This window comes from Kryptolebias marmoratus, linkage group LG9 (assembly GCF_001649575.2).
Source record: "Kryptolebias marmoratus isolate JLee-2015 linkage group LG9, ASM164957v2, whole genome shotgun sequence".
In the NCBI taxonomy this organism is placed as follows: Eukaryota; Metazoa; Chordata; class Actinopteri; order Cyprinodontiformes; family Rivulidae; genus Kryptolebias; species Kryptolebias marmoratus.
The window spans coordinates 16,948,437-17,020,139 of NC_051438.1; the positions used below are offsets into that span (position 1 = coordinate 16,948,437).

Here is a 71,703-nt window from a genome sequence, read left to right on the forward strand (position 1 = left end):
GTGTGTGTGTGTGAGAGAGAGAAAGAGAACGAGAGAGTGTGTGTATTTGACAGTGTTATAATTTAACACTTTACCCTTAACAACAGGGGAGCATAAAGGTGAAGCACTGGATTTGAACTTTTATGCTTGTTTTTGTATCTTCACTACAATAATATTCCAGAAATTATCAAAAAAATATGATAATGCATCAAAGGATGTAATTAACCTCAGTGATAAGAACAAAAGCTTACTCAACTTTTGTCCTTTGCTCTACAGTTTGGTCGAGAAGCCCCAACACACCAGACCAGGCACCACACACAAACCCAAAGTGCAGCCTTGCTCATTCATGCACAAGGCTTACACACACTAAATTACAGCCAACACAAATGTGGCTGCACTCACTCTCTGGCCCTGAGGTGTGACTGACTGCAGCAATTCAGGTTGGAGCAGCTGGCTTGTAGTCATTAAAATGTCGGCTATATCCTGACATTTACTTCATTTCCCATTTGGACGAGGAAATCAGACGTACTTAAGAAAAAATAAAAAATCCAAAAACGCACACTGCAAAAGTGTCATCTGTAATACAAAGCCGGACAAACAGACAGAGACGAGATGGGAGAAACAGTCTTACGGAGCCGATTAGAGCTGAGCTGCAAGCATTTTTTTTTTCTATGAGCGTACCCAACAGACTTGCAAGGTTATGATTGTAATGCAGTATAGTGAAGGCAATCAACAGCAGGACTGCAAATGGTAGACAGGTTCTCATTATCGCAGCCAGTCCAGAGAAGCACAGTAAAGCCAGGTTGAAACCCAAACACATCTTGCAGAATTCAGACAAATTTACACAGGCTGACTTGTGAAAGTAAGTCCTATCTTAGTATGGATTGTAGATTGGTATATTAAACATAACTGTAAGTTTTTCATAGATGCTGCTGATGCTGTCAGTTGAAACTGTTGTGAGCTTGAGCTGGTCTGAATAATGACAGGCAGATCATTATTCAACCCAAAGTCACACACAAGATGTGGATGCAGCTGTGTTTGGATCCTCAGCACATACAATATTTTTTCTGTGACGGAAGTAAAAAAAAAATGGAATCTACTGCCCATCTGAAATTTACTACAAATGGTAATTTTTGTAAAAAAAACTTACAAATCTGAATTTATTCAGAAACAAACCTGTAGTTACCTGTAGTCATGTTTAGTTTTCATTATCTGCTGCCAGGACAAATGGGTGATAATGTTATTTCCTGTAGCCTTTCCTCTGGCTACTACCACACCAGGTTTTTGCTCAATATCTGCAAAAATGACTAAGCTTTTGTTTTTGCTCATGTTGACTGGCTGTGATGGCCATCTTGAATCACGAGGACTCCAAAAGTTAGCTAAATTAGTTGTAGATGTATGTTTCATTAAAGTCCATCCACTGGTTCATGAGATATTTTGCTACAAAGACAATTACACAGACAATAATATTATCACCTGCCTTCAATCGTAATAGGAAATAAGCACTTTTTTGATGTTTACTTTTGATGTTTACTCGTATGATTCTCATAACTCATAGTATTAGTGACACAACCATTACATCAGTAAAGTTCCAATTATTTGACTTTGTGTAAGAGTGTTTTCCCAAGGATCTACATTATTAGCATTACACAAAGCAAAAGCCAAACAAGTGCTCAGTCAGTCGCATCACTGTTTCAAACATTTAATTAGTGGGACAAAATCTGCTGAAAAACACTGAAACAATGAAGAGTAAAAAAAAAGATCAAGCAATAAGCAATAAGGTGTTGTGAACTGTGAAAGCTGACTGCTCAAGAGAAATAAAGCCAATTAAATTCTTATCAACACAAAAAGGATAGGATCCTATGCATCTGAGAGGGCCATGTTTCTGTTTGCCTGTAACAACTGTGGTCAGGGAGCAGTGACAGAGCAACAGCTGATGTAAACTGGAACTGCGGCGCACCTAGAATTCACTCGGGAAGCTCTGACCCTGGTGTATAAATGATAACGAACTGGAAACCTGAAGAAGAAGATAAACAAAACACACAAACACTGAACACAGAAAACGCGAAAGGTTTGTGAATGCTTCAAATGTTGATATTGTTTATTAGATGTAACTCAGTGAGAGGTGAATGAAATGGGTCTGAAAGAGCAGAAGCTGTATTTAACTTGGGAAAAACAGATTGTGTATCGAAGATGGGAGGCCTGCCCTGAGGGTATGCACCCTCTCTGGAGGACAAACGGTGCCTGAAGCCGGTACGGCTTTAAAGTCACACTGCTGTGCCTTAATTAGCGCATGTCTTAGTTAAAACATGTAGCCGTGTCAAGCTCCTGAAGCAAGAAGGCATAATGTCTAAGCCAAAGAATCCAGAGTTCATTAACTGGCACTGTTTTTCTATTGCTAATTAGTGCTATGTTTATCAAGAAAACGGAGATCATTTTTTGCAGGACAATTGAAACAACAGAGACAGAGAGAAAGTGTCATCAGGTATTGAAAAATAAATAACTAAAAGAAAAGAAGGTATATCACATCTCTAAATCTATAAAATAGTGTTTTTTAACTAATCAAAAATGCCATCATACTTGGAGTAGTGGCTGTTGTATTTTGTCTAGTGAACTTTACTATTCTTTTTTCATAACATTTTTTTATCCAGCATTACATAACTTTATTGTCAAAGACTATATAATCTTCTCATTCATGTGCTTTTTGTTAGTTCGTTTTTGGTTTAAAAGTATTATTTTACCTTGTGTCATCAATTTGCCTGGGACTGCAGATGAAAAGTAGCCCGTGTGGCTAAATCTGACCACTTAAATACACATGTTAAGACAACACTTTTTTTTTTTACCTATAAAATAAAGTAAAATCTTATTATCAGACTGTACTAAAATAATAGTCTTGATTAGAAGGATATAGCTGGATACACTTTTATCTACAGCAGTAAAATAAACACAGAATATATCTGCATTTCTTAATCTTGCTGGTTGTTTCAGTTCGAGGGTTTATAGTTGTACATTGGAGATTCTGAACTCAATTTAACACTTTCAATCACAAGCAGTGATTGGTAGTGACTATAGATGTCTGTCTCTGATTGATTTTCTTTCATTTCCAGTAGATTCTTGAAAACAAAATCGAGGGATTTAAAAGAACTATTTAGTTTGTTCTTATTGTTAGATTTTAGAAAAATATGCCAGCAAGCTACTTTTTATGTATGTTATTAATTTCAGCTTTAAAGATACAAACATAGCTTCAAGAACCTCAGAATAGTTGCATGAAGACACCATTCATACCTCACTTTGGCCATTCTGATGAGCAGTTTTAAACATATTTTCAGTTCTTTCCATGCGGTCACTGAATAATTCATTGTCATTGACTAAAAAGCAAACATAACACTCAAACCTCAGTAGGTACTTTCTAAGAGCTGGTTGTTTCTTAAATCAATGTTTTGCCACCATGAGATTTGGACTATAGTTGTTATCAAACCTGGTAGGATGGATGTAAACCTTCTTCTTTCATAAATGCTTAAGGATACTCAGATGTAACAAGATGACCTTGCCTTAGGCTTTTGTGTTTAGCTCACATACCACACACAGCTTTAACATACATTTATACATAAATGTTCTAAATATTTCAATCAAATCTGACCAACTTTCTGGTTTACAGAAAACTTTTGTGCAGTAGCTTTAAAATATTTTAAAGAATTGCCTTGTAATTCAACTCAATGAAGTTTAAATCCTTTGTTCGTAGTATTATGTGATGTAAAAATAAACCATTTTGAATGCTTGATGGTGTGTAAGTTGTGTTTCAGTGTACTTAATAATACCAATAAAGTGTCAATGTGATTTTCTTTTTGATAAATCAGCAAGCAAAAACTGAATTAACATCATAAAAAGAGTTTTTTTTTCATTCCTTTTTGAGCACTGAACAAGATGAGAAAGTTGAGAAGAGAAAAAAATTACAGAAACATTATTTTTCTGTATGCCAAAATGATTCATTTGGCACTTTTTAAGTGTTCTCCTGATAGTTGAAGTTGTAGAGTTCTCTATTGGACACTTGATATTTATGATCTGCAGAGTCTCATCTTTTATCTTGACTTGTCCCGCTGTGGTCTGTTGTTTCACTGCCATAAAACTGCATTAGGTGAGCTGTGACAAAGAGTCGCTGCTCAGAAAAACAGTAGATAAATAAATAAAAGATCTAAGACCTTGGTTTATACAATTAATATACTAATATAGGAGTGATACATTGAACAATACTGCTATGGTCTGTGGGGTTTTGTTGTGTTCAATTTTGATAATGATTTATGCTTGTAATTTTGTTTCTTGTCTTGCCACCCTCAGCTTGTCCCTGGTTTTGTTTCTATGAGTCCTGTCTTCTACCCCCTCTCCACCCCACCCATCAAAACACACACATGCACACACCCCTTCCACTATGCACACACACACACACACCACAGTTCATTGTTTCTTAATCCTCTTTCCTGCTCTTTATCTCGGTGACTGCTCCCTCAGTGTATATTCACCAGTGTGTCCTTTGTTTTTTGCCAGATCCTTCTTGTTCTTCCGTTTTATCTGGTCCTCCATTTTGAACATTTTACTGTTGTTCTTATCAAGTCCAATTTAGTTGTCCTGAAGTCAGTTTTTACCTGTTTTTGTTGTGTCTTACTAATCCTGTTTTACTAATCCTTGGCAGGATCATGCACATTTTGATGCTCACCACCTGCCTGCCTCCTGCATTTGGCTCCTCTTTCTTCTACTTTGGATTGTGACTGAAGGATCTGGCAAGACATGGACCCAGCAGGATGTGGGGCGGGGGGAGGGGGTACTGTGGTGATACACCTTGCCACAAGGACTTGTGATACACCTTGCCACGAGGGCTTTTGTTGTCTGTTTGGCAAGACCATCTAAGTAGGCCTCCATGTTTCAGGATTTAGGGGGAGTTGAGTTGTGGGAAGAGGCTTAGGATGACTACCAGGCCATACTAACTGTCTGCTTCCAAAAGAAACCAGATCCTCACCAGAGCCAGTCACAACAAATTATTCTCATACTAACTCCAGGTCTACATCTCAGCCTCACTCCCTGCTTTGCCCTCAGTCTCTGATCTAACGTCAGTCCTTCCAGTCTTGGTCCAAGCTCTGGTCTGGGCCCCTGCTCTGGCTTTGGTCCTTGCTTTGGCCACAGTCCCAAAACCAGGAAAAAGGGGTCCCTTAGTGCTGGACTACACCGCAGCTCCAGCCTTTGTGCCACTGCGATGCCACAGTCTCATTCTCTGCTAGATGCTCCTGTTCTAGCTCCTGATCCAGTTGCTGAGGGGGTTCTCCCTGATATGCCTCCACCTGGTCCAGTACCAGCTGCTAAAGGGGTCCAACCGAATGCCCTTCCAGCTACATCATCTGCCCTTTGGTCCCTGTGCCGTGTGTCTTTGCCTTCTTGGCATCAAGCATGATCAGCTCCTGTTCCATCAACCTCGCGGCCACCCTCCTGAACTGCTATGTCCATCTGGATGGCCTCTAGGTTGCTCTTCTGAACTATTACTCACTCCTTGGCATGTTCTATTCACCACCTGCCCACCTCCTAGTCCTGCATTTGTTTTGTTTTTTTTCTTTCTAGCCCTAATTGGGACATCAACAGCTTTGTTGTGTAAAAAATTTGCCCTCCTGAAAGGTAAGTGAGGGGAAATAAATTAACAAATCTAAAAGAAAAATCCCTTCCTCTTCTTGGAACAGGAACTCCTTTTATTTTATTTTTGATGTTGGGAGTTTCACAGGATTTATTCTTTAATTGTTCATTCTTTTAGCTATGAGAAGCTCTGATTGCTACTAATAGCTCTCTGTTTGAACTGAAGGTTGGGTGTATTTTTTACTGCCTGTTCAGAGTTTAATTCCACGCTTGAAGGATTCTGTTTAAACAGCCACCTGATCCCAACCATTGTGCAGTACAATTTATTAAGACATGGCCTTAGATTTAGTCCAGTTGACTTTGAAGCTAAAATAATTTATTGATTAGGGAGCACATTTCTGGAACAGCATTTATGAAAGTCTTAAAATCAATATCACTATATACATGAAATGTTTGCTGCTTTGGTTTAGCTTGTGTTATAGGTATTGCAAATGATAGCCAATTAAAAATGGCAAACATAGGTGAATACATTTTTGTTGTTGTTGTTGTTTTCAGTAAAAAGCTTACTCTTTATTTATTCATTTACCCTTAACACTTTCATAGAAAAGGTTCAGGGGTGAAATAAGATGGTTTTGTAACAGTGTGATCATTTTATGTACGGATAACCCTGATCCATTATGAGGCTATTACACTCATCTTGTGCTTTTAGTAAGTGTGATCATTTTGAAAACATTACAAAACACCTACAGTATAATAGCTCTTGGGAAAACCCACATTCACTAACAGAGAAAGATTTTTCAGCCAAATGCAAAACACCCATCCTTTTGTTTGAACTCGGTCAAATATTTCAGCTCTTTGTCGTGGCAAACAGAAAGAAAACATCATGTTTAGTACTTATTTGTTAGGCATCAATTATTATCCAAAGGCTTTCTGTGATGTAGGTTAAAACCTCCGTATTTCCCTCAAACCACTTGCTATAGCCACTGTCACAAGCCAAACACCCAGACCATGAGAAATATTTACAAACTAGGAAGGATTTTTTTTATGTCATGATGACCTTTCTCTTGTCTGCAGCCCTCCAGTTAGAATAAAATATACCTTTATGCTGTAATAAAAGCTGAATACAGTATGCTCTAAATGTTTTACACTAAGCCAACAGCAAAAGTACAAATAAAACAATGCATGATGAAAAAATGTCCATGTCTTGTTCTACCAAAAATAAAGGTATTGTCCTTTCAACTCTGTGAAAGGACACAGAAAAAAAGAAAGTAATTTTTTGTCGATTGACACTTTAACTATCTCCATTATGCAATGACTGAAGACTTCAAACCAATATAATATAAAAGGAAAAGAAATTGCTTTTCATTATTTCTTCCCTTTTGACTTCTATTTCTTGCCCTGTAATACACTTTCTATGACTGTTTCACATTTAACCTTCCTTGTAATTAAACAATTAAACTTGGGCTGTGAAGCTTTATCCTATTTTTCCAAAACTCCAGTGTAATGTGTTATTCCAGCTAAAAGGAGAAGACTGCGTCAGTGAGAACCCTGAAATGAGGTTTCATTGTAAAAAGGCATTTTTTTTTTAAAAGAGAAATCAGACAAATTTGACAATGAAAAGCTCCAAATTCTGAAGGCTTAAAATGCAAGTAAAAAAGTGCATGAAAGGCAGATTCAGTCATAATAAAAGGAATGAGGTCTGCTGTGAGCTGCTTAATGTCATGGGAACAAATCAAACAAAAAGCTCACTGAGAACAACAGTATTAATATGAAAAATATCAGTTATTGAATTGCTGGTGTTTTTGCCTACAATCTTGTTTTGTGGAGTCCTCACTGAAGTGCACCAGTTTTATTCTTCCTTTCAGTTGTCCTTTTGTTGTCCTGTCTCTATATTTTCTTCTTTTCAGCTACATGTTATCTTACAGTAAGTAACTATAAGGGAAGCAACTGAACATAACTCTGCCACGGTCCACATTAAATCACTGATTTTACTGTGAGTTACCTGAACAAAAGGAAACAAAAGGCAATCTTTATCAAAACAGAACAGCTTACTGCCCACAATATAACCACCCCATCTGTCAAACAAGGTTGTATTTTGTCTTGGGCATGTATGTCTTATGGAGGGTGTTGTGTTTTTATGTCAACAGTGCTGCCTAAAATTGGCTACAATAAATCTCAGTTTGCACAGGTTCTTGAGAATCAGAAAACAGCATTGGTGTAAAACGAAGAATGAGAATAAAAAAAATGAATAAGTTCCATTACGCTCAAAGTATTAAAATTATTACAACTAAATTTGGCACCAATGAAGCACACGTAAAAGAGATAAATTAACACAAGACAACTGAAATGACACCTAATCAAATATATATGATTATAAGCAGAAACAAGTGAAGAAGTCATCTAGATTTTTTCAACATAAAGTTCAATCTCTTAAAGCAATGAAAGGACAAAATAGCTTGTCACATCCAAGGTAGCAGCATGTACTTTTTTATTTTATTTTTTTTTTAACTCTTGACCACGAACCTTACCGGAAAAAAGCGTCAGCTGTGGGTTGTTCAGTAAATTTCATGTGACCATTGTGCAGCCTCTATATTTGACAAGTTTGGCTCTATATTCTCAGGAAAGGACTTCAGACTACAGAACTTCAGCTGTCTCTTTTTGTTGTGCCTAGATGGTCGTCATTGCCCCTTCCTCTGTCCCACTCAGCTGCCTTTTGATTGCCTAAAAAAAGTGCCAGCAGTAGCACTTACCTTCAACAGGTTCATCTCAGTGGACTTGGCAGCAGTGTCATAAACACACCTCATTTCACAAAAAACAGAGCATAAAATTCAATTGGGCAATTATAGAGAATCAAGCAATAACATATGCAATAAATAATTATGAAAAATATAGTGAAACAATTCTCCCCTGTGTGAGAGACCTAAACATGTGTAGCAGCCCAAATACCATTTGTTACAGCAGGAACGTTTCACTAAGAAAACACTAAGTCAGTGATTCTGTGTTGTTTAAAATGTATTAAACTGTCTTAGTTATCATCAGAGCCTCTTTTTTTCCCTACATCATTTTCCTCATCCTCTGTTGCCACAAACAGTCTTTTTAGTGATGTGTCTTAATGAGTTAAAAACATAAACCTGATCTCAAAAAGATTTATAAGCACTCTGTAGGCAACTCATATAACTAATCATTTAATTTTTGAGATCAAAGCCTGTAAAGAACAATAAAATCCTGATTCCAGACCCACATTTGAACTAAAACCACAGTCCCAGACATAACAAATTAGACAAATTTTAAGTCTATTTCCTGTCTTCCACCAACTAAAAAGGCCAACATCAACCTTCAAAAGAAGTCTCCATGAAGCAGTGGGTAATGTGAATGTGGCAATATCCATTTGTTTTATAGACTATGAAAGCATCTATGATTACAACAGCAAGCTGACAGGAGTCTATTTATCATCAGGACTCCTGTTGTTATTTTACTGCCTCTGTCTGCATCTCAAAGTTCTTCCACCTTCCGCTGTTTTATTTTACTCCGTTTGTCATCTGAAAGTAAGTTAGCATCATTATTCTAGTGTGAAATATGTTAATGCTTATAGGCAGAGAGCTGCTTTGATCTCTGTCACCTTCAACATGAGCCAACTGGGTCTAAATGCCTGAATGATATCTCTGCTGAAGTAAAAAAAACTGGATATGATGGAAGATTTTCTGTACATACTGAAACGCATATACTGCACATCTGTATTGTTGCACTTTCTGCATTTGAGGTAACCGATGAGGATCTGCTTCAAGTTAAAGTCCTAAACAAACCTAAAAACAAGAATAAAGTTTTTAGTGTCTAAATACTAAAGAAATGTCTTTTGTTAAAACAATAAAACTTTAAACAAGGAAGCTGCAAATCAGTGGCATAAATCTGGTTTTAAGTGTGCTGTTTAAGATCTGTTTTGTCCCTTTATCTTGTATGATGTGGTTTATAGCAGGGGAATAAATGAAGTGGATCGTTTTTTTAAAGCTACATTAGGCAGTGTTATTGTTTGTTTCTTTCTGCCCCCTGGTGGTTAAAACTACAGAAAGAAAGTGTTATCAAAGAAAGCACAGATTGTTGTTGTTTTTCAGTCTTCCCCACTGTTTCACTCTCTGTGTGAAGCCAAGGACAGCTAACCTCAGCTATAAACTTATATCAACAACCCTGCGTGATAAATATGGGCTGGGCTCTGAAACCCAAGCTCAGCATGTTAATCTAATAGCCAAACAAACCCTTTAGAGGTGAAATGTACCTTTTACTTTGTGACTGTAGGTGGTCACTGCAAGGTGTTTTAGAAGCTGCTGTGTTTTTCTCTCACATTTTGCTAATAAGCATCATTTAGGTATAAAAGAAGTTAAAAACTACAAAGAACTTGACATTTTTGGAACTGAATACCTGGAAAGTACTTTGTCATGAATGCTTTCATCAGGACCTGTGCATATGCATTCTTTCACACGAGCCGAACTTGTCGGCTTTTTTTCACTTATAGAACCTGCATGGGCAGTCTGAGTTTCATCATTCTTATCAAAAAGTCTGTGTAATTGTATTTTTTTAAATTACCAAATTATATCTAATACCTTTTTCCATTAAATTAGATTTACAATCTGAAAGGGGGTGGGTCTAGCTGCAGACCAGAGGGAGAATCTCCACTGAAAGCATTGTTTCACACATGATTCATTTTTGGGTTAAACCTATATTGTTCATTTTAAAAATTAATAATGAATTATCATTACTAATAATTCATTTCTAACTCTAACCGTTACCTGTGGATTTGAGTGGAGATCAGATCATGTGTTTCTGGTGGAGATTCTGCAGTGAGACGACCTCATTCTGAAGAGGCCCATCTTGCTTTCTGCTGTGCGTTGGGTTTTTGCTGCTCTGAATAATAGCATGTCACTGAATATCTTTGTGTCTAATGGTGTGTCTATACAGCTGCCTAATGGATGCCTCTGTTTGCAGAAGATGAATAGCTTTTCAACGTATCTGTTTCCCTCCTTTACTTTTGAAAAACTTGAACATCTGTTTGTACCTGTGTATGACACTGCTGTGCATTTATGTAGAGTGATCGGTAGTTTTTTAGGGTTTGAATATATCTGCATATTTTTACAAAGTGAGTTGGCCACAGAGAGCTTGCCTCTCTCCGTCAAGATTTTAATGGAAACTGAAGGACCGTGTCCCCATTTGAGTGGTTAAGAGCTGAACGAACCACCACAAAGCACAAACACAACTGTCAAGAGGCTTTTTTAGAAAAAGAACAAAATGTTTGTTCTCAGAAAGGTGAGCTGATAACTTTGTTGTCATGTATTTCTTAGATTTTTGCATGGTTGAATTCTTTTACATAAAGTAAAGGTGCACATAGACCCCAGGAGGTCACCAAGTGTTTTGAGGTCACCTCTGAAATGTCACCTTCTTGATGTGTTCAGAGCCATATTTGGGCAAGAGAGAAGCGCCAGAGTGTGACGCTTTAAGACACAGTAGCACTTGGTTTATTTAAGTTTTTAGTTATTCGTTTTAGTTACCTGCCTTAAAATCTCAAATTGTTTAGATTATCAAGATTTAGGTTATGTTCTCAAAAGGGATCAATTTAGGCCAGTGTGTGTAGTTCAGGAACATTATGTGCTTTTCTTTGCTTTATTATCATTCCTATTAATTAAAGGGAACAAATACTGCATGAAAGAGTAGAATAAAGACAAAAAGGTTTTTTTTTTTAAAAAAACGGAAACAAAAAGGCAGTAGGGTTATTCCTAACTGCACACTGGTATTTGTTTGGTTTTGTTTTTTTACTTTAATGTGATTTGTGCCTCAGATCAATATTGTGTGTTTGATGAAAATAGCACGGTCTTCCTGTTTGACTGTTTACTACAGCTTCCTCCCGGATGAAAGTGAAGCTCTGAGCCACACGTAGAGATGTCCTCCTCAGACATCCTCGTGACTCAATCCTTACATCGACAAACTCTCTTTCCCCTTCTCTAGGTCTTGACTTTCCACTCCTCTACACACAAATAATCCATTCATCCATCCGTCCGTTTCCTTTCCGGGTCGCAAGGAGCTGGTGCCTACCTCCAGCCACACAAATAATCAAAATGCAGAAAGAGAAACTTGGACTGAAATTTATAGGGTACAGCAAGGACACAGCTCAGAAGTCAATTGCTTCCATGGTTGCTGGACCGCTGGTATATTTGGTAGAACAACTTCATAAGTGAGCAAAATGTAGCTCCAAGGTCAGTTAGATATGTTTTTGATTTTTCATGGTTTTGAAAAACAGATCCAAGGTGCTCTGTTATTGTATTTTATAACATCTAATGAAGGCTTTCAAACACTTTATATTACTGTCAGCAATATTATTGCTGAAGGTGTTTTGTAATCCTTATGCCTCGTGGAGTTGTTTGTTTTTGCACTTTAAGTCTCTGTAAAACTTTGATTGTTTGGGTCACAGACATATGACCAATTAAATCCAAAAGTCCCTATAATATGTAGGAAAAATACATTACCTATGTTGCAAATTTAGTTGTTTTCTTTTATTATTTCTATTTATTTTCTATATTTGGCTATTCCTTTATGTATTCTCACATAGTTCCCCCCTTTGTGATTTGGATTTATTCTTATGATGACATCTCATTATGAATGGCAGATGTATTACTCACCAATCTAAAACTTTAAAGTTGAATTATCATCATTTTCATTTCCCTCTTAACCTCTATTATGAAAGCTGTTTCATACAAAGTGGTTGCTATTTTGATCATCTTCTAATATGATGTTTAAGGATGCATAAAGTGAGCCCTTTTAAAATCCTGAAATTCTGCATAGAATGATTTTTTTTTTTAATCTGGTCATTACCAAGTCCTGTTATGGACTGATTATTGGCCTCTCTTGTCTGTAGACTGATGAAAATGAGTACCATCTCCTTCAGCTCCCCATGATTCTAAAAAGGATCAAGCAAGTTTAGAAAATGAATGGATGGATGGATGGATGGATGGATGGATGGATGGATGGATGGATGGATGGATGGATGGATGGATGGATGGATGGATGGATGGATGGATGGATGGATGGATGGATGGATGGATGGATGGATCCCCTCCCTATCTGTAACTCAACAGCTCTGAGTTTTTAGATAACCACAGACACCACTGTAGCCTTCATTTTTCACAACTTCTCTACATCTTTTGTATTTCACTCAACATCTAATGTTTCTTCTCCTGGATTCTGCTGTCACTTGGGATCACCACATCTATCAGTACTGCCTTCTTATGGATGCTTGTTAACCACCATAATGTTTGAATGTTTAGCCATCACCTGTTTATCAGCTTGTATCAATTTGGAAGTGACTTTAGGACTTGCAGTAAATGTTCAAGTAAAATATTTCAGCTATTTGAATGGTGGAAAGTGTACCTACTTATTAAATGCTGGCCATTTTTCTTATTTAGTCCTTCATCTTTTTTTTAAATATATCTTGATCTGATGCTCAGTTGTCCTTTACCTCCTTCTGCTTGTTGTGTACAATCTTAGAGTTCTGAACTTGGGATAAAACAGTTATTATGGATGGCTTCAGCAGGTTAAAAGGTTACTATAGTCCTTGTGATCTAAGTGTTTTTCATGTTTTTCTGGTGAACAACTTTGATTTGTGTTGTAAGCCCAACTCTGACATTTTTAAGCTGACCTGAGCCTGCTGTGCTGTGGGAAGAAACAGCTAACAGGAGATTTTTGTCTCTGCACATCTTGTCCCTCAGGGTGTAAATGTGTTTTGCTTCAGCTTTCTGATTCATTTCCCAACAAAAGGACTCCCATCACAAGCAGCAGTACTGTGCCTGTCCAAAACAATTTGGGTCATACCAAGTGAAACAGAAGAGAGGGTTCTTCAGGGACTCATTGTAGAGCATACAACAAAGCCTAAAGAGAACAGGGGGCCAAAAACTGAAAAAGGGAAGAGGACTGCAGGAAGATAATTAGAGGAGTTTCGATGTGAACAAATTGCAGTGATCAAACACCAAAGACTGTCAATAAGAGAGAACAGTACAAGAATGGAAACTGAGGAAGACATATACCTCAGTTTGTTTGTTTTTTGACAAACTTAAACTAAGCAGTAGGAAAAAAAATTGCTGTGAAAAATATATTAAATTGTTTTTGTTTTTTTAAATCTACATCTTGTTCAACCATTTCTAATGGAGCATGCATGAAGGGGGTGTGATACAAATATCTGGATGTGTCTGGCTAAAACCACTGAGATAAAAATGCAAACTACCATTTGGTAATCAGAGAAAAGTGTTTTTTGTCACAACAGATAACTGCAAAAATGTCTCACATGTGGCATACCTTTTGACATTAAGCATATCACACTGCAAACAACCATAGTCTTTCTATGAGCTTTATGTTGACATATGAGAATTGCACTAGTCAGAGCGCAATAGAAAAATGTAAGTAAAAATTGCCCATCTGTTTTATTGATGACACAAAATTTACTGAAGAGATTCCTGGGTGACATTCCAGAAAACTTTGATAATTCTTTATAAACGTTGTGATTTACTGTTCCTCTAACATACAAAAGCTTCTCTCTGTTACTGCTGTCTGCATCTTTAAAAGAATAATTGCAGGTTTTGTACCAGTTGGCCATAATCTTCTTTTAAAAACATTAATTGGATAACTTCATTGACTCCATGGAAACAGGACAGAAGCCTTACTTCACCCAACAACATGTTTATTTGAGCTGGTTTTATAAGAAAGTAATTTTTTTTATTCATTATCCCCAAAGTAGCTACTTTTACTGCCCTATATAATGACTCCTACAAACTTTTAAGTTTATGAGTCACTAAATGATCACATCATTACAAGCCTAAAAATCCTGCTTTTTGAAACCAGCATTGCAGTTTTCTTGTCATTACCCTTAAGATTATAACTATGCTAGTTAATTTTCACCTGTTCTAGTATTATGTTAACATTCAGCAAAATATTTCATGCTTTGCCTGTTACTGGTTTCTGCCCTTTAACACATTTCTCAGCTCTCTATAAGTTAGGCTTGAAATGTGCCCCCCTGTTGAACTAATCAGAGTGTAATATCACTTACGTGAGCATGTACCAACACCCTCTGCATCTTTTCCTAGGCCTACAAGAACAGCAAGGTAACAAGTGGTGCTATTACATTCAAAATGGGGGCTGAAAGGGATCAGTGAGGCAGGGGGTGGGGAGATGCAGAAAATGAGTGAAGAGAGGATGGAATGAATGTCATGGCAATAAAAACCTTTTGAACAAACTCATTTGGTGCACAAAATTTTACTTGCACTCTACACACGCAGAAACCCTCCAAAAAAAGGTCATTGTCAGTGGACCTTCACACCAGGAGCGGGGAGTAAATGATAAAACATGAACGTCACCTGGAGCACATAGTAGAGAGGGACTGAGCAAAAGGGAAAGAAGCACATCATGTAAAGAGAAGGGAAACAGCAAGACATGCAAATATGAAACAGAACTGATGAGCATGGAAGGCTGTTTGCTAACAAAAGAGGAATAAAATGTTATAAAAGCATTTATTTATTGCCACTCCTTTGCTTCCTTTCTTCCTGGTCAAACATGTAAAATATCTGACATGACTGTTGTCATACATTTTTAAAACAAAGAAACTTTAAACTCTTCTATGTTTCTAAGTCTAGTGAGCAGTCACTTCATGTCAAGCATCTGTATTTTATTAAAGTTAAACAGAAGAAACTATTCAGCTACTTGTAAGATCTTGTACCTTAAGCATAGTTAACATATACTTGTTAGCATAACTCATAACACATAATCAAAAACAACTTTAAGCAAAGCATAGCTGTCACCACAGTAGTCAAGTCAAAGTCACGTTTATTTGTATAGCACATTTCAGCACAAGGCAGCTCAAAGTGCTTTGCATCATGAAAACACAAAATTAAAAAGTCATAAAACAACAACATACAGTCACCAGATGAGATACCAGTACATATCCATTTATTATGATTCAAAAATAGGATTCAAACCAATCACAGTAATCCATGTTGTCTTTGTCATTAAACATTTTTGGTGCTGGTTGTAGAAAGAGGTGGTTTGCTCAGTTGAATCTCTTTGATATTCAAATCAAATTATGTCTTTTAATTTATTTCATTTTCTTAGTCGATGAATAAATTAAAGTTCTCTTGCTCCATGTTGTCAATTTCTGTTTATATTTGAACTGATGCAGACAACACATGGCGATATATGGATACTCTTAGAAATCCTCCGCACTTTGAAATGCTTTTCAAAAATAAGGCACAGTTTGTTTTTTTTAAATGATGAATGTTGGCAATTATTTCCTGAGTGTTCTGAACAAATAATCTGACACTAAGACATATTCATGGCTCTATATGGCACCAACTTTTGATCATTACCATCATCATCATCCTTCAACAATAGCTTCGCCTTACCAGGCACGCCTTTGTCTTCATTTAATTCACCATATTAAATCTATTGAACTGATAATGCCCTTTCTGTAGTCAATTTGATTAATGCAGTCTAAAGAAAATCAATTTTCCACCATTTTTCTCCTTTGTTTCATCCCTTCCTTCTACATTACATTCCCTATCTGTCTATCTGTTGGGTTGTCATGGTAGTGACTTCAGTAAAATGATTTAAGACTGGTTTAAAGCTGCAGTGCTTGAGTGATGACATGGATTACTGTAGCTACCAAAGTTGCTGGTATAAAAACTTGATTTTTCTGGGAAGTGACAATGACTGACCTTGCTTTTTATGATGAACAATAAGGATAATACAATCAATAAATGATTTATTTGTGTTGTATATCCTTCTTTAACGTCACGATAATAAAATTCTTCCATCTATTTTTATACCCAGTTTATCTCCTTCATGGAACTTATCCTTGCTGAACACAGACGATCCTAGATACTAACATTCACACCTACTATCAAATTCAAATCATCCATTACCCTAAAGTACATGTCCTTGGTCTATGAGAGAGCAAACAGGAAGAACATGCAAACTCCACACAGAACAGTCTCAATCCACCAGCAGTATCTTGGGTGTGTCAACATCTTACTCCCTTTAAAATTAACACGGTGAACCAGCTGGACATTTTAAAAGATGCTGTTTTTTTTTTTTAAGATTTACACAGTGGCAGAAGACTTAACCATCTAATTAAAACCAGATAAATTTAATCATATTACTAAAGTAAAGGTACTTATTACACAGTAAATTATACCTTTGCTTAATTTAATACTTCTTTGCCATTTTCCTGTTTGTGATGTAACATTAGGAGTCAACAAGCTGATATTAGCTTGTTAACTAGCTGGGCTATCTGCCTCGAGGTGCAACCCTGCATGTAGGTTGTTTATTAGGCTGAAAGATGTGCTAACTCTGGTACAGTGTTGCAAAAACTCATTTCATTGAAGTGTTACCTTTAAAACCGGGGGGAGGGTGTCACTTCACTGTAGCCAAGCCTGTGTTTTACACAACCAGAATTTTTTCTGGAAACTGGAAACTGCCCCATGACTAGACTACATTAATTTCTTTGATGTGGATTTCTAGCAAAAGAGCAAACTACATACCAGACAGCTTTAGGAAAGCTATAAAATTGATATAATCCTGAAGTAATTCTACCTTTAAAGAGTGAATGGTTACAGTCAAGCTTTAGGCTAAGACAAGCTTATTAGACCACTTCATAGTACCAGAAAATATAAAATAAAGAATTTTAAAGTCAAACCTTAACTGCTAAACATATTAAACTCCTTGCTCCCCAAGGCATGAGAGACAATTGGTTTATGCCCCGGGTCAGTCAGTGGTGTATGCAAGCCAGATGGTCCATATTGCCTTTGGGTTTAACCCCTTTACACCGCATCATTAAGATTGACATCATGTCCTGGCCTCTAAATCGAGGTTATTGGTCTTAATCCACTGCTCCAATAAACTTCTAATAGCCTACATTGCGCGAACACGAGGCATGCTGCACCCATGCCTCAAAAGAACTCATTTATATTTATGACAACCTCAACTCTCAATTCCTGATTAATCCACTTAATATTACGACACAGATCCGTAAATCTCATTCTCCCTCTGTGGCAAGCAGAAAGAGAGCCAGGGATGTGACAAGAATGTCAATTTAAGAGATTTGCAAATACTCAAACGAAAACGACCCCTCTACTGTCCTTAGTTCCAGTAAAAACACACAAAAGCAAAGCAGATGGCAAGCAGACATCAACATTTGCACCTAGAACACCTAAGAAGATTGGTAGTCTGTAAGTCATAAGCAGGCTATTGAAGTGCTGATGATGGTGATCCTCTTTTATTTAGAAAGACGGGGGAGAAGAGCCAGAGACAGACATACACTGAGTCGCAGATTAGCTAGTCAGCAGAGAATAAATGCTGCTTAATTTCCTGTAAATTCCTGTGAAGAGTTTATAAGTTTCTATACGGTATGGTTTGGTATATGGTTGGTATGATCCCTACTGTACTCATAAAGTAGTCAAAATGTTTTTTATGATATAGGAGAAGCATTGAGGCTTTAACGAGCCTGTAATAAGAAGATTACAAGTATCTCATAAACATGTGTCACCAAGCTGTTTCAAAAACTTTACGTTTCTGTTTTTATTTTTTTGGCAAGTGCCAGATTGGGCATATCATTGCTTTTACTGTCTGTGTACCTATAAGTCCCATCTAATCATGATGACAAGCCAGGCTATGTCCTTGAATACCCCTGTGAATCCCTCTTCCTGCCTACACTTCCCCTTTGTCACTTCAACTCAATTTAAGCAGATGGGAACAGAATGGAAATAGGGCCTAAATGAACCTGGCTGCATCTGCTTTGGTTCACTCTGTACAGCAACCCTCTCCAACACACACACACACACACACATCATGAAACACACTGTTGTGACACAGAATATTAGTTACTTTCACTATAGTACATTAATATGCACTGAGGGTATAGAAGATCTTCTTTTACAGCACAAAGTCTGGAGTGATGTTCTGTGTTCAGTTCCCACTTTTGTTGAACACAGTGCCATGACATGAAAAGTTTGAACAATTACACATAAGTAATTATTGCTAATTAGTCTGAGAGTGTAGTCTGGGAGTCTTGGCCTTAAATTTCTACCATTTATTTCAATTTAGACAGCTGAAGCCAACCCTTAAAAGACAAAGCAGCACACTGAAAAGACAAACTATTAATTACGAAGACATGTACAGGCATTTAAATCCAATCTTATAGAAGACTAGAACTGAGTGAATCCAATAGAACCTATCAACATACAATGTTTTAGATTAGAGGTAGCAGTTTTAAGGGTTTAAACATACTTTTGAGCATTCAGGTGAGTAATTGCAGATTTTTACACTTGCTTAGGCACAATTTTGGAAAAAAAGACCCAATTAGTACAACCACATACCTAATTAGAAGAACACATAAGATCTTTAGCAGTATATATATATATACACTTAGGCAGGGAGATGATGCTAGACTAGAGGTTTGTTTTAAATAACATGCAAAGAGTACAGTTTCTTTAATACTTGGTTTAACTGAATGTATTGCAAAATAAACAATAGAAATTTAAATAATTACTTTAATGAGCCTAAATATATAGGTGGAATTTGTCAATTTATCCATTACACATTTAACAAAATAGCTTGCACCCAAATCTCTGAAAGATTGCTCATTTGATAGAACACATCTGAAGTTCTCTGGATTCCATTAAACAAATACAATATCAATTTGTATACATTAAAATAAAACAGCTATTGGACTTCTTTTAACATAACAGGCCACATCAAAGAAGAAATTGTTACATTCTATTTATTCTATTATAAAGTCTCCAGTTTATCAGCTTTAGCTGAAATAGAAAAAAGTCAAAAACCTGTCAGTTCTCTTTGCTTATGCTCATGCGTGACAACCAGGTGAAATGAGAAATAGCCACCCTGGCCAGGGCTGCTCTCATTCACAGCACACACCATCCATTTCCAGGCGACAGATCATTGCAGTGCTGACGGTCGACAGATGGTGATGAATTGGCACTGATAAAACTGCTGGAAAATTTCAGAGGTACTGAGTTGCACAAACTGCTTTATCACATTTCCTTTATGATGTAGCTATTCAGAGAGTGCCAAAAATTTCCGAAACTAATCTTCACCCCTCCCCCAATCCCCCCCCACCCATACTCCTCCAGTTCACCAGAGATTAGCTATACTGCAGGGATCGTCTTGAGCTTGTTGCACCATGCCCAAACAGATGTTTGTTCTGATAGAAACAGTCACAATGCACTAAAGACGGTGACTAATATACACCATATGGCTACATGATAATGTCTAACAAACAGCATGCCAAAATTAGACATACAAACAAGAAAAGGCCTGCTTCTAAATGTTCCACTGAGTATCGTACAGGGACAGAGGCTTCAGGAATATTTATTTTTCCAGCTAACAATAATAACTGAAGTACTGTGGAATTCATTCATTTTTTTTCCCATTAACCAATGCTGTCATCTAGTGGTGTAGATTTGTTCAGGCTGCAGTATTCTGTCTGTATTCTGTCATTGCATTCTGTTTTTATTTACATTTTACACAACTTCCCAACTTTGGGGTTGTATTTGAATGTGACATGTGTTTTACTATGCAGTGTGTGATCTGAAATATCTATTTGTGACAGGATGAAAAACTAATTTTGCTTATATTTGTCTTAAATTTTTTTATTACTTTTTATAATGCAGACATGTTGGCTTCCAGCTTTTATAATTATTTTTAAAGTTTGCCTCATCAACTTTAAGATCATAATCTACTGAGCTGATGTGAAAGTCTCTGGTATTTTTTACTGGACCATAATAGGTATTTTGTACTTACATGTGTAAAATGCTATGTTGTCTATTTCAAACAAATGCAGTCAAATGTAATATGTGATTTATAACCCTCAGAATCAGCACTAAACACAGTGGACAAGTTTTCTTGTGTGTTAGCAATGTTGTGCACATGAAAAAAGACTTTAAACACCACATTATATAATTAATATTAGGAGTCTCAAAATCCATAATAGTTAATAGTGATTAAAAGAGTTAATTAAAAGAGACTGGTACTGTTTTTTTATTTCCTGGAAAGAAGTTTACATTTCTTCCCCTTTATGTTTTATTTGTGATTAAAGTTTAATTTTTAGGTCTATAGTCATGCCCAGTTTTGATATGGAAATAATGGGCTTCACAAATCAAAGACAGTAATAAAGCATTTGTTGAGAAACAATGAATGTGTCTTTGAAATAATAGTCAAAAACAGATAGAATGTAGCCTATCTATTGTTTGATTCTGCAAGTTTTTCACAAGAAAAATCTCAGGGTTGTAAGTGCTTGCTCAAAGGGAATTAAATGTGGTTTTCCTTCATGCTAAGGGCCCAACATGTTGATTAGAAATGGCCATGAATGTAACCTTTCAGCCTGTCACAAATCTTTTGTCTCAAGGCCATATTTGAATGGAGACATTGTGCATCAAGTCAAAAGCAGAAATTGTGGAAAATAAAAGCCTGCTCTGTTTGGCAATGATCTTTAAAAAGTTGTTACCTTTTCAAAAAAACAAGGCAAAGGAAAAAAAGAAAAGTCAAAGAAGAAGATAAATTATATAAGATCAATGAGTTTTATCCCTTTCACAAAAATGTGTTTTTAATTCTCAGCCAAACACCAATATTAACAATATCCAAATAAAAAAAAGTTAGGTTTCAGAAACTAGAAAACAAGTAGTCTACTTCTTTAACAGAACTTAGTTGGTTTTAATCAAAGAAAAAACTGCCAATATTAAATGTTTTGGTCAGCTTTCAGCAGAACAGTCCTGCTGATGATGCAGCGAAGGTGTGTATACTTTTACATACTTAGTATATAAACGCCGTACAAATACATGAAACTGCAGATGTCGCACAACTGCTTCAGTCTTAAAACAGTAAACTACACGTCCCATGATACACTGTTCATCAATTGTGTCCAATCGGGTTTTAGGGCTTTTTTGATTGACGTTACATTTCGGGGATGCCATTGGTTTCTATGCGGTTTCCAGGAAGTGAACGCCAAAATTCTAACCACCTCCCACATGTGATCTCCTGTCGAAGGCACCACGCGCAGCGTGTGAAGGAGAGAAACCGGTGGAGAAAGCAACGTCATTCCTCGCACCACCGACTCGACGTAACGCAGCAGAAAGAGAGCGGAGTGGAGCGGCGTTGTCCGAGGCAGGTAATAAAGCAATACAGTTTACACCGTACGTCACCCGAAAAGCGGCATGTTGCTTTCCATATGGTTTCCAGGGGGATACGTAGAAAGTAGGTCGTGTTAGATAAGAACAGGGTGGACGCTAGGCCTGGTGAAGTGCAGGCCTAAAGTACTCCGCGCTCTGTGCTAAAAGACACAGCCCGAGTAGAGCCCTTCCCTTTACGGGCAATCCAGCTGCCACTACTGGTCAGGTGCTACAGCGGTGGCCGCGCCAGTAGTATGGAGAGCTACTTGGTCATATTAGCTAGAGCAGGCATTCCAGCTGAACAGGACTGTGCATATTAGTCCGTTTCCTGGTAGGCTCACTTCTAGTTTTGTTCTTATTTTAGGTGCTGAAGCTATTACAGCAGAAAGATGGCGGACGACCCCAGCGCGGCGGACAGGAACGTGGAGATATGGAAAATCAAGAAGCTGATCAAAAGTTTGGAAGCAGCCCGTGGGTACGTATTGAATTGGTAATATTTATGCTGAATATCTCGTAGTGTAGAGTTACGGGTAATGGTTGAAATGTAGACCGCCGCAGCAGCTGGAGATCGGAAAAGTGGGGCCGAATTTGGGAGTGGTTAGCATAGCCAACTTAGCTAACGGTAGCCTTTACTGCTATTTTGTTAGCTGACTGCTAAACGCTAGCTCTGCCTTAGCATTTGATGTATGAGTGCTTTTTGAAACATTGTGTGACGGTTCGAGGCTGTTTGTGTTGTCCTCTTAATGTACTAGGCTGACAGTGAAGGAGGCATTAGTCCCCAGGTTCCACAGGGGTACAAAGTTAGCAACGCCGACGATAGCTCTTTTTTGGCTAATGCAAACCGCTAATAGACGTCATCTCACGAAAGAGGCCGCTAAGTCTGCTTTAAAAAACACATTAATCAGAAAGCAAGGCCGATTGGTAACATTTGGACTATCGGGTTTTTCCTAATTTTACAGCTTGAGGTCGGGTTTTGCCGTCCGTTGAGATTTTGCCCATATGACAGATCCGAATTCCCCAAAGGGTCTGGTCCCCCTCATGGCAGCCGTATTTCTCTTTGGGGTCGATCTGATCAAGGTGGAGGAAGTTGAAACGGTTTCAGAACTGTTGCCGACCGGGAGGGACATCGTGGCCCCCCTGCCTGGGTTATCAGTCCAGACATTGGAAATGTGTGTCTCGCTACACTTGATTGTTACTTGCTCTGCGACACCGCGCCGTCTTGTGTTGCGCAAAATTTGCTGTCCTGTGCTCGGAGGCCTGCCGTTTCACACATACACACATTTGGCTATTTTGCCCTCCGTTCATCTCGCCCTTTCTACCTGCCCGTGACTGCGTTGCCAGGCTTTGCTGGTGTGCTTTTGTCTTTTTTTTAACAGGTCATAAACAGGGAAACGTTTGGTATTGAAACTTAGTTTTTAGTTTCAAGGACAGAGATTATGTTTTGTGTAACCAAAAGACCACTCTGGACTCTGGCTGTCCCTCTACTTTTAAGACCTTGCAAATATGTTGTTTTGCCAGGAAAGACTGCATGTTTACATAATATCAGGATAAGAGATGAAGTCATTCCAGAGACAATAGAAAGCAGAAGGGCAAGTAGAAGCTGATAAATCAAATTTGATGAAAGTTCTGGTTATTAACCTGTCGTATCAATGTGAATGTTGTTATTGCTTTTACCTTATTTTATATTTTAGAGGTCACCCATTAGCAGTGTGTAGTTTGTTGTTAGATTATTAGTTTTTTAATTTCTTGCCTGTATGTAAATGTTGTTGCAAACTTCAAGTCTAAATCCTCAATTTCTTCATAGTAATGGCACCAGTATGATCTCACTGATCATCCCTCCAAAGGACCAGATATCCAGAGTAGCCAAGATGTTGGCTGATGAGTTTGGCACTGCTTCAAACATCAAGAGTCGAGTTAACAGGCTCTCTGTACTTGGGGCCATCACTTCTGTACAGCAAAGACTAAAACTCTACAACAAGGGTATGTGTTGAAATTTAAACTCTGCTTTTATCAGAACGTGACCTAATGAAGGTGTATTAAAGTACTTTTTAAATCAAAGCTTGTTTAGGCTGCTACAGTTATACATGTTGTATAAGAAACATTTCAGAGAAACCAGAAAATTACCCTCTTTAAAAATACTATAATATATTCTGTCTTCAACTGTTTCCTAATAAAATATATATTGTTTACTTCATCTTCATGTCTTTTGCCAGTGCCACCCAATGGCTTAGTTGTGTATTGTGGCACAATTGTGACAGAGGAAGGCAAAGAGAAGAAGGTCAATATTGACTTTGAGCCTTTTAAACCAATCAACACATCTTTGTACCTCTGTGACAACAAGTTCCACACTGAGGTGAGAGATTTCACATGGTTTCTTTTGTATTTTCTATTAAGGGATCAATCTTGGGAGTCTAAACTTGTCTTTAGACATTTTCAGTTTATTTGCCACATTTCACATTGTTTTTTTTTTCTCGCTACCCGCTAACACAGGCATTGACAGCCCTGCTCTCTGACGACAGCAAATTTGGCTTTATTGTCATCGACGGTAGCGGGGCACTGTTTGGCACACTTCAAGGAAACACCAGGGAGGTGCTGCACAAGTTCACTGTGGACCTACCCAAGAAGCATGGTACTGACACACGAGAACAAAATACACTATTTTTAATTTTGGGGGAAATTAAAGAAAAAAGAATACAAAGCATTAGTTAAAAGCTTTTGGTTTTTCCATTAAACAAACATAAATGTGTCTTTGTGTTTCCCCTTTCAGGCAGAGGAGGACAGTCTGCTCTGCGTTTTGCTCGTCTAAGAATGGAAAAGAGACACAACTATGTGAGAAAAGTCGCCGAGACCGCTGTCCAGCTCTTTGTGTCCAATGACAAAGTTAATGTGGCTGGAATGGTCCTGGCTGGCTCTGCTGATTTTAAGACGGAACTTAGCCAGTCCGACATGTTTGACCCAGTGAGTTTGTGTTTGTTTTCATAGAATCCTCTGCCACCATAAGATTTATTACATTGTTACTAAATAAATAGAATAGAATAGAACAGGCTCTTTATTTGTCCTTCAGCAGGGACTTTCACATTGTTGCAACAGCAGGTATTAATCATAATAATCGTATTATAATTAGTTCAGAAATCAGACTTAAAGCAATTTAGAAAATTGCTTTAAATCATTTTTCCTGGAGAAGAAATCCAGAAAAAATGGTTTCTTTTTTTTAAAGACTTTTTTTTATTTTTTGCCAAATATAGAATATAAATATTTTCTCTAAAATGTAACTGGAATCAGTTTCTTTTGTGAGAAGGTCTAAATTCAGAACATAATCTGCTTATGTAGACCAAAGCTGCTTTTATAATACATGCTCAATATAGTTTTGTGTGCATGTTATTATTGTACTGTACTCAAGCTGTATACATGTTCTTGTTCACCACAGAGGTTACAGGCCAAGGTTTTAAAGCTGGTTGACATCTCTTATGGAGGAGAAAACGGTTTCAACCAGGCTATCGAGCTCTCAGCAGAGGTTCTTTCAAACGTCAAGTTCATTCAGGAGAAGAAGCTCATAGGTAATGCCACTTCTAGGTGTTGTTTTAAGGTGCTGTCTTTGATGTGGTGGATTTTTTCCCTGAGTGTTTTTTCCCCCTTTTCTCTATAGGGCGGTACTTTGACGAGATCAGCCAAGACACGGGCAAGTACTGCTTTGGAGTGGAGGACACACTCAAAGCCCTAGAGATGGGAGCAGTGGAAATCCTCATAGTCTATGAGAACTTAGACACCATGCGTTATGTTCTACGTGTGCATGGGGCAGAGAGCAATGGAGCCGAGAATGGTACATATATCACACCTGTTACTTTCAGCTGACCAAAAGACTTTCTGTGTGGTTTTGTTATTATAGAATTAGCATGTTTCTATACTTTTGTTTTTCAGATGAGAAAATTTTGTACTTGACACCAGAGCAGGAGAAGGACAAGTCTCACTTCACAGACAAGGAGGTGAGTACCACAAAGGAAAGACATATCTATAAGTTAAGTCGAACAGTTACTGATAATTTCATGCTTTTCTGACCTTTGTGTTTCTAGACGGGGCAGGAGCATGAGCTGATTGAGAGCATGCCACTGCTGGAGTGGTTTGCGAACAATTACAAAAAATTTGGAGCCACTCTGGAAATTGTAACAGACAAAAGCCAGGAAGGGTCTCAGTTTGTCAAGGGCTTTGGAGGCATTGGGGGTGAGCACACAGAGGTTGTTGGGCGTTGCAGGATTTGTGACATTGTATTTTTGAACACTTGTGCAAAATGAAGAGGAATTGAGAGACATAGTGTGGTTCGTTTATCACAAGTTTGTAGGAAGATAAACAGACTTATAGCGTCAAGATGGTTGTTTAACTTTCCACCTGTCAACAACTGTACACACATTTCTCCTCTTAATATATTTTAGGATATTAGGAGTAGAGTGAAAGGATGTATACTGCTATTTATTTGATTTATTTTTACATGTATTATTATTAGTTAATAAGTGGCATTAGATACTAATGTGTTAATCTCTCGGGGATTCATTTAGCCCAGTTTAATTTCCATCTTTGTTCTCCCACAATCTTGCTGGAAACACACAAAATGTCAAGCATTCATTTTACAGTAGTTAATCACCCTTTCTATGATCCACAGGTATCTTGCGGTACAGGGTGGATTTCCAGGGCATGGAGTACCAAGGAGAGGACGATGAGTTCTTTGATTTGGATGACTACTAGGTAGTCTTGGACTGGTATTGGGAGAAAATAAAAGAAAGGAATGAATGAAGAAATAAGGAATGAAAAAAAATGCCACCTCTCCCGCAGCAAGTGAGAGGGGAAACTGTGTTGACCATATATATGTATATATGTGTATCTACATATATATGACAGACACACCTTCCAATTTACTTGTTGTATACACAAACTTGCAAATACATCTGTGCACTCTCAAAATGCATCACACAGGCTGAAGAGTGAGATTTTCTTTCAGCCAGAGAGGGAGAAAGCCCTTCCTGAATATATCCCTGCCTTAGAGTGCTGGTTCCTTCCCCTTGTTGGATTGGACTCGACTCACATTGGTTCAGTTTCTTTCCTCTTCCTCTCCATTTTGACTGAACACAACAGCAAGTTCCCAGATTGCTTGTTGCCCCTAACTTGGTCTGACGATGGACATTGGACTTGCTCCTCAGATATAGAAAATATATTTTCTTTCCTGGCCTCATAATGTCCCTACTCTCTCTATTTTCCTCTGCTTTCTCTCTCTCTCTCTCCTTCCTATTTTTTTTTTTTTTTCTTTTTGCATTTCATTTTTTTACTGGTAACTGCTGCTGTTGTATTTTATGAGAGCGGGGGATTTTTTTTACCTGGGATTTCTGTAGAGAAAGGGGGACAAAGTATTAAATTTAAACTGCTGAAAACCATCGCTACCTCCTCATCTGCTGTGGTCTTGATCCTGTGCCATGTGTGACTTCTTATTAAGAGTGCTGTTTTTCCTGGTGTCCTGTCATGAAATATGCATAGTAGTTCTGTATAACTGAAATATGCAAATATGTAGAGGTTTGATCATTTAGGAAACCACCACAACCTGACAGTTTATTCTAAAGTTGCTTGAAGCAAATCTGTGTATTAATCCAGCAATGATTTTTTAAATTTTATTTTCAAGATGCGATTTACTTTGCAGGTATCCTTTTATCCTTTTTTTACCAGGTTCTATAAATGGTGAGGATTTGTCTGAGGAATCTTTGCTTTTACATTTATGCATAGCCTAAATATATCAAAACCATACAAAGAGTGAAACTTAAAAAAACTGACCCATCTTTCCAGAGAAACAAATTTGCTAACTGCTTTTCCTAAAGTAATAAAAAAGCAATAGTGGGGTTTTTATTTGTAATTGCTTGTGAATGATTTTCTTTCAGCAATCTGTCATTGACTTATTTTTTTTAATACACTAAATTTTAAAACGTTTACTATATAAGCTTGTGAATATTTAGCTTGTGACGCTTAAGATTGTCACATTTGCTTATCACGCTTCATTATCCCCTTGCATAATCATCAGAAGCGTGCGTCACACCTGTGGGTTTATCGAAAATTGGATTAGATTTGAAATTCTGTACAAGCGCAAAGCAAACAAAAATTGCCTGGATGGCTGTGGAGAAATTCTTGGGCAATGAGTGCTCAATAGCTTCCTCCTCATTACATGACATTACTGATAGTAAAGGAACCTGAACCAGTAAGAGTGAGGGATATATGGCAAACATGTACACTGCCAAATGTCTGTAATCTTTATTAGTGACTATTTGATACATAACAGCCTTAAAGATAAACTAAGTATCAATATGAAACACCAGCAAAAGACTGGCACACTGCAAAGACTAGTTTACAAAACCATGCCTGGTACTGGCATTTCACTTTTTAAAATTAATTTATTAATGGATTCTAACTAGTGTGTTTTTGTTGTGTTTTTTGAAATCTGTCAGTCATGGGTTTTTGACAATGTGCTGAAACAACAAAAGAAATTGTCAATTCCTGCACTGCACTTTAAATTCTGACCACAATTTCTGTTTTTTTTTTTTTTTTTTTCTCAAGCTATATTTAAATGAGTAAGTGCCTTTAATTACATGCACAATGTTATAATGGCCAACATCCTGCAGCATTTCATAGCAACGCTATGCGGATGATTGATTTTGCCTTAGTGTATCCCTCTTCAGGATAGCAACAGCATCTTTATCCATTTGCCTTGTTTGGGGGAGTCACCAGGAAAAGCCTTGGTAGCACGATAGGCCAATCAATAAAAGGCAAAGCAGCGAAGCCCCGCCTCATTAGGCAAAATCCGCCCAATCACCGTGTGCCTCTATTGCATGGGCGTTCCCATCCCCCACCCACCTTTGACACTGCCTAACCAAAGCTGTGCGGTTGTGCGAAGTGAATGACGTCTGAATTTGCGGGCCGCCGACGCAGGGCTGGGTTTCCATTTTCACAGCGAGTTTCGGGGGGGATCATCAACATGGAGCCAGAGATGGAAGACAAAACGGTGGAACTGATGGTAAGATTTATTTCAGTGTGGTACACTCGGCTTCCGAAGGGATCCCTGTCAACCTTTTATGTGGGTAAAGCGCCGAGGCTCGATTCGACGGTAGGAATGAGCCGAAGCGGCTTGTCGGGGAAGGTGGAGGAGAAAGGAGGGGGACCAGAAATCAGAGGGAGGGCCCGAAAATATCGGTACATTTTGCTAAGAATGCTCGTCGCTGATCGGATTGACAAGCGGCGTCTCTGTGTGGTTATGTAGGTAGCGGAAAACGTGTCGTTTGAGGTAGAATTCGTAAATATTTGGGGAAATCATTAGATTAGTGTTCGGTCGTCGGCGAAAGACAGCCGAGGATTTTTGGTGGAGCGTACACTGCGGTGACGCTGCGCCACTTTAACTGGGCCCTGTCTGATGCTTAGCTAGCCTTCCTGCTAACACAAGCTAGGAGGCGACGAACCACCTCGATTTACGTTGTTATATTATCTACTTCACGAGTGGACATTTCACGAAGTAATAGCTGCGAGGAGCATTTACGATATGTCAAATTGCCACGACAGGTAGCGAATATTGTAACAATGTGCTTCTTGTCTGTTTATATTTCTAAAGTGCGTAGAAGGAAGTGTATTGCTTTTTCATTCACACAGCGAGCATTAGCAGTTAGCTTAATAGCAAGCATGCTAAATATGCTTGTGTACTACTTGGCAGACATTTTGATATAGAATTGCAAATTTGACTGTATCAGTACATTTATTCGTAGCCGACAAGATATGCTATCATTCTAATATCAATTTCCCTTATAGACAGTCAGATTTCGCCAGCTATTGGGATTCTGGCCTTTCGATAAGGAAGCCAACTGTTAGCTAACATTAACATTGAAGTGGTAATCAATGGGGTCGGATAAAGACACATCACGATACGATAATAAAAAACGTATTTTGTTCTGTTAACCTGTTAAAATACTCAGTGTACACCTATCAGGAAGTTTTACATACAATACTCGTCCTTAAAACCGCAGAGCTCTCAGTTCCTCTTAATAAAAATCCATTGTTATACAATTCTGTGTTCTTAATAATACAAAACCATACGAAATGGATAAATAGATACTTGATGGTTAGGTAAAACTATTCAAGGTATTCTCAAGAAAGCAGCTTTTATGTAAATTGTTTCAAAAGACAGTTGCCTAAGCACTATGAGATGGTAAATGGCCATTTCAGTACCATAGCATTAGTCATATTTCCTGATGGTGTTTGTCATTGTAAAACAGCACTTTAAATATGTTTATAGAAATTGCAAAGTCCAACTTTGTTTGGAAACAAAATGTTTGAGTATCCCAGTACAGAACCACAGCAAGAAACGTAAGTGTACAATTGATTTATCAGACAAGATTGTTTGATCAGGTTGGATTTATAAGCAAAGCCTAACATGTAACTCAACTTTTGTTTGTTTTTTTAATTTTATTTTTTACTTCCTCTTTTTATTGACTTATTTATAATAAATATTTCAAAATTTACATTTACATTTTGGTTTAATCTTTTTACCCACTGAAAATGTAAAGACCTTGAGGTTTTTTTTCAAATTTTGTCTGGGTTATGTCTTTTTGTGTACTTTGATTTTTTTTTACTTTTTTGTCCCAGTGTTATTCACTAACCACTCATGAGAGTGGGGATGGCAGAACAGTTGGTGGGGGTTTCTGTTAAAACAAGAATGACAATAATTGTCAATTAATTCTGTCGCCCCTCCCTCTTCTCTACGTATCTCCACCCAGTTCATGTCTAATAATGCTTCTGTGTGTATGTTTATCAGTCTGTATCTTGTGTGTGAATGAGTGTGTGTGTTCCTACGCTCACTGTGCCAATGTGTGTAGCTCTAATACTGGTTTTTCCCCTCACTATCCCCCACCTCTTCCCCCTCTTCTTCTCCTTTCACCCTTGATGGTTACACACTCGCCTCTTCTCAATTTTCTAAACGACCCCTGTTTATTTATTTATTAATTTTGTACTCTCGCACAAAACCATACTCCATTTCTCTTGTTCCTCACCAACTCTCCCACTTCGTCTGTCCATCCGTCAACCCAACTACTCACTCGCCTCTTTTGGTTTCCCGACTCCCGACTCCCTTCATCAACCTCCCGTCTTCTTTTTCTTTCCCTTCCCATTTCTGATCTCTTGCTCTTTCTTTTATCTTCCTCCCTCACCCTGTCCACTTCGTTCTCCTCTTCCCTTCCTCCCTTCCTCTCTCTCTCTTTCACACAGTGCTCTGTGCCTCGCTCTCTCTGGCTGGGCTGCTCCTCGGTGGCTGAGAGTTTGTGTGCACTCAGGTGCCTGCAGAGCATCCCCTCCACCCGGGCTCACAACCAGGTTCTGCCTCTCTCCTCTTAATTCTGCTGCTCCTCCTTTTCTCCCCCTCTTCCCTTGTCATCTCATCGCCCTTCACTTTTCTTTGCCCACTCCATCCAAGTCCCCATACCACCCTGGTGCAGACAGACAGCACTCACTCACCCTCCACCTCACCTTCCTACCTCCTCACCTTTTGTTGTCCTTTCTTCCTGCTCAGCTCTTGGCTTCTTCTCTGGTGCATCCTTCAGCTTTCAGCCAGGAACTAAAATTTTGCCTCCATAAACTATAACTTTTTTTTTGATTTTGCCAAAAGCCTAACATTTAGAATATTTTCACCGAGTTTATTATTATATAAAATGTTATATAAAACTTTACACTCTTACAGTCAGATAAATTTGATCAGAGTACAATTTTCTTGAAAAGAAGCAGGTGATTACCAGAGAATAACCATGCATTGAGTATTCTCTCTCCTACCTGGAGGTGTGAGGGCCGAGGTGTGTGTGTGTGTGTGTTTGTTTGTGTGTGTAAATCTCTGAAAAGCTACATGCTTGCTTGCTGCCTGCCTGGCATAACCTGGTCTGTTTTTAGTTCCTTCTGTTCTGCCCTGCATGAACATCAGTAACAGCAAGATTATTCTGGCTGTGTGTCTTGTCTGCTTTGGTGTTGGTACTTGGACCTTTTTGTTTATATGGTTGTATTCATAGCAATCACAAGTGTTCATTTTTTTCTGGCAATTTTTATTCTATCTCATTATGTGGTGACAGTTACTTTACAAATTTAGTTTTAGATAGAATTTGAAGACAACTTCTCTACTACTCTCTACAGTTGGGCTCTTACAACTTAAGGAACTTGATAATATATATGTTTTTGCCAACTTAGCCATTTTTATTGACTAATATTAACTCTGTCTCCGCAAATGTGCGGTTGCAATAATATTGTCTGGTAAAATCTGTGTGTGTGTCCTGTTTCCTCAAATTAGTATGCACATATTTAAGAACTAGTGATGAAAGCTTAGTAGTGAGCAACAAACTGTTTAAAAATCTGTGGCTTTACTCTGTATTGCTTTTGCTTTTGTTCTAAAAGTTTCACGGAGCCTGCGCAGATAAAAACTAAAGTCCAGACATATACAAATGATTGTTATAAAATGTTTTCAGTCACGACTAGAACCAGGAAAGAGCAAACCTCTAAGAATACAACTAGACTCACTTGGTGTTGTATACATAATTTTATTTTTTTTTACTCAGTGTTTGCAATATCATTGTCAATCTGTAGCATCTGAATATGGGTATTTGCTCTGAAGACTTTGAATCAGATCATAAAATGTCTCAAAGTCTTTCCAAATGGTATAGATTAATTATGAAGCGTGAACGTCTGAGTCCGACATTGACAGTTCATGAGTTGATATCAGTCCTGTTCGTCTTAAAATGACTCATCTGTCATTAGCATCTTTACACTCCTCCCTCCAAAGAGCTCAAATAATTCTGAAATAAAGGACATGTTAGCAGTCTCGTGTCGTTATTCCCCCCGTCCTCTGTGAATGATTTAAGACCACTATGTTTTATTACTGCTATGCCTGAGCTGGTGCCAGTGACATACCAAAGATTTTACCCTTTAATTTCCTGTCCAGACGACGTGGCTCACATCGCAGACAAGTAAACAGATTCCTTTTGTTGAGATGCTCACTTTTCTCCACTCCATATGTGTGTGTATGCACGGCTGTTTGTGCGCGCACGAGTTTGAAGTCTTGATAGTTACCCTTTTGTGGCTGTGTTTGTGACACTTTTGCGTCAAGCGTTGTCCACAATGCTGCCCTGGCTCTTAAAATGCTTTTACAGACTAAAATAGAGGAGTACACTAACCTGTTCTTTGTTTGGTTTTCTTTTCTTTTTTTTCTCCCCCTTATAGAATACATCAGGGATGGAGTCACAGAACCTAGTGGACGATCTGTCGCCAAAGAAGAATACAGTTCTCAAGGTGTGTTTACGTTTTTGTCTTTGAATATGCTTGATGCATTAAAAAGGAACAATTTCAGTGAGCTTGTTTCAGTTGCTTGACAAATGGAAAAATAAAACTTTTATCATTGCAATTAAGCTGTTTTCTTTGGTTATCACAAAAGATCATTATGGGTTCAGAGCATTTTATGATAAAACTGTTTTATGAGTTTTTTTCCCTTTTTTATCAACCCAGCCTTGACTCTAATAATCATTGCAGTATTTCTTCTTTTCTAAATTCTAGTTTTAGAACCACATATGCTAATTGTGACTTAAAAATATTATATTCCAGCGATCAAACCTGATTAGTAACCAATGAAAGTCTGATACAAATGATCATTCTAAGCAAAACGGGAACTTAATGACTTGAAAACATGTCATGTTTTATAATTACAACGGCAACTACATTTCATTACAAAAAAATCAAAATGTGTTACACCAAGTTTTACAACACTAACAAGGAAAATATTTCGAGTATAGTCTCACCACATTTTAGTGTTTCCTCTTTTTACAGAAGTTGCGTATGAATGAATTGTCTCTAAATGCTGTGCATCTAAGAGAAACGGACGTCTGATCTGTTCGTATTTTATGCTGTCGTTCACAGCTTAGTAACGGCCCCGTCGTGGGGTCTCGCAAGCGTCCGTCAGAAGGGAATTATGAGAAGGAGAAAGAACACTGCATCGCCCTGTTTGACCAGTGGTCAGAGGCCGACCAGGTGGAGTTTGTCGAACGCCTGATTTCCCGTATGTGCCACTACCAGCACGGCCACATCAACTCCTACCTCAAACCCATGCTGCAGAGGGATTTCATCACCGCATTGCCAGGTACAAACACACGTGCTACGCCAAACATTAATGGTTGTCTAAGATTTTGTTGTGATTTTGTGGAGTTAAGCAGCCATGAGAATGATGCTTTTTAAAATTTGAGGTCCTTATAGGTTAAATTAAGCTGGATTTTTTTTCTTTTTACATTTGTATGTCCACATATTTGTGACCATGTAACAAAAAGATTGTGCTATAATAAGATGCTCATTGCAGCTAGATGTGATCTATTATTGATAACAGTACCAAAACTCTGATAAAGAAAAAAAAATGTGATAAAGATTAACATGTAAAACCATTACTTTTGAGTGGCAAAAGTATATATATATATATATATATATATATATATATATATATATATATATATATATATATATATATATATATATACATACTGGTTTTGTTTTGGAAAAATACAACGAAAAAAACAAACAAAACACTGCGTACACTTGATCATGCTCACCTTCTTGTCTCTGCCTTTAGCCCAGGGCCTGGATCACATTGCAGAGAACATCCTGTCTTTTCTGGATGCACGCTCGTTGTGTGCGGCGGAGCTGGTGTGTAAAGAGTGGCAGAGGGTAATTTCTGAGGGAATGCTGTGGAAAAAGCTCATTGAACGTATGGTCCGAACTGACCCTCTTTGGAAAGGCCTGTCTGAAAGACACCAGTGGTGAGCGAGACGCACACACAGATAGGTTTAACTTGTTACATCAAATTTACTGTTACTACAAGAAATCAGATGAAGGACGTGATTTTAAAATATTAGTTTGTAGTGTGCTAGTTAATCCCTTAGATACTTTTGAGTAAAGAAAAGTAGCACAGCACATGTATTTTTGTCTTTAAAATCTGTCATAGGTTAAAAACCTGACTGGATAAACTATAGTTGTCGTTTTCTTACAAATTTCTTTTTTCCTGATTTCAGGGAGAAATATCTGTTCAAAAACCGCACATCGGAAATCCCACCCAACTCCTACTATCACTCTCTTTATCCTAAGATCATTCAAGACATAGAGGTAAGTTGAATTGAATTTAACAGTAAAAGATGCATATATATTTTGAGTAAATTTTCAATGTTTAGTTTGTTTTTTTTTCGTATTTGAACCAACATTTTATGTAATCCTTGTTGCAATCACTTTTATGAACTGCAACTGATGGTTTCCAGAACTTCCAGCACACGTTAACTCTAATTTGAAACTGACATGATTTAGTAATGTTTATTACTGATTATCACATGGAGACTCCATCCACTTGAGATGATAAGAAAGGCTTAAAATTGAATATATTCTTTTGACTTATATATTTTTTTCATTGTCATTCTGTGAGCTACATTTTGACAGGGCTGTACAGTATTACTTCAGTGAGTTTATTTGCTGAGAATTAATTTAGAATAAAGCATGTGTGAGTGTGTGGGGGGGTATCTAACCTCTAATCCTGCACGTTTAGTTTCAACACGCCAAATACTGGAGAAGAGTCTTTGTGCCTCTGACTGACTCTCAGGCTGACACTATTGCTCTGTTTGTCAGGAGTGAGGCTATTTCCTCCTCCTTTTATATTTTCCTGAGCAGAACACAGACCGTGCTGAAAGATTGAGACTCTTGATAAAACCATTGACCACTCTGTCTCCAGTCCTACAGCTTTTTCTGTTTTTTTTTTTTTTTTTTTTTTTTTTTTTTTTTTTTTTTTTTTTTTTTTTTTTTTTTTTTTTTTTTTTTTTTTTGCTTGTTTCACTTTGCATGTAAAGTTTGCATATCCCTGCCTGGGAATAATTCTACTATATGCTCTGTCCTTCTTTTGGGCTGTGGATGTCAATTGTGTTTTTCACATTTGTCTCGTTTTTACCCCCACAGACAATTGAGGCTAATTGGCGATGTGGCAGACACAACTTGCAGAGGATTCAGTGTCGCTCTGAAAACAGTAAAGGTGTTTACTGTCTCCAGTATGATGACGACAAGATCATCAGTGGCCTTAGGGACAACTCAATCAAGGTATGTGTGTTTATTTTTATTTATTTATATTTATATACATATATATGTATATGTCATTGTTGTTTTACTTCTAGCTTAGAGCTAGTTCAGAACAATGTAATGTGAATTATTTCCAAGGCAGTTTTATAATGTTAGAGGTTTAATACCTCATGTACCAATGCAAAGTCATTCCTGCCGTGACTGTCCAAGGAGCTGTAACAATAAACAAAACTCCCAGTCTAGAATTACAGCCAGTGGCGCCTGCTTTTTATGACAGGTTTATGCCTTCGTAGGATTCTCACCCCCTCAGAAGTTCACTTGCTGATCACAGTTTGAGTCACATTTCAGATTGTCAGAAAATTGAGCATGCGGTTAGGATTATTCTGGGTGTATGTTTATTAAAGGACATCAACATAGTCAGATTATTGTTTTCTCAAATGTTAAAATAAACATTTATATGTATAACTACTTCTTTTCTTTGTTGAACTGCACAATAAAGTATTACGTCTTTCCTGCTGGTCAAACACATCATTAGTATATTGTGTGTGTTCGACCTCTGCAGTTTGAGAATGTTTTTTAGCTTTCACAACCTGTGTCCTGCAGCTGAGACAGCTAAGCATATTACTGCCATGTTTCTGTCTGCCCCACTGGCCAAAACTGAAATCTTAAAGTAATTAAAATTGATCCAAACTGTGTGTTTAAGCACCAGCAAGAGACAAAAGAAAGTATTTGCTTAGAGCAAGATATGGTTGTTTTCTTAGCCTATGTTTGTGTATTTTTTTTCTCTCATGAATTGAATATTTTTCTGGCGCAGAGTGGCTTATCATCCTCTTGTGTGTGGCGCTGGATTGAAACACCAGACACCGAGACAGGACACAACTAAATTATGGGATAAAAGGGATCAACTCCAGGCTCGTTGTGTGTTCCATTTATCTGTCTAGCCTGGGAGAAGAAGAGATGATGATGATTATGAAGACGAGGGGTGAATGGTGGGAGGCAAAGAGCAGATTTGTCTTAATGTTATGAAGGAGGCTGACACACGGGCAGGGAAAAAGCTCGGCGGCTCTCAGAAGGCTCACAAGGCTCGGCACAGCAGCAGTAGTGAAATGGGGCACGAGTGAAACATGAACGTTGCTGTAAGAATAGGCCTTTCTGAGCATGACCCAAATCTGCATCCTTTTCATAACCATTTATTTATTTATTTATTTTTCCAGGAACTGTGTGTCTTCTGCCAAAATGTTCCCCCTCATTCACTCATTTACTGTGTTCTTTTCTGTTTTCCTCTTTAGATCTGGGATAAGCAGACACTGGAATGTCTGAAGGTACTGACGGGTCACACAGGCTCAGTATTGTGTCTCCAGTACGACGAGAGGGTCATTGTCACTGGGTCTTCTGACTCCACTGTCAGGTATGATGTCCATCCTACTGCAGCAGGAACACTGAGTACTCTGGATCAGGGACAAAAGCTGAGTCACAGAGAATTGTAATGACTGTGATTAAAGAACCTGATGATAGTTCATCTTTGCTTTTTTTTTTTTTTTTTTTTTTTTTTTACATTTAAACTTAAAGTTTTATAAGTAATTCTTAAAAAAATTCAGAGGGGAAAAAAAAACAAGATGACATCCTGGCTCTACAATTTACACCGAACACGTTAAAGCTCACTTTTAGAGATGGATAGAAAAAGGCATACATCTTTTCATAGTATCTTTGAATAGAGACTAGTCAGACATAACTGCTGACAGGTAATATAACACTGCTTATCTTATTACAGTGCAAAACTTGGCTAGAAAATATCACATTTTATCTTTTACATTGATCTTAGACACTTTCCTCATTCCTTTTTGTTGACTAGTCACACTCTCTCGTAGTAACAACTGTACCCCAGCAAGACAGTAGTAAGGAATAAAAGAATCAAAGACTGTACGGATTTTACCTGGGCCTTAAACTTTACAGATACTAGAAACAAAGGAGGTCTGATGACTTATATAAGAAATAAACCCAAGTACAGAACCCCACCCCACAACCCATAGGGTCCAAAGAGTCTGTCGATGATGTCCTAAAACCAGACTTTCTTCACTAAATATCAAGTCTGTGGTTTTTAAAATCCTTCCCTCTGAAGAACATAAGTTACTGTTTCTAAAAAAAAATAATGAAAGCACACTTTTTATTTCATTCAGTTTGACTCTAATTAGAACGTGGTTGTGAATATTAGGTTTCACTTCTGTTTATAGATCTCCAATGTTGCACACTAGAGTTCAGAAATGGATAAGCTGCCAGCAAATTACACAATATTACCCATTCATTCATGGGATGGTGTAATATTCCTGTTGTGACAAAAGTATTGCTTTTTCGTCAAAATTTTACAGTTACACATGTAAAGTGGTGATTCATATATTCAGTTTTTGTATTTGCTCTCATCCCTGATCACTACTTGGTAACATGGTCCACAAGTGGGTTAAATTTTGTTTTCAGGCATTCAGTTTAAGATTTAAGCATGTTTAAATATGATTCCTCTTTATGTCTTGTATACAAAACATGTTGAAGCGATCTGCTTTTCCAGAAAACTAATTAAATAAGACAGAACAATATATTAAACTGAATATGATATAACTATGGTGTTATGGTGCAGTTGTACTACTATCTGCGTATACAACTATTTATTTTTTGGCAACCTATTTCTCCAGTCACACAGTCTGTGCTTACAGATAGTTGTGCAGTCAGTTATGACCTGCTACCTTTTGGTTAATTTATAATTTAGTTTGTTTCCACCTGCCTCACAGCTGCATCTCCTAGTCTGGCAGTAACTGAAACAAACAAAACCTTAATGTTTATTCATTCATAAACAGTCCAATTTACTGCTGTAACTAAAGATATTTGTATGTGTTTTATTGTGGATTTTTTTTTTTAACTTGCCCAGAGTTTACATGTTGACATTTCCTTGGCTACTGCACACAGAAGCTCCAAATTAATTCCCTTTTACTTCACACTTCAGGCATACTGACTGGATATTATCCAAGGAAAATATGACTTCACTTCCTTAGCAACAGCTTGATGGGCACTTTGTTTGTATATTTGGTTGTCAGCTTTTCCAGAGTGTTTTGCATTTGACTCTCAGTGCCCAGCGGTTGAGTAACTAGCAGCTGTGTGTCTGTTCACATAAAACCTCTGTGCAAAAATGTGGAGTCTTATTTCCTTTCCCTTGTAAATTTTTCTCACACATCTCTATTGTTTTCCTATTTTTTTTTTCCTTTCGCCTCTGTTGCTTGTCTTCGTGTCTTCTTATTTCCTACTATTCTTCCTGCTGCCACATCTCAGTTTTCATTTCCAGTGAATTTCTCCTCCCATCTTTTTTCTGTTTTTGTTCACCTCTTTGTCATTTTTTTTTTCTTTTTTTTCACCCATTGGTCTTCCCACTTAATTACTAGTTTTCCTTCATGTTTTTTCATAATCCCCCTCTTAGTCACAGTTGCATTTGAATTTTCTTGTTGTTTACCATTTCTCTTTCTCTCCTTTATTTTCTTTCTCCCTCCTCTTTAGGGTGTGGGAGGTGACGACGGGTGAGGTACTGAACACACTGATTCACCACAACGAGGCAGTTCTTCACCTGCGGTTCGCAAATGGTCTGATGGTCACCTGCTCCAAGGACCGTTCGATCGCAGTCTGGGACATGGCCTCGCCAACTGACATCAGCCTACGTCGCGTCCTTGTGGGACACCGCGCTGCTGTTAACGTGGTTGACTTTGATGACAAATATATTGTGTCCGCCTCAGGGGACCGCACCATCAAGGTGAGCTGATAGTGATTTGTTTTTGTTTTTTTAAACTTTACTAGTTTACAGTTTACACATCTCTACATCTCTTCATTTATTCAAACACTGACTAAAACCCTGCCATCTATAATTCTGGCTTTTGTTTTTTTAAAAAAAACCTTCTGTTTCCTTTCTGCAGGTGTGGAGCACCAGCACCTGTGAGTTTGTGCGCACTCTAAATGGTCATAAGAGGGGAATTGCCTGTTTACAGTATAGAGATCGTCTGGTAGTCAGTGGTTCATCTGACAACACAATACGGTACGTTTGACTCATTTTTGTCTATGCAGAGATTGTCCGTTGAAAACAAATAGAAGTCCTTTTTACATAAAGTATTTTTACAACTATCACCAATAAGCTTCAAAACTATAATTGTCATATAAAGTTATTTATCAAAATAACTCGCTAGTTTCCATTATTATAATTATTGCAGTAGCTAAAAAGTCTTTTAAATAGTAGGAATGATTTATGTGCATTGAAAAGTAATTTTTTGGGGTGTTTTCATTTTTTGAGTGTAGTAAGTTAAACCTATGGAAGTGCAAAACGTGTCACAATAAGAGCACAGATATTTGAAGGTTTGTAACAAATTTACTCAATGAGCCGATGAAAGACACAAGTTCAAACATCTACCATTACTAGAGTCGCACTTAAAATAACTTTTGAGTTTTTATTAAATATATTTTTCTCAGCACTAATACATTGCCAGACCCTTCTAAAATGGACATCAAAACCGTCCAAAAAATATGAATTGAATTTTAAAAACCGTAACTTTAAAGAATAATGACGCCTTTTTATAAATGTTACTGTTTCATAAGCGAGCACTGATTGCAGTGTAAATATTGTTTTATTACGGGCTGTTACAAAGACTTTTCCTCCTTCAGATTATGGGACATAGAGTGCGGCGCCTGTTTGCGAGTGCTGGAAGGTCATGAGGAGTTGGTGCGCTGCATTCGCTTCGACAACAAAAGGATTGTCAGCGGCGCCTACGACGGGTAAGTCTCTTGAATCCACACAGTTTCGAGCAGGGACTGGCTTTGTTTTCTGACATTCCTTTGTGCCATGTTTCTGTCTGCAGCAAGATAAAAGTGTGGGACTTGCAGGCAGCGCTTGACCCACGGGCCCCTGCCAGCACATTATGTCTGCGCACTCTAGTGGTAAGCTGCATTTGGGCTTCTTAATTTGTCTTTGTAACTGATTAATGGTCATTAATTTCAGTTTCTTTGAAATCCTAAGGCCTTATACGTATATAGTAACTTACAGAAGCTTCCTAATTACTCACTTAAAATACAAAGTTATTACCTAGATGCATGGTTGTACTTTTCATCCCAATAATGCAGTGGATAAAAGCCTACTAGTAAGAACTGCTGAAATTTAGTAATCCCTCATGTCTAATTATACATTACATTACTCTGGGATGTCAAACGGCTGTTTGAATTGCATTTCCACGTAATGTATATTGAAAGGGGGGAAAAAGGGAAGGATAACTCCCTCTTATAGCTCTTTTTCTTTTTTTTTTTTTTTGTTCTTTGTATTTTTGGGGGATACTATCAGTAATTTATTTTCTTATACATTACAGTGTGTTTAAATGGGTTTTCTCATGTCTTGTTTTCAGGAGCACTCCGGCCGTGTGTTTCGCCTGCAGTTCGACGAGTTTCAGATCATCAGCAGTTCTCACGATGACACCATTCTGATCTGGGACTTCCTGAACGTTTCACCGAACGGCCAATCAGAGGGACGGTCTCCTTCTCGCACCTACACTTACATTTCTAGATAGCAGGTATGCGCGACTGTAAAATTGACCTTGAGAAAAACCACATCATCGGTTTAATGAACTTTCCTGAGCGTGCCCGTTTGTGACTTGAGGCGCCTTTGTGTTCTCCCCCCTCAGGTGGCGCCCTCTGAGACACTCTTTCTTGGAGGACATCCAGGACTGATTGGATGATGGGTGCATCTGTCATGGACAGGAGCCCATCTTTTCTCCTTCCTCCTCGTCATCTCTCTGTCCATCTCCCACTCAGTCCCCCTTCCGTCCTCCGCCCCGCCCGTTCTGACAGACTTTACGCTTGTGCCCATCGCCTGCCAGTACAGCGACATACATACAGGTCAACACTGATGAGAATCCCCTACTACAGAACCGACACAGCTCTCCCAGGAAGTTCACCTTCTACTACTAATTTATGTTTTGTAAAGTACACTAATGACAGTATTAACGTAGGCCAGATATAAGTCACAAGCTCTTTTTTTTTTTTTTTTTGACCCCTCGATACAAACTTAGTCAGTTTTCAACCCCCGCCAAAACAGGTTTCCACAGATATGGAACTGCTTATAGATATATATTTATATATACATTACATAAACAAACACATGCACAGTGGCACAGTTGGACAGAGAATGACCGGAGCTGTGATGCGGGAGACGGAGACTCTTTGCTCGGCTCTATGAAAGAAGGGACGGACGGGAGATCAAGGGATTGAATGAGGGAGAAGTTGGGGATTTTTTTGTCCACGCTCCCTTTCACTCCTCGCTCCTCCTCCCTGCCTCTCTTTCTCTACACCTCACTCCCCTCCCAATTCCTCCCGCTAGCCTCCCTTTCACAGCCCCTCCAGAGGTGCACACTCGCAAGGAATACGGGGGCCGCGCGCACACACTCGAGACGTGTGTGTGTTTTGTGTATGTGGACTTGTGAAACGGCAGAAGAGAGCAAAAGCGTCAGACATGCATGTGAGGTTTCCATGGATACAGCATCCTGGTAGACCTCTGCTTTTTTTTTTTTCTTTAACTTTTTCTTACTGTTTTTTTATTACTGTTATTTTCTAATTTTATTTGAGTATTTTGGTTCTTAGTACAAAAAAAATCATACTAAGCGTAGTCTTATCTCCTTCTGCCACTCTCTCATCTTTTCTTTTTCCCCCCCTCCATGTTTTCTTCTTACTTCGACCTGTGTTTATCTGTCCCTTTCACACCATCCTTCTCTCCCATCATTTAAGTGCTTGCTTTGGTTATGAGAGAAGCTGGAATTCAAGAGCTCAAATTTAGCTGTAAACGGAGTTGTCTTGTCAAAAATTGTGTTGTATATTAAAATGATTTTTTAAAGAAGAAAATGAACTTATTGTGAATAAAGTACTTGACAGTGGTGGTGTGTTGAGCCAATGGTAAAATGAGTGAGTGTCCAGTTGTCTTATCTGTTCTCGTCTGTGTGAATGAGTGGATTTTTGTCGTTTTGTCTCTTCTTGTGATGTGTAGGTGCAATACATCTCTAGTTCTCAACCAGCAGTAAACTAGTCAACAAAATGAGAACATAATTGTAAATTGACTCGGAGTTCTGTTGTTTTTAAAGGGGAAACTAGTATGTTGTCTCACGGTTAATTTTTTTTGAAAGAATTTGGGGAATGTGATGTTAAAGGTTTAGAAAGCAGCAAGTAGAAAATGCTGATTCAGCCTTGATGTAAGCCTTCCTGCAGCATATTCTCCTAAAATGTATTTTTCTGAATTAATAACTATTTTGTAACCAGTTATTCTTTTGAAAAAAAAATTTCTCTAACATTTGACTTTAAAAAAATGCCAAACAATCTTTATGATCGTTTGCATTTGATGTATCGTCTCTCACCTGTTAAGCTGAATTTGAGTTTGCACCTCTTGCCACAATGTTAAAGCACACTTTGTCTAATTTGACGTTTTGTGCGTTACAAGTTTATTGAAACGATCAGTGCATGGGTCAACTGGACTTAATGGTGGAGGGGAGAATGTACTGTTTTAGCTTCATGCAACTTTGATATTTAAAGATGCTCATATTGTTCTTAGTATGACCACCAGGTGGGAGTGTAAACTCATTTATTTATTTTTTAACAATTCTGTTTATAAGGTTTCTGTTCTATTAGGTCGGCAAGTTTGCAGTTTAAACAACCTGTTACAGAAGGTAACGTTTTGCAAACACTATAAAGAAGAGTATATTTAAAATGTTCAAAGTGGTTCATTTTTAGGGAAACTAATTGAATTTTTCCGAATATACTTTATTCATCTAAATATTCAGGACCGTGTAGTCTCCACAGTTGCAGGGGAGGTGGGTTTTGTGCATTTCTAAGTTTACGTCTGTATAGCAGAATGCCTCAAATTCTGGGAATAAGTTCTGTGGGATGGATTTGTGTTTGGTGGAGCACCATTAATATATGATGTGTGTATGTGTTGGATATGGGTGTGTGTTCTTCCTCTGGGTCTGTGGGATTTTGGCCCATAATTCCTGCAGCTCTCAGGTCACAGCTCTGTTCTCACGCACATATTTGGCATTCCTTCCCCGACATGATTACCATACACCTTCCACTCTGGGTTTGGCTACGCGGAATATTTCCATCATTCCCAAGTGGAACCGAAGCAGCGTTCCAGAAATGAGCAACTTACACCAGCAGCAGCAGCACCCACCCCTCTTACTCTTCTTTATAACGCACCCGCTTTTTCTCTCCCCGCACCCCCCTCGCAGATTCCTGTTGTCCTGGAATAGGAATCCTACGGTGGAATCTTTCCCTCCTGAGTCAGCTGTTTGTGCCTGTTGGTGAGATTGGGTCATTTGGCAGCGACATCTCTTCAGTGACCTGCTAGGATAGGGAAGGAAGTGAAGGGATGGAGGATAAAAGGAGAAGAGGAAAAGGCAACTCTTCTCACTGCATTGAGATCTTTCTTATAGTATTCTTTCCGATTAATTGTGCTAAATGCTAAAAACAATTCCCTTTGACATGTTTGTACACTCCAACTTCTTGCTCATCTAACACATTGCTGTCAGATTTGATAAATTCACTTCTGCACCTGATGGAAAAAAAAGGAACTGAGAACCTGCTGTTCACCCTTGTCATTTGCTTGGGGTTGCTTGAAGAATCTACTTTGCAGCTTAGTTTTTAGACGGCAGACCACCAATCTAATAATTTACACTTCAAGTATTTCAGTCAAAATGGCAATATACAGTCATGGGGGGGGGTTATGTGTAATAAAAACTTGTTTTACCAGATTTCAATATTATTTGGATCAAGTGTACAAACACAACAGATCCCACTGTCATTATTAGGCAAAAACTAAGCCAAAATAGAAAAACTTGTGTGCAAAAAAACGTATCATTCAGTAGCCCATAAAACTAAGTTTAGCAGCAATAACTTGAAGTAGTCATGTTTTATATGACTATCAGTCTCTCATCATTGTAGAGGAATTTTGATCCTCTGTTCTTTACAGTATTACTTCAGTTTGTTACGTTTTGCAGGCAGTAGTTTCTGCTTAGCTCTGTTAAGGTCTCACCAAACAGGTTATAGTCTGGACTTTGATGCCTAAATTCATTCGTTTTTCAGCCGTTTTGTTGTTAATTTGCTGCTGTGGGTCAAAGGGTCAACTGTCTGTCAAATGGCTTCACATTTTACGATAGAATACTTTGGTATGCAGAGGACTTCATGGTCAACTCAATAACTGTACAGTGCCCAGGTCCTGTGGCTCCAAAACAAGACCAAATCATCACCTTTCCACCACCATGCGTGTCAGCTGGTATGAGATGTTCTTGTGTACTTTGGGCTCATCTGCTCAGAGGATATTGTTCAGGGCATCATGTGGTTAATTCAGATGTAGTTTTGCAAACCTAAAGCATATGGAAATGCTAAAAAAAATATGATCATACATTAACTTTATAATGAAATTGGTTATTCAGTTAATTATTTGCTTAGAAAATAAGTGGATTTGGATTTTAAGATCATCAAACCAGTATTACAATTAGTAGATCTCGCTCACTAAATTCATGCATTTTACACAATATATTTAAAGTAGAGATGATGCATAAATAAATATTTTGTTTCAGAAACTGCAAGTTAACCAGTGCAAAACTTTACTGTACAGTGCATCAAAATGTGTTTATGATTTTGTCAACTTAATGTTTGAGATTTGAAGATTATAGCTGGATTGCAGTTCAAAAAACAAACCAAAAATAATTAAAATTATTATTATTAATAATATTATATTGTCCAAGTTGAAAGAATTCAATGTTTAGCATTTTGCTTAAAGGAAGGAAAGAAACTATCTAATTTTAAGTCACAATTTTGTTGTGCAACTTACTAAACACTAAAGCCCGCTGACCAGCAGAGTCGAGACAAGAAACAACCTGAATATTTCACAATATAAGAGGTGATGAAGCTGTAATAATAATAATAATAAAAGGCTGGGAGACATTTGAAATGTTTCTGTAAGGTTTACTGAGTCAAGAAAGACTGCTGCACACAGAGCTGAAATAAATAAATGAAATAATTTTATCGTAATAATTATAATAACCATCATAGTAAGATTGCTTATTTAAGTTTCTGTCTTCTCATATATATATAATATATATAACTTTCAATAAAATGTTCCCTTTATTACTTATTTTTCTCCTGTGTGTATGGACGAGCCTTTGGATTGTTCCACTGTATGTCCTGGTAGCAGCACTCTGTATCCACGGTATCACACAGGAGCATCATCCCCTGGGTCGTTTCTATAGCGATGCTATTAGAGAAGGCACCCTCCCCTCTGGGCTCAGCCCTGCACTCATCACCCTCTGCACTTAATAGCTGAAGATGTCGTGTCCTCTGGGGGAGGCAGGGAATGAGGAGGAATCACAAAGGTCTCCAGATGTCTTTGGTTGCCATTAGTTTGGTTTGCAGTGATTGGTTGACTGATTTTGGTTCAGCTTATTTTTTTTATACATTCCAGTTCCTAAAGCTTCAGTCCCTGCAGTAAGTTGTCATGAGTTTATGCAGAAACTGCATGGTCCATTTCCAGAGCCCCTTGTGATTTTTCTTCACGCACTCATACGAACGTACACCATACTTTCTTTGTCGTCCTTTTTTTTAAAGGAACATGCATTTATTCTGTCATTCACTCTGTTTTCCTCATTCATCCCTTTTATTATCTTCTTGCCATTCATCCAACGGTCTCACAGGTTCCCACCATTTAACCAGTGAGACAAATAAGTGCGTCACATGTCAACAGTCCATTGTATGTATATTGGATCTGTGCAGATCACTCTGTTTCTCTGTCGTCTTCATTATTTTTCCTGCATTTGCTGCCCAGCTTTCCCTTTTATCCATAGGCTGAGCACCCACTCTCTTGTTCAGTCAGTCTTTCCCCCATCTGTGTTCTCTGCATGGTCCAGTTGTAATCCCAGTCCTTGACATTGTCCAGCTGGTCCTGAACAGCAGACATGAAGACCTTGTTGTTTCTGGGGCTGTGGAATTAAGACCTATGTAGCACCTGGCCTTCAGGTTCTGTCACTATTTCTCTCCTGTGAAGGCAAGCAGACCAGGTCTGAAAAGCTTCCAGCAATTCATTGAGTTACTGTCCAACTGGTCCAGCAAGGGAACAAAAACAGAGAAATGATCACTAACTAGGGGCTTGTAGTGGCAAATTAGAACGTATAAAGCTAAACCCCATTAATGATTCATTAAGTTTCTGGTCAATATTTGTCCCATCAAAGGGAGACGTTCAGTCATGTGTGACAGAAGAGATGACTAGATTAGCCATTGGAAGGCTCAGGTAAGGGCTTTGGTTGAAAACGAAACAGTGGGTGCTAGCAATAGCCACAACTAGCGGGTCCCAGTAGCACGCACCCTCTTGACCCGCTTGCTGACGGTGGTGAAGCGGAAGGGCGTGGTGAGGTCAGGCTGTTCCCCAGGTGGGAAACGTTTCATGAAGTGTACATCCTGCTGGTTGGGAAGTGTGTGTTGGCCACGGCGAGGGCGCCCTCTTTTCGTGAAGCCAACATACCAGCCTGCGTAGCGTGCTGACATCAGAGCTGTGTAGTGATTTTCCAACACCATTTCCACAAAGACGCAATCAGCGCTTCGGTTACTGGCCTTCTGAGAGAGCGGAGAAACCACAGACACAGACAGAAAAAAAAAGAGAGACCAGTTAGGGAAGTGTAAAGCATTATGTATATTTTATTAACACAGAGAGGACAGAGAGGTCTCACCTTTCCTACCAGCTTGCCACGGTGGTTCATACACAGGTAGAAATTGGTTTCTTTGCCTCGGATTCTCACCTGGCTACCGAAGGTGTCTGCCTCCACTACAAGCTGGGCTTGTGAAGGGACAGACAGAGGAAGAGACAGACATTAGAGCCACAAGTTTTGTGAGAAATACAACACAAGTATGCACTTTATGGACTAAAGTCTTTGGCCACACCTGTTAACTGTTGACTTCAGATATTTCCGTCAAGGTTCGGGCTTTGAGTTTCAGGCTAGTGCTTCAGCATATCAACACATTTTGGACAATATTATGCTTGGAACTTTGACAACATTTTAGGAAAGGTTCTTTTCTGCTATAATGTGATAATGCCCCAGTTTACAAAGACTAAAATGACATTTGCCATATTATATGACAAATGTCATTTTATTTGGCAAATTACATTATTTGGCTTTTGGGGCAAATCTGTACAGTCCGTTTATGTAATGGTCAGGTGTGGCCAAATATTTTTGTCCATGTAATGTACATGTAGCTTATTCTTACATAAACCTTGCAGGCTTTTGTTTTGTACAACAAATATCATCGCAGAGAATTAAAGATGTCAACATTTTAGATCTCTTGTAGTTCCAGAATGCCTGCATTTCTTACTACAGTGAAGAACTAGCTCATACTGACAGATCGACATACTGCCAAGCAGTGTCGTGCTGATAGCTCAGATTACCTGCCAGCATTAAATTTAAACCAGCTCTTTAAAACCAGATAGAGCACTCATGCTGTGTCACAGTTTTAAGATTCATAGTTGCTGTTAACTGCGCTAATAAATCACAGACAGATGTAAATGTTCCTGGCTGGACAGATGGTTGTCAAAGAGGGCTGATCACACACATGGATGTGAGGCCACTGACCGCTTTGTTTAAAAAAGAAGAGGGGGAAAAAAAGAAAAAGAAAGAAAGGTAGCTCAGCGGCTGAGGGGAACAGAAAAAATATGATCTTGTTGTTTTAGGGTGTGTGAATGTGCTCTTGTGCCTCTGTGTGTTTTGCGTGTGAGGATGTGTGCAGGTGTGTGATGCGTGCTCATCCTTCCAGGAAGCAGACTGCCGCTTCACTAACTACACAGTTTTAGGGAGCGGTTGTGCCTGTTTAAAAATAAATCCCTAAAATGGTTCCTACATGACCTTAGTCAACAAAGGGGTCAGAAGAAATCAATACTTCCCTCCCTCTCGCCCCCCCCCCAACTCTCTTCTCATCTCCTGTCTGCTCTAACACTTCATGTTTACACTGCTATGCACTTGCTTTATCTTTCCTCTCTTAATCTCGAAACATTAAGCTTCATGTGTTGATGCAATAATGGATCAGTTGTGGGTAAATTTGTCATATTTAAAATGGAATTAAGACAAAACAAAACAATGAACTCATGATCCCTTGTTTGATATGAAATGACTAATTAGTAATCTGGTATGCTCATGAATGGAAAAATAAAAATGAGAACATTTTAAGTTTTACAGAATGCTTTTCTTTCTAATAATTCTGCACAGTTTTAATAATTGGTGAACCATCATTGCATTCTGAGCAAGCGCAGGATGTGGGGGATGGACAGACAAAGTGTTGGAGGATGGAGGAAGGGAGAGAGAAGAAGCCTGCTGTTTGAAATCCAGAAGAGACAACAGGAAGGATGAAAAATCAATGGAGGGATCGATGAAGAAGATGAGTTTCTAACATTCTACCTGCCAGGCTTCCTCTTTTTACTCACACTTTTTTCAGTATCACCTTTTTTTCTGTCTCTGTCTTTTGCTCTCTTGTGAATCCTTGAGTCAGCAGCCAGTCGATGAGGTCTTTGTACTCCCCAGACAAGCTTCACTGCCCTTCTGCCAAAGCCTGGGGAGGCATGTGTGATTGTGCTTTTGTGTCTGTGTGTGTGCGCCTGTATGGTTGCATTCTGTCTCCATCCATGCATGCATTTGGTCAACCTTTAAGTCTTTGTACTTCTTAGATGGTTTAAGTGTATATGCAAGTGAGCGTCACGCATATTTAGGGATTTAGGAGTTGGCCTAATCTCCACTGTCCATGTGTGTTTGTGTGTCTTACCATATTTATCTCCATCCTCTCCTTTGGCGCTGATCCTGCGTCCTAGCACCTGGACATGCTTTCCACTGGTGCGGCTGTAAAGCTGGTAGACACGGTGATGCCTTCGACTCATGGTGTCTCGCACCTGCGTCTGGTTCTCCACATGCACGCTGAAGTTGACCCCATCCACACCAAGTACCTGCTGGAACACCCACAAGCACGTCCAGAGTTTGGCAGAGAATTGTGAACATATTTTAAGAGCTGCGTATAAAAAAACAATATACGACTTGTCCTTTGTGCTACAAAAATCTTTCTTTTTTTTTTTTTTTGGCATGCATACTGACCCTCACCTGCAATGGATTGCACATCACCAGCAACATCTGGATACATCTGGAAAAAATAGAAACAGATGACTTTAGAAATATTGAATGTTGGAGGAGGCAGGCATGACACCATGATTTCCATTTCTTTCTTCTCCGCTGCTCTCTCCATTCAACATCTCATTTCCTTCTTGGGTGATTATTCACACTGCTGGGCGTGAGATTGGCACAGCAACTTGACATACAGACAGGCAGATGTCCAGGAATTGGAATACAGACAACACCCAGAGCTGTGTTTATAGTAACGCTACCAGCCTTCTGTCTGAACCCACTTTCTGACCTGACTTTGACTTTTGCCACGCCAAAATCTGGCCTGCAAATGACCTGACTGGACCATAGCGAAATGGCAAACATGCCGAGACGAGTAGAACATGCTTTGGTTCGGACATCTGAGGAAGCGGGCAGGCTCATTTGGCCACTCCGTGTGTGTAGACAGCTGGGCTGGACTACAGGTGTTCACTCAGCTGTGATGTGGCTTTTCAGAACAGAAGATTGTGGTTTTACATTTAGAGATGCTACAATATGTGAAAACATGAGCTGCTAAAATGTATGGAAAAACATTTTATGGAGGAACCAATTTGTTGTGACAGTTTACAAAATTATGAAGGCATGGTCATGACAAAAACAAAAAACAAACAAACAAAAAATATCCATTATTTCATATATATTGTCCATCCAGTTAACTTTTTAGGTGCATTGTGGAAGAAACAGCTGGTTACAGTTAAAATTGATATTTTTCTCACTTAACTGACATGTAGACCTTGACCTTGAATGTATCCCATTATTTACGACTTTAGTAAGGGAGTGATTGTGTTGCAAAATCTTCTTTGGCAGTCCTTAAACAGATCTGAATTAGTGGCTGAACATTTGATGAAGTTCAGAACCAAGTGTGCGGGCTTAAAAGCAATTCTTCGAATTTTGTCTTTCTCCACCTCATCTTTCGCTATCTTTCAACGTGCCTCTTCTCTCTCTTTCTCTGGCTTGCACTCCTCCCTGCTGCTCCTCAAGCTTATCTCTCCCTTCCCGTCTTTCTGTCCACTCTACCTTTCTCCTATCATTCCCTGCCTTCAATCTTTCTTTATGTTTAGGGTTAGTGAGGTGACTCCTCCACACTGTCATGGGTACGCACACAGATGTGCAGATGTGTGCAGGCTCAATGTGTGTATACAGGAGGAGCAGACAGCTGACAGCTGGGCCAAAGCAAAGACATGCTGAGAGAGGGAGATAGCAAAGAGAAAGGAAAGGTAGACGCACAATGCTACAGGCAGAGAGTGAGGTGATGTCAGTATAGAGGAGAAATGAAGCTGGAGAGGCAAGAGATAAAATCTGAAAGGATCTGGCAAATGTGAGGGAAAGAAGATGGGGTAAAAAAAAACACTGAGGTTACACATTTCAAAAGAAGAGGGAGAAAAAGTGGTCAAGTTAAAGATAGAGGTGTAACCATGGTGTGTGAAGAGACATGAGAAGAAGACAAAAAGACAAATAATGGAATAGGGAAGGTGTTTAACTCATGAACATTGTAACACATGTCACTGCCTGCGGACTCAGACAAATGTGCCATCACAACCTTCTGGTTTCCTCCTGTTTTTCTCTCCTCCTGTCTCAACATTTATCTTCCATAGTTGGTGTGTTGGCTCTTGTAGTCGTCCCTAATAGATGCAGACATCCTGGGAAATGCAGTGGAGCGTTGGCCCTCACTTTTTGCCTGCACAGCCGAAAAACCTGAGCGCCTGTGCATTGTGAGGACTCTCAGCTGTTAAAACACCACGGCTGCACTGCTGCCGAGGACGCTGTAGGAAAAGTGCCTCAGCATTGGATTCCCCCGCTCCCACAAAAACCACAGACACTCCATATTATGCCAGCTACAGAGAGAAAAAGAACGAGAGGAAAAGAGGGAGACGGGATCGGCCGGTGGTGGGGGGAGGGATGAGAAAATGAGAAAATAAGAGAGTGCAGAGTAAAAAAAAAAAAAGTCAGCGAGAATAAAGACTGAAGGAGGTATGGAGAGAGGGAAAGCCCGGTGTGCCCGGGCGGGCTGCCAAAACAAGCAGCCATCTGACATCATAAACCTGTGTCCCAGAAGATCAACCATATGGAGGTTGCGGTCAGACAAGCAGGCCTCAGCACCGCGGACTGGGCAACAGCGTGGAGTGAGAGCGGTCGACCTGTGGGACTCGGCACAGAGCAGCGGTTTCAACCGTGTGTAGCGGTGGTTAACGTGGTACGCCAATGCTGAAGCACTGGGCTTCAGCGCAGTTCAAGAGTTCCAAATGTTCTGTAAGCAGGCCTTGTAAGTAGAGTTAAGGCCCAGGATTCAGCAAAGGTTAGACATCAAAATGTGGCTTTAACTGAAAAGTGTTAACAGGTTGTTGTGGCTAAAAGGCCTGAGCTTTTTAAAAAAAAATTTTTTTAAACTACTGAAAAATGAAGACGGCACGAGAAGGAAGAAAAGCTGCTGCAGTAACACTGATAGGTGAGATGGAAATAAATGGAGAGATGATTGGCTCTAGGAGATCTTAAATAAAAGCAGCAGACTAAACAAGGAAAAGTGGTCTTTTAAAGATGCCAGGGGTGCCATCAATCATCAGTTATTAATTTATACTTTTAATCTGAGCAAGTATCTATGAGAAAGAAAAAAAAAACTGTGGTATTATGGGAAGTAAAGGAAGACAGATGTAGCCAGTTAGGTAAGCGGAGAGAGGTTGAGAGAGAGAGAGAGAGGAAAGGAAGGCATGGAGACACAAGCAGCAGCACACACCCTGTTCAGGTTGTGCGAGGAATGAGAAGTATCTAGAGATGACTGCCATCTGGGAGAAAAACAGCTGAAACAAAGGAAGAGAAATAAATCTCTTGGCTTTTAGGAAGACACACCTCAAATGGGCAAACCCAAGCCCCTTGAATCTGCATCCTCCTCCCTTAGATTTGGCATGCTATCATTTTCCTATTCCACAAGATAAAGTCTGTGTTATTTGACTCAACTTCTTAAATATTTTTAGGAGGGAAAAGAAAAAAAAAGTTCTCTTGGCAATAAAAAAAAAATTATCATTCCTAAGCCATCCCCGAAGTAAGTGCAGATGGTGATGGAGATGTTTATGGCAGGTTTTATGAGTAACATGGCCCTGACTCTGACCCAGTGACCCCGAACTGTCAGCCAATCAAAACAGGCCCTCTCCACTGCATGTTTTCTATAGGGACTGATGAGGAGTGATGTAATCGTTGACATTGCAACCGTCTTCTTCTTCATCTGCAATTCAGACTGTCCAAATAGTTTTAAACAAACGAACAGAACCTGAACAGACTGATTCAATTACATGAAAAACAAAACAAAACAAAACAAACAACAACAAAAAAAGTAATTTAAGTGACTTACAAGACGGTCAACGTGGAAAGAAGGGGCCACATCGCTTCCCCCCTCCACTATGGAACTTGGCCCAGAGACAGTCTCCTCGGTCGGTGTGAGCCAGTCCGGCAGTTCGGGGATTCTCCCCGCGCGCTGTGAATCTGTTGGATGCTGTCCGGAGCCAAAGAGTTACAGATCACTCCTGTTGGCATCGGGGGCGACGTGTCCCCGGTCTTCCCGGCGTGGGTAACTGTGCAGGTTCAGACAAGAATGATGATGNGGGGTAACCGTGCCACCCTGACCGCCGGGCAACCTCTTCACAGCTGTTCTGACCGGTGGACAGATGGGCGGGGAAGAGGTGGGGGAGAGCAGAATAAGGCGTTCAGACCCCAAACCGCCGACGGCGCGCGCCTCCGATAAGGAGAGGAACAGGTGAAAGCGCGTCCACGCGTCACAGATAGTCAATAGCAGTGGACCTTTCTGACCCTCGGAGCGACGCTTAACCCCGCGAGCAGATGCGGCGCGTGCGTAATCCGGTGCGCAACAGTCAGGTGTCCCAAATCAACTATGCTCTCGACGAAATGGTAAAAGAGTACTTGTCCCGACACAGAAAAGAGGAGGAGGCGAATTCAGTCCCAGCAGTGCCAAGTCAGAAGCTTTTGGAGATGAGCTACCTGGACTGGCTGATGGATCACGCGGCGATCTGGAGAAGGGGGCTCTGCGGATGCAGGGTAATGCGAGACGACCTCGGTCATGTCTGCGCCCCCACTTTACGACTCTGTAGCTCAGGTGACACTGGTCGAAAGCGTTCGAGACAGAAGGTAATGAGCTCCTGAGGCGGTCCAGCTCAGAAGGTATAAATGGAGAGTGCTGATTTGGAATAGGAGGGGATAATCAAAAAAAAAAAAAAAAGGGGGGGAAAGACAGATGAAGGAGGGGTGGCTGGAGAGGATGGGAACAGCTGCGACTGGGTGGCAGACTCAGCCACCCGCGACACAGCGAGGAAATGACATTCCGCACTTTGCACCTGATTTTCCGGACTTCCCGCTCCCCTTTAAGCCGCTGGTGAGCGCCCGACTCCAGCAGTCCTCCGTGCGCCCTCTCCACACAATATACCTGCCAAAACACAGCACGATGACATCACCTCCAAAATGTTTCAAGGGGGAAAATGCAATCCGATCTTTTTATTTATTAAAAAAAAAAAAACGTAGAAACTTTAGGCAATTTCTCTGAAGGGGGGTGTTCTAAATTTAAAAAATAAATTTCTATCAGCAGAGTATTTTACATATTGTTTGTTTTGATGAACCGATAGTCTATCAAACAGAATTGTTTGATTCGTGCGTAAAAGTCGTGCGTAAAAAAGGGGGGGGAGAAAAACACAAACGTCTCTTCTTTCCGATGAAAAAGAACTCCGAAGAGCGCAGTAGAGCTCACCAGTTTGTGAAGATATAAGAAAAAGTTAAGGCAAAAAAAGGTGATTACTCTTAAGTTACGCTAACAGATCGACCCCTGGAGCAGAATCTGCTCTGCTCCCCCACATATCTGCCTCCCTGTTTCATTCAGACACCAGAAAAGAGAAAGGAAAAAAAAAAGAAGAAGAACGCAAAAGAACCCAGCCGTGCGCTTTTATCCACTTCACTGGTATTATGCAGATCCTTCTCCTTTTTAAAAAAGTATCCAAGGTTTCTGTTCTTAAAAAAAAGGAAGAAAACTGCTCTTCTTGAGGGGGGCTGCGCAGGAGAGGCGCGTCGGCAGGCACAGACCTCACTCCAAGAAAAAACAGAACAAGATTTTAACAGACGCGGATCAATCCTCCCTCCCTCCCTCCCACCTCTCCTCCCAACTCCTTCTCTCCTTTTCTCTCTCTCAAGCACATACGCACGCACACTCGCGCGCACACTTATTGGATCAAAATGGATTTAGTCGGTGGCTGCGCGATGCTGACCAAACCTTCATTGCAAAAATATCAATTTTACCCTCAGTTCCACGTGAAAACATCTGTTCATGACGACTAACTGGTTTCAGTAATTTCTTGGATTCGGGGCACTGTTCGGGGCTGGGTGGGGGGCAGTTGTCTGAGTTATTCTGCCTTGTTTTGGCAAGAGTTCGAGGCAATTCCTGAAACAAGGAAAATGCACTGGAAACAATGAGAATGATGTCATGGCACCGAGAGTAATTTAGTTCCAAAAAAGTTGCATTTCAGAACAGATGGGTTCTTAAGAAAGTGCAGCTGAAAAAAAAAGAAACTTAAACGTGCTCTTTCTCTCTGTTATCATCTTCTAAAGATAACCTCACCTCCCAGCTTCAGTGGCCCCGGAATCAGGGTTGAAAGTGAAAAGTGGAGGTCATCTGCTTTCTCTCTTTGCGCGCGCACACACACCATTTTTAAGTGATGTATTTTTGATTCCCCCCCCCCCCCACACACACACACACACCCCATTTCATAACTTTTAAGTTAAACCTTAACAGGGTAAAATGAAAAGGAGAATGAAAGACAGTCGGGGGAGGGCGGTATGAACGCACGGACACGGATCCAAAACGAACATTTCTCAGGGATTTCGGCAGCAACGCCCGCTCTGCGCTCCCAAAAAACTCCCTCTCACCGCCACACAACCGCAGACGGTCAGCCAAGCCAACACAGCACTCCTGCCATACCTTTCATTCACACACACATGCACTTTCACAGACACGGAGACAAAGAAGAGAAAGTAAATGTGCGTGTATGTGTGTGGAGTTGGGGAAGGATGTTGGCCTGGTACTTTAGGGACAGTTATCTTGGCTCCAAGTGGAAGCTTATTCTTTTCAACATTGTGCTTTCAAATCACACAAACATAAAACACACACACTTGTGCAACTGGATAGAGTTAAGCAGAGCCTGGTAGGGGCATTGTGGTTGAATGCCTTTCCAGTTATGCACCATAGACACGACCCTGGCCTTCTTCCCCTCCACTACTGGCTCGCTCTCCATCTTTGCACCTGTGTCTGGGTGCTTTTTCCCCCCCTCTGTTCACCACAATGCTGCGAGGGACATGAGTGTAAATGTTGTGGAGAGGGATTTGAACCACATTCTGGTGATGAGGTATGAGCCTGTCTGGTATTTTTAAGCGCAGATGGAGAGGGTTCAGAACGGTCACTGCGGCACATCTTGGAGTAAAAAGGGAAAAACAGAGGATATGAACCGGGCTCTGCAACACGTGATACGTAGGGTTATGAGTAGCAGAAGATTTGGATAAGCTGTAGAGTTTCCAGAAAGACTGTTTAAACCCAGTTTGTAACATTTATACTACTCAAACATCCATCCATCCATCCATCCATTCATTGTCTGTACCTGCTTCTCCTTTTCGGGTTGCAAAAAGCTGGTGTCTGTCTCCAGCAGTCACTGGTACACCCTGCAGGTCGCAAGTCTATCACAGCGCCACAGAGACAAACAACCATTCTCACTTTCACACATACATATTAATGGACATCTGTACCAGGCTTTTGAAGTGTCTTAATAGGAAATGGAAAAAGAAAGCAAAAAAAAAAAAAAAAAAAAAAAAAAAAAACCTGCAGTAATTTTCTTTCATCCTCAATTTTCTGGTCCCGTGCTGAATGATGCATTTAAGTGATACAAAACCAGTTAAAAAGACAACATACCAAACTAACTAGACTTTTGAGTCCTCTTTCTTTCATTCCATTACTCATTCTGTCCACCCTACTTGTCTTTTTTAATTTCCATGGCTTTTTATTTTATCTGCTCCCTCTGTCCCTCCCTCTGTTTGCAGCCAGCATATTGATTGCTCATGTCTTTGCCTCTGCAGCTCCTGCCTATTGATCCTTAGCAAAGACACACACACACTCAAACTTGTACGCACAAACATCCTTACATTCAAAGATGTTCCCTTTCCCCTTTCTCTGAAACTGTCTTCCTTTCATAAAGACTAACTTTGTCACACATTGCCTTTACATTCCTTTGTCCATAAAAAAAGAAAAAAAACAAAAAACAAACTTGCACACAAAAACTCCGGTGCAATAAAAAAAAAACAAGAGACCTTACAAGCTATTTTGCATATACCCTCTGCTGTGTGGAATAGACTTGGCACTGATGGACGTCATGCCTTTATGCTCTTCTCTTAGACTCATTAAGTGAATGAGACACATCCACACACACACACACACACACACACACACACACGTGTGTGTTTATGCTAGCTTGTGTCTGTGGCTTTGCATCTGCTGTAGGTCTTGGTTCATCTCTTTTTTTCTTTTTTTTTTTGTATTTCTTTCTCTTTGACTGCATGGACCTTCTTCATCCAGGGAGCCGGGTCAATATGGCCATTCTGTTGAGCAATTAACATCGATCAGCGCTTGTCAATACCCTCAGCACCCAGACAAAGACCCAGGGTGCATTGCGTGTGCCCGCCCTTTCTCTATCGGAGCCTCAACAAATCCCCTAACAGCACTCTCATTATATGAGAGCATTATGGCCTGACCCAAAGGTCATCATGCATGACTCTGTGTTATGGGTGACTGGAGTACAACCTTCTGCGGAGCTCAGAGAGTTCTGACCAGTTGTTGACTCATTAACACAGTTGTGCATGCATGTGTGGATAAGATGTCAAGTTTAAAAATGGCTTGTTTTAGATGATGTCAAAGATGGGTTTTGGCAGAGAGGCAATATCGTTCCCCCTGCTGTGCCCTCTGAAGTGTTTGAGGCTCTAAAAACTTTCAACAGTCTAAATGCAATCCATCATTCTGGTGACACAGTGTTCAGATTTTAAGTTTTCAGATGTGTCAAGTGCAGTGGATTGTGTCCAATTAGGTTTGTGTATAAGCTGTGAGCTGTATACGTTTAGCTAGGCAGTGGGGCCAATGTGTACATGGGATCTTGGGAGGGAAAGTGAAGCTTGTGGCTTTGATTAATACCTGCAGACATGGACCCTAAACTTCACATCAGACGTTGAGATGTCAGCCTAACATTGGTTTCTGGGATAGATATCCCTGCGTCGTTAATCATGAGCCAAGTTTAAACTGTTCCTCAATGTGTAAATATATGAGACATTTAATAAAGGCCCTTTGATGACGAGGGGTAAGGGGTGGGGGGGCCGTGCAAAGTCAAGGAATGTGTACAGTGTGCTTGGCTTTGAAATGAGAACCTGTTTGCCACTTGTTCGCGTCTGCAAGATGAGAGAATCAACAGCTGGAGCTAAGTGAGACCAGGAGTTAATTAACAGAGAGCAATAGTGAGCCTTGGATGAGATGAAGAGAAAAGCAAAATATTGTTTTTATTAGCGGCGATGTTGGTGGTGCACAGCCAGCTCCCCTCTTTCGCTTTGCAAAATTAATCCAGTGAATGTGAACATTTATTCTGCTTCATCCCGGAATCCATTGCAGCTGTTGTCTCTATACATAGTCCAGCTAAAGCAGTGGAATAACTTTACTTTGACACTTTCATGTTGAAGGGTTTGATGCTGCTTTGGATAGATTTCAGGGTAATTATTCAAGCAATCTGTCTTGGGCCAAATCCTCGTTTTACAGAGGGAATTGTGCCCAAATGCTTGACCTCCTCAGTCTACACCTGCATTCTTAAAAGTACATATACAATTTCAAAATGTAATTTATTCAGTGTCTTCAGCAGTTTATTGTCATTGTTGTGGGTGAGGTCTACTAAATTGCATAATAATACCAAACATCTGCTACTTTCATTTGAAGAAAGAGGCAAAATTCTTATTTAACATCCAAAACATATATGTCATCCAGCAGCAACACTGTCTCATCTTTGCCTCCGGGCCCTCTGGCAGGACCGTTTGTTGGAAGTTTGGACATTTTGCATCAATAAAGTGGTGTGTTAAAATCATAAAGATGTCAAACTTGGAAGGCACTGTCCTTCTGCACCTGCTTCATAAATCAATCTCTTCAAAAACTTGTGACAGAACCTCACGACCGGGGCCAACTTTTCAAGACCCTCTGAACATCCCAGTAAAGTTAAGCAAAGACAGGCACGAGTTTCATCAACAGCAGGGACAATGTGAGTATTGCATTTGACATTTAGATGTGCAAAACTAAAGACAGATGTTGCAATGCTACAGGGTAAACACAGAAAAACCTACATGATGTCGATTAGGAGCAGGAATGGCGCTGCATGCTGTCTTGACGCTGATTGGAGGGGGCCATTGGTTGAGCTCTGAGAGCATGTATAAGTTAATTGCTTTTGACCAATGAGGTTGTACATAAATATGCAATGCTCAACTGGGTGGATGTTTGTTTAATTACGGCCCTTGTGGTTGTGTGTGTTTGGTTGAGTGTCATGACCTTCTACGACAGACTGTGCACAGCTGAGTGCGTGTGGGATCTGTGGCTGTAGTGCAAATGATTACTGGGTATGTGCAAAGATTGTGTCAACAAGTATGTAAAAACTTATGCTGGTGTGTGTTTTATGTCAATTTGTGTATGTGTGAGAGAGTTATCCTGTCAATTTTCATACACTGTGATGTGAATTGCAGCTGTGGTTTGTGTTGGACGCTTGTCCTGCATGTAGATTTTTTTTTTCTTCCTGTTTCATGTTCAGGCACTCAGTGATGGAATCCATGAGCATGGTAACTTTCATTACTGTCATCCCTTCTCTTCATCTCTTCCACACCCCTGCCCCCACTCCCTTCCTGGTAAGTGCCCTTTACTCCTCCATCTTCCTTTCTGCTCCCTGTTGTGCTGCTTCTGCTCCGTCTTGCTGTGTCCGGTACTCCCATTCATTTTTTTCCCCTCTTCCTGCCCCTTTAGCCTTGCCACCTAGCAGAGGAGGAACTGTAATGTTTATGAAGCCCTTTAATGTGCTATGTAATTACCCTGGCAACACCTCCCATCATTACTCATGCCAATAAAGCACCACAGATTTGACATGTCAGAGTAAAAGAACGAGAAAAAGAAACAGGGGCCAGGCTTTTCCATCGGTCGTCCTTTCTTCATTAATCTCCTTTCTTGTCTTTCTTCAGTCCACATTTGTTCATTTTGTTTTGTTGTTGCTTTCATTCTTTCCGCTCACACCAGTTTTATTTCTTTCTGCATCCCTTTCTCTCTGGCTCTCCGCCACTTGCCCAGGTGGTGGTCAATTACTGCACTACTCCTCTTTCAAAAGCATTTTTAAACTTTCTGCCATGTGCCTATTTTGGGAAGAATTCTCTGCATATTGGAAAGCAAATCAGTGAGAAGTATAACAAATTATGACTCCTGATGTGCAAGTGTAAACGAGGATATATTGAACAGACAAGCAGCTGTGGTAGTAAACATGAATGATGTATTTCTACAACGAATTGTTGTTCTGTAGAATTGTTTCTTGATCCTAAAAACTTCCATCATTTAACAGATACTTGTACAGCAGGGTGTGCTCCCTTTGCAGCACACCCAGCTGTGCTGCCTATTTCCACTCTGACAGCTAAGACCCCGGTTCTTCTTCTGTTAGCGCTTATGCTAAGACCAAAGCTTTTCCAGACTTACACAGTTAAAGCAAAATCCTTGTCTGAAGCCATACCTTTAGGCTTTTACAACAATAAGTGTAGCCTATTTTTTTTCCCCATTTAAAGCCATGGCCTCTTATTCTTCCTTGTCCTGGCAAAAACCTCATTTGTAAGACAAATATTATAACAAATTAAGCAGCAAAACAATGGGTGGGTGTCTGCCTGACGTCAGCCTGCATTTCATTAGCAACTGCTAGGCTAACACGTTCCATATGGAGGAGCCTTCAGGGTAGCCCCCTGCTGCCCATTCACAGTCGAGTCCAGCCCAGCCCAGCCCAGCTTAGCATGGCCCATCTTGACTTTGTTGCCACGGCCTGCCCCCACCCTTACTCCCAATCAAACCCCAGTACAGACCCCATTTGCCCCCCCATTATGTCATCTTTAATTTGGACACCCATCACCTGACACCTACCCGGTCATGCTATAACCTTTTGTCCCATTGGAGCAAAACAAAACAAAACAAAACAAAAAAAGAAGCACTCTGGAGGATTTCTTCCTCTTCTTTTCTCTCCCACTTCTCTTGCCATTTTAGCCCGTTCCTTTCTTTTTCTTCTGCTCTTTGTCCTCACTGACACTCATTCTGGCTGGCTTCTGCCATCCACTCTTTGTTTCCCCTCTCTTCCCATGTAAACCCACCAGCCTAACCCCTCTACCCTCTCTCATTCAGACCCAAGTTTGTTTTGTTTGTGAATTCATGTTTATGTACAGAGAAAAACCGATTTAGATGAAATTCTGATCCCACCTCTGATCAGTTATGCAGGGTATTTTTTCCAAACAAGTGGTCTGAATGACAGTGACAAATAAGAAGTGACAGTCGGGTGGGAAGTAACGCATTTTAAAATTAATGCACATGACAGGATTCTGGACTGATACCATGAACTGGGCAGAGCAGTGGACCTCTGGATAGCAGCGAGGCTGTGGTGATGTCTCTCTCATGATGGAAGTATGGAATGTGACGGATCTCTGGAATTTGATGAAGGAGGGAAAAAGAAGGAGGGAGATCAGGAAAGAAACCTAAAGAAAAAGATTAAAGGAGACGTGCAGATAAGAAAAGATTAATGATAATTTGCAGGAGTGTGCTCTCTACATTATACTGAAATAAAGATGTGTTTCATGTGTTGTCTGGGAAATTTATTTTGTGTGCAGAAACTTGTGAGCACTAAGTGTGTGTGCTTGATTTTTTTTCTGGTTTGTGTATTTGTATAGTTGTGTGTCTGTGTGTTGCCTTGCACACCCACATGACTCCCTGGGTTTCTGGTTGCCATCCCTCATCGCTGCTGTTTTCCCTCAGGTACCTACTTTTGGCTTCACTCCCTTGATATTCTATTCTATTCTATTCTATTCTATTCTATTCTATTCTATTCTATTCTATTCTATTCTATTCTATTCTATTCTAAAATGTTACAGTGTGCATTTTTGTGCAGATTAAATCTGTTCATTTTGGTTTAAACTCAAAGTTATATTGATGTTGGATTGAGTTGCAGTTTTGATAAATGAGTTTTGAAAGCTCTATTTCTACATAACTCAAGTCATAACTTCATATTGCTTCTGCACTAAAAGCAGTACATAAATCAAGCACTGACAGCTAGTATACAAGCACTTGGTTGAATTATTGTGTTCAGTTAATGTGTGTTTAGACCAGTGGAGAGAAGTAAAAGTTATTAAGTAGCCGTTCTGGACTCTAGTAATTTGGTAACAACCGAGCTGCCTATCAAAAAAGTAAACTTAAGTGTCAGAAATACTCAAACGGACAAATTTTGAATAGAAAACAAACAAAAACAAAAAAATGGCTAAAAAACCCCAAAACAAAATACCTCCCAGAAAACCTGAACAATTTTGAAGCGGGTTTCTGTGGACATGTTGTTAGCAGTCAGTATCTTACCTTCAGTAGACATTTGGGATGTGAAGTGTTATTAATTCGTATTGATTCACAAATGTGAATATGAATGAAGCAACTGCAGTCGTGAGCCAAATGCGAACAAAAAAAAAACAAACAAAAAAACTCAATTGTTTTAAAAATTGTTGCTATGTTTGGATATGAAAAATTGATCCTCTGTCCTTATTTCCCTACAACTCTTCTTTTGGTTCAGCAGTATTATTGTCTCAATCGTAACACCTACTGTTTAAGAGAAGAGCAGTATAAGCAGCAACAAACCCTCTGAAAATGTGCTTCATCCTGATCCTGATTAACTAATATTTCAGAAGACCTGAATAACTTATATTTTATTATGTTTTGTTATTTATTTTGAAGAAAATACATTTGCTGTTCATTGCTACATTGCAGAAAAAGTTTTAAACACATCTGCTGCTGGCAGTTTAGATAATGTTGCACCAGACATTATATTTATGCGTTTATTAACTGGGATTTAGGTTTTCTGAAAGTGTATTGTATTTTTAAAACAAAACCTGTTTGTGAGCAATCTTTTTTTTTAATATGTAATAAAATGTTAGTCTCAATAACTGTCATAGGATCAATCAACTGTTTTGTGGGACTGAATTGCAGTGAATCTCAATGTTATAAATCACTCATACCTAACTGTGTTGTATTGTAGTAAGTGCCCTTTAGTTTTCCATCTTCCTTTCTGCTCCTTGTTGTGCTGTTTCTGCTTTGCATTGTGATGTGTGTATCATTTTTGCTGCTCATATACAATGTATAAAAATATGTATTGTTTTTGGCCAAAAATGAACAGTAATATTAATATATCATATATACAGTTCTGTGTAGCATGCATGACAGATGCAAATATAAAACTAAACTTACCTGTCTCATTAGTTAATCAAAAACAACAAAAACAATAAATCAAAGCTCACTAACTAACTAAATTTGTGATCTGAGAAGGATCTCAGATTATAGGAATACGACTCCTGATAGGGTCCCCAAGGGGGTTAGTGAATATTTAAAGGCATACTGCATGAAAAATACTAATTATACAACTACTGGTAACAATGCAGGCAATAAAAAACACTTCAGATTGCTCAACAAAAGTGAGAAGACACTGATTAAGACTTTTTCTTTTTGTTTTGAAGATGTTCCTCCACTTTTTGTTTTTCAAATAACTGTTACTTTATTTGAGCTGTACTTTCAACACACAGCTGAAATCACAATGCAAAGTAGTGTCACTGGCTTATAAATGACAGCAGTGTGGTGGTAAATACCACAGAGACAGCATCAGTTATTTCTTCTGTGTGTCTGGTCGCTCGGTGTCCTCAGTAGCAGAGCGTTTTCTATGTATGTGTGTACATTTGAAAAGCATGGTTTACAGTGCATCTGTTGCATGTATGTGCACAGGCATGCTTTCAAATGAAGTTAGTAGCTCGAGTGTTTTCTGACATTGTGTGTGTGCACACTTTGACTCTTTGTGGGGTTGTCGGTTTTTCATGCTGGTTAGAAGTTTATGATCAGTATTTTCCGGCTTGCATGACTTAGCGTGTGAAAATCCATTCACACCCAACAAAAACACACATGTATACACACACACACACACACACACACATATTTAGTCACATTAATGGTGTGGATCTTGATAATATTCCATGTTGTGTCTTTTACTGTATGGTAGTCTTGGTAGCAATGCAGTGTGGGGAGAGTCCATATGTGTGTATGTGTGTGAAACTGTGTATTTGTAAGTGCAGCTGCATGTTGGTGTGTGTGTATGTGTGTGTGTGTGTGGAATGAACGTAAAAGACATCAGACACCACCGTTAATATGCTTAATCAATGACAGATGAAATTCCTGTTGTTTTTCTCACCGCAGCACCGTCTGCTCCAGTAGAAACAAGGCACAGAATGTGCAGGGAAACTGATGGGTCGGCTGAGGTTGGAAATCTCACTTATACTCTCAGCTACCTACACACAGTAACACACACACACACATTCACAATTCCTGCAAGGAAAAGCTCCACATTACTCTGAACCTGCTTGCACTTTGCTCTTCTATAGAGGCTACGGATTTCATGAAATATTCATATGACAAATAAACTATACTGGTAACACACATCCATTCGTGCAGCCTTGCATACACACACTCACCCAAGTCCTTTCTGTGCTCCAGCTGGGGACCCAGCTGCAGTGATGTCATTGCTTGCTGCCACTTTGCTGATTGTGACTCTTATTTAATTCAGAACACTTTGATTCAGTTTCAAGAGCAGACACTGTGCATAAGCACGAGCACTAAAATAAATTGTACACACACGCACACAGCCAAGGACCACTCATATTATTAGCATATTTGGAAGGCGCACACACAAGGACATGCTATCAGGTTGGACTGTAGTGACCACGTCATTTTCACAAAATAGACAAACAGACTGAATGCTTGACAAATGAAAAGAAAAGTAGGGTCAGAGGGAAAAATGCAGAACGTTTGCATCCCTGAAGACTTGAATTTGACAAAGAGAGAGCTCGAAAAAAAAATGAGAGAAGGGAAGAGATGGGAATGCAGCATTCAGTTTGCTTTGAGAGCAGAGATAAGAGTGATGAAGTTACGCAATGAGGGAATGCCTCCTTTGCTGTTCCAAGCGATCCCAAAATACATCCATCCCTCTCACACGTGTAAGTTTATGCACACAAATGGCTACCACACAGCACACAAACCAATCTCATATGGATTTCACTCGAGACACACACAACAAACAGTCTTTGCCAAACATTCGTTTTTCTTTTGAATCAAGATTTGATAGAAAACATTGTTCTCCTAACCTCCACATCAGAGACACGTGCTCAAACATCAGCAACAAAGGCTCTGTGAAAGTTCTGCCTGTGAAAAAAGCTGCTAACATATGAATCTGAACAGTTTCCCCATATTATGGTCCATCTGTAACTGTCACACACACACACACACACACTCTTTACTTCTGCACTGGTGGCACAATTTCAAGTTCTCTACCTCCATCAAGTCCTCTACAAGACATGACTACCCATTCACGTTCCCCGGACGTCTTTCGTTTTGCCTTTCTCTCAATCTTTTCATTGTGTCCCCTTCACCGTCTCCCTCCCCTTTCTCTAGACCCCCCCCATCTTGTATATACTCGTCTATTGGCATGTCCTCTGTCTTTCCAGCCTTTGAAGGCTTTTCAGGCTGCTAATAAAAGACAGGTCCCCACCACAACAAAAGGGCTTAGTGCTGCCTTTGAATAAACAGTTTATTTCACTTTTTTTCTCTTTCATCACACAGCCAGTCCCCCCCACTTACACACACACACGCACACACACCCTCACCCCTTCACTCCTCTCCACCCTTGTCTATGTGTTTTTTCTCTCTTGGCTAAGGGGGAAATATGTGCACTTGCTATGTTTATTTATTTATTTTATTTTTTTTTCATGCAACCCCAATGCTCTGGAACAGATTAACAGAAGATAGGAGGGAAGGAGCGGGATGAAAAAGAGCACAGGAGGCAGCAAAAAGAGAAAGCAGATAACTGTCTGTGGCAACCTTGCCCTTGAGACCAGACAGGTTGACTTGTCTATGTTATACATGCTTCTGTCAGACCATCTTTCAGTCTGATTGCTCAAATCGTTACACTGACTTACAATATGTTGCATTTTGGACCTCAAGCTCGCCTCCCCATATCAGCATCTTATCGTCTGTGTGCAGCAGTACACTCCTTCGAGCACCTGTAGTCTGCACTCTATGGTAAACTCCCTAAACCACATTAGGCCTGTGTACACTGGCAACACCTGGCTTTCCCCAGTAGGATTCAAATAAACATCTTGTTGAAGAAAGACCTGTTTTATTGGATAAACTGGAACAGCCCAGCTTTGAATTGGAGCATAATCCACCACATCCAGAGAAATCACGTCAAAGCAGAGTTGACAATTTGTCCTGTTTACATGTGTAGAAATATTTCTCTGGCTAGAAAGGAGTTGTTGGGCATATTTGAAAAGGCGTATTTTCCCCCCAGAATGTAAATAAGGTCTCAGTTTGTTGGATCTGGACCCAGAGTTGCCCCGTGAGCTGGAAACACACTGTGTTACTGAACGGAGCCCGAACAGCTGGGCCAGGAGCAGGCTGTGTCGGGCAGAGCGGTTGCTCCAACAGGCCTGGACAAACATAAATAAGCCTCAAAAATACTTGAAATGCTGAAGTTGAACCTGGATTTATCTTATCAGTCAAATGGATGAAAATCACCTGAAACATGAGCTTAATTTAGAACTTGTATCATGTGTTTTTAAGAGTTTGGAGTAAATTCAACCTCCCTCTTGTCTGGATTTGTTGCAGCCCAAGACACACAGGGCAGAGACAGACTGTACCACAAGTAAATGCTGCATAGAATTAAACAGCAGCTCTTCCTTCTTTGGATTATCCTTTTTCTTGACCATCCACCACTCCTCCTTTTGTCATTTATGCTCCTACCTTTACTCTTCCTTCTCCCTGCTCTGTTTTGCACTTTGACTCTTTTTTTTTCTTCTTGGTACTGGCAGGCTGTGGTGCCGCAGCCCCAGAGCTCAAAGTAAATAAATGGTCATTTTTCGGCCTCTTTCTCTTGGAAGAAGAATAACAGCGAGACAAGTATGTGTGCAAAGGTTTGTGTCAAGTGTTTGAGTATGTGTATGTGTGTGTGCATTTATGTGCCAGTGTGTACATAACTACGTATGTACGTGTGTATGAAGCAGCAAACCACAAGCTTATTGGAGCTATTAGAGAGCTGGCTGAGGCGGCACACAGCATAGCAGCACCAGATGGGCAACCAGAAGTAAACTCACAACACGCACACTTTATACATACATGAACACACTTTACACACAGACACATGGTGTGCATTAATGCTGACAGACTGACAGAAGGAATATTAATACCTACAATACACACATGTGCATAAACAGACTTTGAAATGTATGCAAACAAATTGATTGCACACAGCATGCACTTGCACACAGCTGGCACCCACAATTGCCATACACTTGGTGCTCCAAATGAATGATGGACGGCGTGAGGGTAAAGACAGAGGACACAAAAGAGCATCCCTTCATCTCTGTCATTCGACTAATCCCTCTCGTCTGTCATCCATTACGTCACACTACCTCTCGCCAACCCCTCCCCCCCACCCCAATCTTCGTCCTACTCCGTGCGTCAGTTACTAACTCTTTCCCGTAGCTGGTTTTTTACTTTTCTCTGCAAGATCCAAGCCTTTTTCTCTTTTTCCCCATTCCAAATTATTCTTGTTTGTTACAATATTTTTAAAAATAGACATATGATTTATGTGAAAAGAAGAGATATTACTAACAATATGTGCCTGTAGATTATTAGCGTGTTACATGCTCAAATTGAAATTGATACTGAATCATTATTCATGCCTTAACATGTATGCATTCCTTCTTATTCTTTACCAGCTTATGTCACAACAATCAAAGGGTGAGAAGCAAGATACAAACAGGTCACCAGTCCATCACAGGGCCACACAAAACAAACAAACTATCATCCATGCTCATACTCACATCTAAGGGCAATTTAGAATCACTGATTAACCTAAAATGCATATTTTTGGACTGTGGGAAGAAACCAGAGAACTCGGAGAAAACCATTGCATGCTGTGAGGTGACAGCCCTAAGCTATGCTCTGCCAGACCATCCTTTTTAAACCATTTTCACTTATACACTAACTCTTAGATCGAAGTCTTCATGAGGTTGCTCAAGAACATTTTCACACAGGGTGGTGGAAATTGGGATCAAGCCAGCAATGTTCTGAATGGCAGATGTCAAAGCCAATTTTATTTCTATATTACCAACAAGGTTGACCAAAGTGCTTTCCAAGTTAGTAAAAGACAAACAGCAAAAAACATAAATAAACTAAATACAATACAATCAAAACATAAAAACAAACAAACAAATACAATAAAATAAAAAATAAAAAAAACTAAAACAAAGAAAAAATATACAAAACCTGATGGGATTCAGACTAAACTTGAATTAAAAGCCAATATAAAGAAATTATTTTTTTAGATTGGATTTACCGTAAAAGTCTGTATACACTCTGTAGTGTGAAACTCAAGAAACAGCTAATTGCTTTTCCACAGATTCACAGCAGCCCCACAGAAACATAGAAACATCAGTAAAACACCCAATATTTGACTAACTTGATTTTCTTTCTAAACGTTTGTGTTGTTTTTTTCAATTTTTTTTCTTTTTACAAAAGAAAAAAAACATCCTGTAATCTAACAATTAAATGTATCAGTTAAATAATAATGTGCTGGTAAAATTTTTTTGACAACAATAGTTGTCACTCTCTGATATCTAGCATGTGAACTCTTCTACCATGGAGTCATACTGTGGTATTATCTGTGGTTTGGCATTGTGTTGATGAAATAGGCAAAGCATTACATGAAAAATATGTAATCTGTTTTGCCTCATATGTTCCTTTGAAACCTGTACATTTTCTTCAGTATTCACAGATGTGCAGCTTACTCATGCTTCGCACACTAATGCTACCTCAAACTGTCATGGATGTTGATTTTTGAATTGTTTCATGATGATTCCTCTCCTTACTAGATTCTGAAAAACAGTGTCCAAGATTAGAATCATTTTATTTTAAAAAATGCCTAAATAAATATGTAGTTAAGCCCTGTCAGGTCCTCATAGATAACAATGCTGCTCATTTTACATGCACAAGTTTGTCAGGTGATGCTAAATATGTATGCAAAACATCAGGATGCATGTTTAAATTGCAGTAACTTTATTGCCTTTTCATTCTTTTCATTTTGACTTCAGATGTCTGTTGTATTGCATAGTGTTTTGTTCAACCTAAAGCCTGGAACACCTGTTAAAACTAAAATTTTCAGAATACATATATTTATTTCCTCTACCTTTGACTTCATCCATCCATCCATCCATCCATCCATCCATCCATCCATCCATCCATCCATCCATCCATCCATCCATTATATGCTACTTAATCTAGTGACACTGCCCCTGTTGGCCACATGATGTTGCAAAGGCATGTCAACCAAGACAGCCCAGCAACATCCAGAGCCTTAAGGAACTCAGGGTGAATCTTGTCTACCCCAATAGTTCTTCCACTGCAGAACTTTTTAACTAACTTGACGACCTCAACCCTGGTTATGGGCAAATCCACCCCAGAGTCCCAAGATTCAGCTTTCCCCATGAAATATGTGTTGGTGTGATTAAGAAGGTCCGATATTCCTTCCACTGTCCAATGACATCACTGGTTGAGGTCAACAGCACCCCACCTTCATTATACACAGTGTTGGTAAAGTGCTGCTTCCCCTGCCTCAGCCACCTGATGGTTCACTAGAATCTTCTCAGAGCCTATCGAGAGTCTCTATACAAGGCCTCACCAAATTCCTCCCACATCAGAGCCTTTGCCTCAGCAACAGCCACTGCTACAGCCTGCCTGGTCCACTGGTACCCCACAGCTGCCTGCGTAGTCCTACCAGTTAACAAGGCCCAATAGGACTCTTTCTTCAGCTTGAAGGCTTCCCTCACCCAGGGTGTCCATGACTGAGTTTAAGTGTGGCCACCATGAGAGGCACCAACAACTTTCTGGTTGCAGCTCAGGGCAGCCGCCTCAACAATGGCAGTGTAGAACATAGCCCATTCAAAATCAATGTCCCCCACCCCAGCTTAAATGCAGTTGGAGCTCTGCCAGAAGTGTGAGTTAATGATCTTTCAGACAGGTTCTTCTGCCAGGGGTTCCCAGCAACCCCCCACTACACCTTTGAGTCTACCAGATCAGTCCAGCATCTTCCACCACCATCTGATCCTACTCACCACTAGGTGGTGATCAGTTGACAGCTCTGCCCCTCTCTTCACCTAAGTGTCCAAAACATACAGCAACAGATCAGATGATACAACTACCAAGTCTATCATCAATCTGTGGCCTAGGGTGTTCTGGTGCCATGTGCACTTATGGACACCCTTATGTTTAAACATGGTGTTCGTTATGGACAAGCTGTAACTAGCACAGAAGTCCAATAACAGAACACCACTTGAGTTCAGATCCGAGAGGACGTTTCTCCCAATCACACGCCTCCAGGTCACACTGTCATTACCCATGTAGACATTTACTTATCATTCTGGAAATAACATGTCCACATATTTTATTTAATCCCAGTGTGTTTAATCCGACCTAATAAAATAGAATAGCTTTTGGTTACTTTCTTCTTAGAAGTCACAGCAGCCTGTCTTTAATTTCACTTTCCTCCACCCCTTAGCAATGTTCCCTCTCTATCTCCCTCTTGGTCAGCAGGAATTTACTACTAACGTGAGCGTTACTTCAACGGTTCTCCCATTTGTCATCCATCAAGCCCAGCAAAGTTATTGGAACGTTGCAGTTGTGCTTCCCGTGGCGTGGATGCGGCCGGCGGGCACGTTCTTGGGGTTGCAGTAAAACAAGCGTCTAATGACACCCCGTGCAACCACAGCAAAGCAGTGGGGGTGGTGGTGGTGGGGGGTTCGTCACCAGTTCTAACCCAGGAAATGCCTTGGTTGGCCACAGGGTAATTGGAACTGTCCCATGTAATTTGGGCAGAGAGGCAGGCAAGTTTGGCCAGGACTCCTGCACTTGTTTCTCCCTGGATGCTGGTCAACCACATCACACTATATATATAAAGACATGGCAGAGATATGGTGCAGATAAGGCTAGATTTAATGAAAGCTAAAAGAACATGTGGAGACCGATTACCGATAAATAAAAAGCAGTGAATAGAAGGCAGAAGAGAACTAGAGAGACTGATGGTGTGAATCAGCATGTGTCCATGGATGTGTGTGTAGATGTTTAA

General features: G+C 39.6%; 3 protein-coding genes and 1 long non-coding RNA gene across 8 annotated transcripts; 3 read left to right on the plus strand and 1 right to left on the minus strand.

Moving 5' to 3' along the window:
• The first annotated feature begins 21,641 nt into the window (after positions 1–21,641).
• etf1a (eukaryotic translation termination factor 1a) lies at positions 21,642–27,687 on the plus strand. The gene is made up of 11 exons (XM_017427095.3): positions 21,642–21,796; positions 22,162–22,272; positions 23,602–23,777; positions 24,011–24,150; positions 24,288–24,426; positions 24,565–24,755; positions 25,225–25,354; positions 25,444–25,617; positions 25,716–25,780; positions 25,868–26,015; positions 26,452–27,687. Exons 2-11 carry the CDS (start codon positions 22,187–22,189, stop codon positions 26,532–26,534), a joined length of 1,332 nt encoding a protein of 443 aa, XP_017282584.1. The 5' UTR covers positions 21,642–21,796; positions 22,162–22,186; the 3' UTR covers positions 26,535–27,687.
• Positions 27,688–28,684: 997 nt separating this feature from the next.
• fbxw11a (F-box and WD repeat domain containing 11a) lies at positions 28,685–42,871 on the plus strand. Of its 2 annotated transcripts, XM_037977251.1 has the most exons (14): positions 28,685–28,839; positions 31,074–31,178; positions 33,063–33,131; positions 33,753–33,972; positions 34,453–34,639; positions 34,892–34,982; positions 35,817–35,954; positions 37,223–37,341; positions 39,471–39,720; positions 39,881–39,999; positions 40,620–40,730; positions 40,814–40,892; positions 41,351–41,515; positions 41,627–42,871. In XM_037977251.1, exons 1-13 carry the CDS (start codon positions 28,723–28,725, stop codon positions 41,510–41,512), a joined length of 1,767 nt encoding a protein of 588 aa, XP_037833179.1. In that variant the 5' UTR covers positions 28,685–28,722; the 3' UTR covers positions 41,513–41,515; positions 41,627–42,871. The 2 variants fall into 2 exon arrangements, with proteins under 2 accessions (XP_037833179.1, XP_017282667.1); XM_017427178.3 differs by lacking the exon at positions 31,074–31,178.
• Positions 42,872–45,929: 3,058 nt separating this feature from the next.
• fgf18a (fibroblast growth factor 18a) lies at positions 45,930–53,766 on the minus strand. 4 transcript variants are annotated; one of them, XM_037977254.1, is made up of 5 exons: positions 53,511–53,766; positions 50,111–50,150; positions 49,782–49,959; positions 47,705–47,811; positions 45,930–47,591 (listed from the first exon to the last, which is right to left on the minus strand). In XM_037977254.1, the coding sequence occupies exons 1-5, from the start codon at positions 53,540–53,542 to the stop codon at positions 47,319–47,321; spliced, it is 630 nt and encodes a 209-aa protein (XP_037833182.1). In that variant the 5' UTR covers positions 53,543–53,766; the 3' UTR covers positions 45,930–47,318. The 4 variants fall into 4 exon arrangements, with proteins under 4 accessions (XP_037833182.1, XP_017282668.1, XP_037833181.1 ...); XM_017427179.3 differs by having other exon boundaries at positions 49,782–49,962; XM_037977253.1 differs by having other exon boundaries at positions 45,930–47,588; positions 50,105–50,150.
• Positions 53,767–54,534: 768 nt separating this feature from the next.
• Positions 54,535–54,955, plus strand: LOC119617308. The gene is made up of 2 exons (XR_005233545.1): positions 54,535–54,719; positions 54,844–54,955. It is a non-coding gene; the product is annotated as an uncharacterized LOC119617308 (long non-coding RNA).
• Positions 54,956–71,703: the final 16,748 nt, after the last annotated feature.

Bases quoted from the DNA above. Each gene is read 5' to 3' on its own strand.
- fgf18a (XM_037977252.1), bottom strand. From the start codon at position 53,542: ATGTGGCCCCTTCTTTCCACGTTGACCGTCTT. The intron at 50,151-53,510 runs GTAAGTCACTTA...TATTTTTTCCAG, and splicing joins CTTTCCACGTTGACCGTCTT to ATGTATCCAGATGTTGCTGG. The intron at 49,960-50,104 runs GTCAGTATGCAT...GTGTTCCAGCAG, and splicing joins GCAATCCATTGCAGGTGAGG to GTACTTGGTGTGGATGGGGT.
- fbxw11a (XM_037977251.1), top strand. From the start codon at position 28,723: ATGACGTCTGAATTTGCGGGCCGCCGACGCAGGGCTGGGTTTCCATTT. The intron at 34,640-34,891 runs GTGAGCGAGACG...TCCTGATTTCAG, and splicing joins CTGTCTGAAAGACACCAGTG to GGAGAAATATCTGTTCAAAA. The intron at 39,721-39,880 runs GTGAGCTGATAG...TCCTTTCTGCAG, and splicing joins CAGGGGACCGCACCATCAAG to GTGTGGAGCACCAGCACCTG.
- etf1a (XM_017427095.3), top strand. From the start codon at position 22,187: ATGGCGGACGACCCCAGCGCGGCGGACAGGAACGTGGAGATATGGAAA. The intron at 22,273-23,601 runs GTACGTATTGAA...ATTTCTTCATAG, and splicing joins AGTTTGGAAGCAGCCCGTGG to TAATGGCACCAGTATGATCT. The intron at 24,427-24,564 runs GTACTGACACAC...TTCCCCTTTCAG, and splicing joins GGACCTACCCAAGAAGCATG to GCAGAGGAGGACAGTCTGCT.